Source organism: Anabas testudineus, chromosome 15 (genome assembly GCF_900324465.2).
Source record: "Anabas testudineus chromosome 15, fAnaTes1.2, whole genome shotgun sequence".
Lineage (NCBI taxonomy): Eukaryota > Metazoa > Chordata > Actinopteri > Anabantiformes > Anabantidae > Anabas > Anabas testudineus.
The window spans coordinates 10623007-10674102 of NC_046624.1; the positions used below are offsets into that span (position 1 = coordinate 10623007).

Here is a 51096-nt window from a genome sequence, read left to right on the forward strand (position 1 = left end):
CCTGTTTGAAAATGTTTCTAGTGGTTTGCATAATTTTCCCCCACAATTTCTTACACTTAATCAGTAACTATTTGCTTTTAGAAGTAAGTATGAATCTATACAACTTCCTTTTTGTGTTGATCTTCTTTTATTACTTTCATTATATCATTTATTATGATTCATCATATTTGTGATAAATTCAACAGTGGAACTGTTCAGGAAAAAATTCCCACACCCATCAAAATGTATTTCCACCACAAAGTTTTGTTGTGAAATGTTTTAAACTGTTGATAGGCTCAGTGTTTAGTCGTAAAGCAGCTGGGGTGTTACAGGGGGTTGTTTCACTGAGTCTTTGCTGGAATCAAGTGTTTTGTTGTTTCCTATTTACTGTGATAAGTCATGGATGAATCGAAGCTTAACATTAATTGTAATTGTTGATTGCTCACAGTGACTGCTTGATAAGTGTCATATAATGGACTGGTGTACCACACTGTGTGTGTGTGTGTGTGCGTGTGTGTGTGTTCTGCAGTGAGAGTGTCCTTCACAAGCTTCTGAAATTGTGTGTGTGTGTTTGAAACTGAAGATGTTGCTTGCTCTTTGTCGCAGTGTTATCAGGATCAGAGCCGGGCTTGAACGCTCCAGAAACCACATGCTGATGTTGCACGCTGTGGTAATAGCCTCTTAATGCCAACATAAATAACCGAATCGAAAACATCTCTGCTTCTAAATATGTACATAAATATATAATTTCATGGCGTTTGACTGATTTACCTCAGATGACTTTATTTGATGCTTCCGGTGTGAGTGTGAGTGTTGTTGACCCTGCAGATGTCGCACTGTATGACTCCACTGAATGCATCAAATCATCTGTGAATCACCGCTTGCAGAAAAAGTCACATTGCATCTTTACTTCATGATTCAACTTGGGTGCCTTGATTTTTACTGCAGTGGATGTGTGGCAAAGTGACTGCAAGTCCTTGAATGAGTAATCTAGTACCACACCATTTTATCAGGCCAGTCCCAACTGGTTTCAAGGACTCATCTGCCCTTGTTCTACCTAATTCTTCTGTCTGATCATTACTTTGTAGCGCTGGATTATTGTGGGATACTTTATTTCTTCTCTCTGTTTTTGTTGTATCTTCGTGTGTGCGGACAATAAAATGCAGTTCCGTGTCTGTGAGTGTATAGTAGGAAGTTAATCATCTAAAATAAATTGCATTGTCTTCTTATTGTCTATTGTAACAGTGTTATCCAAGTGCATCTTCACAGAAAGACATATTCTAAAAAGTTGCAAACTTTCCTATCACATTTTTCAGTTTACTCCGCAAGTTTCATTTTGCTCCACTTTCTAATTTATAGCTCACTGCCCGTATCTAACTTAGAGTATATGAAGTCTGGGAATGTCTGTAATGCTTCTTTTTGTAGTCTGAACTGGAACGCAGCTCATTTGTCATCACATCCTTCTCTAATGGGGAAAAAGTGCCTCGTGAGCTCCCAGTGTTGGTAATTAACCCTTCTTGCTAACAGCCACAGTCCGCATTGCTACTTGCTCCTCAGCCAGCGTTATCGCTGTCCTGCCTGCCAGGAGAGCTAGCAATGGCCCGGGCCATATTTCTGCAGGTGTCAGCGGAGGTGCTTCCTCTCTCTACCGACGTGCTTTGGAAAGTGTTTCTCAAACGGCAGTGTAGTTTTATCTTAAATTAAATTGTTGAAGGAGATGTTAAAGAGCCATACATCACCTGGACACTTGAAGCACAAAAGAGAGAATCTGCAGCAGTATAGAAGCGGAGAAGGGAGAGGCTGTATAGATAGAATGAGTATTATGACCAAGACTGCGTTCATAAATCCACAGGCAGAGCAAATCAAGTTGTCAGCTTGTAAATGCCATTTAGCGAGAATGTGCTGTCTCTGTAAAGCTTTGCAGTGCTGATGATGAGTGTTTTATTCTAGCTTTAAGGAGGTGACCTTCCTCTTTCTTCTCTCCCCTCAGCCTTGTTTCTGTTCCTCCTTTTCAATTTGAGCAGCAGGAACCCCACCTGTACCTGCATGCCTGCAGATTCCTCTTTGTTCACCTACTGACAACTAGAAGGACACTTACCCATAGCATGGCCCTTTCATCCAAAAAAGCTTTTTTCAATTTGGAGTTGGTCACTTTTCCTGAGGAAGCAGTGCCTCATGTCTGTTATATCAGATCATCTTGGTTTTCTCTGTGCTTTCGTGGCCTCCGGATAATGCCCTGCTCCATGTATAGATTTTCTGTCCTGTAAATCCCCAGCCTGTCTGCATGTGATGGGTTGTTGAGATCTAACCCTGCAGATTGCTGCTTATTGCAGTGGTATATCTTCATCTTTATGTCTGACTATAGCAGGGCACTCTGCCAATGATCTGCTGACATTTGCCTCACAATGGATATGGAGAATTAGCAACAAGGGCATGTGTTGCAGTTTTCAAGTGTATGCCACTTTTATTTGATTATCATTTACCTGAACTACCAGGACAAATGAATGTTTGTGCTGAGCTGTAGAGAGTTGTGTGTGAATTTGCTGGACTGGAACTGTGCTGTTCATACAACGTTGTACATACAGTGGCGTCTTTCTCTCTTTAGGTGAGGATGTTGTTGTGGCTGCTTTTGTTCCTGCCTGCCCTCTCTTCAGCTCAGCGATCAGAGCCCATGTTCTCAGCTATAACCAAGACCGCCCTTCCTCCGGATTACGACAACAACCCCACCCAGCTCAACTACGGCATGGCCGTCACTGATGTGGATGGCGATGGAGACCTGGAGATGTTTGTAGCTGGGTGAGAAGTGTGAAGACATCCTTAGAGTTAAAGTTAGATTTATTCTAGCTTCATGAACTGCTGTTGTTTTCCGTGCTAAAGGTTAAAGACTAGAAGACGAGGGATCATAAGGATGCCCTGAGACTCACTCAACTGATGAAAAAGAATGTGATTTGATAGAGCGCTACTGATGGGAACAGTTTGGCAAGCCTTCCTATGTCCAGTGAATCAGTAATGAATTTCTCAATGCTTAATAGAATATAGATGAACCAAAATTACCCTGCTTAATAAATGTCTTATAGCCAAGACATCCTATTCAGCAGGTATCCTGGATAGGAGGGTGTCGCCAACCCTCATAGAGGATGTAATTTTCATTAGGGATTAGAAGAATTATAGGGTTGGGTGTTTGAGTTTATTTTGTACTGATATTGACCTTGAGTTATTTCCGAACTATATTCTGTTATTACAGAAGTGAAGGTGGGACAATTGATGGATGGCACATGGCGTCCGTGCGACACCACCTTTGTTTGCTGATCTACTTAGAATCAAACTATGATCCTGTGAATGGTCAGAACACAGAGTGACAAACACAAAGTGATTAATGTTTAAATCCAGTGCCTATATTATCCATAATGCAGTTCGACTGCTAAAAAGTGAGTAGGAGGGGGTGTCATTCCTGTTTAACTCTGTTCCTCAATAGGCATTGTGCTATGAGCAGCTAATGTAGCCTCTACCCTCAAGCAGTGATGACGAGTAGGTAATAGAGGTTTGGTAAGCTAATTTGCCAGATTTTTGATTGTTTTCAGGCAGCTTTATTAGTCACTACAACAAATATCAGACAGCATCATTTAGGCTTTAAACTTTGGAGATGTAACAGCTTTCCTCCACTGGTGCCTGTTCACAGCTACAACGGCCCAAACCTGGTGCTCAAGTATGACAAGCAGATGAAGAGACTCGTCAACATCGCCGTTGACAACCGTAGCTCTCCTTTCTATGCCCTGAGAGACCGTCAAGGCAACGCCATTGGAGTGACGGCGTGTGACATCGATGGAGACGGCCGGGAGGAGATTTATGTCCTTAACACCAATAACGCCTTCTCTGGTAAAGTACACACAAGTGCTCTTTTGTATAAGTACAAATGCAGACAGTATATACACACGCTCCCACCTCGTGGGGCTAAAACTATTGTTTGTACATAGACAAGGAGGAGAATCAGTATGCAGATATTAAGCTTATCTCATCAGAGTCTTCATCAGATAAGAAAAAAGCTCTGCGCTGCTATTAATCAATCTGAGAGCTATAGAGCGCACAGTGCCAAAACTGCAACAGCTCACCTCGATCATTTCTATAACAACTCCTGTAGCACATTTCTCACTTTCAGTCACAGCATCCTGTTCTCTTGTTTCCAGTCACTCATGGTATGCATGTTGCATAACACCTTTTTACTTAAAGCGAAATCTTTCTCTCTCTCTAACTCCGTGTCTCTCCGCATCAAGGACGGGCAACATATTCTGACAAGCTTTTTAAGTTCCGTAATGGACGCTTTGAAGATCTGCTGAGCGATGACATTAACGAACACAGAGACGTGGCCAACCGAATGGCTGGGCGCTCAGTGGCCTGCGTGGACAGAAAGGTACTACGTGCACGCACACACACAATGCAAATTATATGCAGATTCATACTACACACACACCAGCTCCCCAGAGTGCCTTCTGCGTACATGCATGGGTGCTTCTGTTTGTTTACCAGTGATAACTCATGCCCTGCCTACGCCTCCCTTCTCAGCATGTGCTATGACAGTTCATTTGGGGGAATGGTGTGCCATTTTCTCTCTTCTGTCCATCGCACCGGTGTAATTACAGAAGCCAGGCCTCGTTTGTTTTATAGAACATCGTTCGGGGGAAGGAGTGATGACTGCACACTATTGCTTTCTGCCTGTAGCATTTTCTCTATTTCCCTTTTCCCATTGTTTTCTTCTCTCTTTACGCCTCCTTCGTTTCTCTTTTTCCCCCCTCTCTCTGACTGACACGCTCACGATCTTTCTTTGTCTCTTATCTGACACTCATGCGTACTGTTTCTCACTTCCAATCAGAGGATGGAATAAAGAAGGTAACAGCGGGAAGAGGACAGTGGGGATTACAATAGATGCCTTTAACCACAGTCCCATCTCACTGAGCACTGATAGGTTGTGCAGCTGCCAAACCGATTGGAAAGATATCTACTTTTAATAGCATAATGCTTCTAGAGGAAGCTAAAACCCTGACGCGTGTTCTTCCGTGTTAGTTCAAGCAGACAGGCAAACAGATAGAGAATACATTTTCATTTTATTAGAACCCATGTGGAACAACGGGAGAGGGTTACATAAGCCAAAATCAGAGCATGTTATATTGTCGACTAGTTAGCTAATGTTTGGTGTTGGTTCCTCATAAATAAAGTGTTATCATTCAGAAAAAAGAGGGATTCGTCCTCTTCGTTGGTGAAGTTTCACCATTAGCCTTACACAAGCTGACAAAGGAGACATATTGAGTGGTCTCACGTTGAACTAATGGACTGGAACATTCAACATGTACTATCTATGACAACAAAACAAATCAAAAATCTAAATACTTTACTAGAGAAGCAGCTTATTCAGGCCTCTGAGTAACATGGTGACTGTAAAGACTGATGTAAAGGGCATGCAGCCACAAATCCCTGCACCACACATTCACATTGCAGGCATGCATGTCACACTATTCATAATGCCAATTCCACTGACAGAAATTAGCCTTGGGTAAAGACTTATTGAAAAACCATTGACTTTTACGTTTGTTAAGTAACTTCCAGTGGCCTTGAGGTCTTTCATTGTCGCTCTTTCTCATTTTGCCAAGTTCTGAGTGTGTATGTGTGTGTAAGTGCAACCCAGTCTTCCCGCCTCAGCAGGCCATGATGATGACATTTACATCAACCGGACTCATTTACTTTTCTTGTCTTGTAAAAATATATAGTAGGGGTATTGTAGAGGTAACACAAATGGTGAAAAGGCGTGTGCGTGTGTATGAGTTTACATATGAGCATGTGTTTGTATTTATTGAAATATGTTAGGCCTGGTGCGAAAGCTCATTGGAATTGAGTGTGTAGTCTATTAGCGTGGTTCCATTGGTGAGTTTGTGTCTGCAGGGACTCTGACTGATAATGGAGTGTGAAATTAATCTCTAAAGGGAGGCAGAGGAAGGAGTGGGGAAAGATGCTGAGAAAGGGGGTAAAGGCTGGGAAAGAGGGAGGAAAGAGGGATACAAAAGGTTTCACTGGGAAAAGGTGAAAATGTGGATAATATTTAGAATTAGAAAATGTATTTTTAATATTAGGTTTGGATAAGGAAAAGGATAAATCTGGTGTTTTTTTGACTGTTGAAGTATAAGAGAAAGACCAAAACAATCAATGAATATAACAATGTGTATTCAAAGCCTGATATAGCTTGTTTCTCAGTGCCATGGATCTCTATTGTTGTGCAACACACAATGCAAACTGTTGCACTAGCAGACACGTCTACTCAATAAACTGGGGCATTGCAGTTTTTTTTTAGGTCAGTTCAGCAAAGTTGAAATCAGGAACATTGTGAATTGTGAAAACATGTTTTGGCAACATGTTTTTGGAGTTTGAAACATGATGTCATATTTATCAGCTGTGGGCAAACAAAAGTATATGTATAAAGTATATGATCTGTATCAACTGCAAAACATGTGTTTCAATAAAGTCAATGTTTACCTTTTCCCCCAGGGTACAGGCCGTTATGCTATCTACATAGCGAACTATGCCAGTGGCAACGTGGGTCCACATGCACTCATAGAAATGGACGAGGCTGCGAGTGACCTGTCACAGGGGGTCATTGCCCTCTCCAACGTGGCAGAGCAGGCAGGAGTCAACAAGTTCACTGGTAGGTATTAAGAAAAGACTGTGCGGGAAGTAGACCAGTGGTTTAAAGTCATCCAGCACTTCTGAACCTTCAATCTGATTTATACAGACATCTGCAGAGGAACGTGTGCTTGGTATACCCATAGACTCTGAAATATAGGACCTTACAATACTACAGAGCTAGATGGGAAGCGAGTACAGAGAGTTGGAGTGGAGCCAGGAGAAATAAAGAAAAAAGAGAAAACTAAACAGAACATGACAAGTATGAGTAGAAGAATAAAGAGAAGACTGTTAAAGGAGCGAGAGAAGTGTTAGTAGGTTCTTTTGTCCCTGTCAGCTGTTTACTCCAGTCAGAGTCACAGGGAAGTGACAGAGAAGGGCAACATACTCATACATCAGACCAGCTCAACCGCCTCGAGATGACATCAATCACAGCCCAGTGGACACACGGGTCCTGCAGGCTTCTGTAAGTGCAAAAACAAGCATGTGGATGCAACTACAACACAGAGTATTTTATGTTTTAGGTTACGCATAACATAACCTGCAATGCCCACAGTTTCAGTTCATGCAGAGGACCTTTGATGTGTCTCACCACCTTCCATGCATTTCTATACTATCAGCTATTAAACAAGGGAAAAGTGTCAAATAAATTACCCTTTCTAGCCACTTTCTAGCAATTTTCCAACTTCCCCTCTAGTCAGTTTGAAAGTTACATTATTTACAGACATTTTTAATGTCCAATAAACACCAATAATTGAAGTATATAATACATTTATTCAAAGTTCCTTTCCCAGCTATGTACTTTATTTTGTCTTCATTCTTTTGCTGAAGTCTTTTTTAATCACATTGCCCTTTAACTGTACTTTGTGTGAAGTATTTTTCTTATGTTTTATTGTTTGAAGCTGTTTTAATCATTTGTGGAAAAGGAATACGTAGAATACATACACTGAAATGTTTTGGAAATGTACTCACTTCTAAAACATATTGTCCTATTTCCCTGTCTTGGATAAACTTACCCCTTTGATGAATATCTTCTTTGGTCTAGAAAAAGGGGACACACGAATGGCAAAATGAACATTTTCACCATAGCTGTAATAACCGAGGCCATCATGAATAAAGAATGTTCCCTCGATGATATTATAACCACAGAAAAGTCCTTGAAGGTGATGTCCAAGAAAGTGTTGGAGACAACTTTGTATTTTAGCGAAACAGAATCAATCTTCATCTTCTTATATGCAGGATGTCATCTAAGCCACCAGGGGGGCAGAGTGAGTTGGCTAGAAAATTGCTGTGAGTGATGTATGGTGGATGGCTTTGTCATCAAGCTGCCGTTAATCAGAGCAGAGGGACAGTCGGTGAAGTTGTATATCTAATGGTTACATATCTCTAGCGAGACATGTGGTTTACGGCCGGAGGGGGGGCGAGTGATATTTGTCTGGGCTGATGGAGCAGGCCAGTAAATCAGGAGCAAGTCCTGACTCACAGCACTGACTCTGCATACTGGAAGGGCAATCAAAGCCGCCTCAACTCCATAATCAAACTCCGCTGGCCTGAGAAGACGCACTGAGATGTGTGGAATGTCATTGGAAAATCCTGGCTTGACAGTGAGAGTGCGCAAAGAGCTTTTCATAAGGTAGAAAATTACCTTTAGGTTTTAGTTCTCAGCATGTGCTACACTTTAGCATTGTGGTGTTCGTTTGCTCTTGTGTGTAGCTGTGTTTATCTGTTTGTTTGTGTGTGTTGCTCATCAGACTCAGTGTCTTTGTCAGCACAAAGCCCTGTCCTGCCCAGAGGAAATGGTCTGGAAAGACAGTAATGATCTGTCACCGTTCACTTTTGTTAAGAAGCAGATCTCTCTCTCCTCTCTTCCCTGATATTTTCATATGGGTCCTTTTTGAACCTTTGTCTTATTTTCTCTTACCTTCTCTGTCTCCAACCGTGCAGGAGGGAGAGGTGTTGTGGTCGGGCCCATTGTCAGTCAAACCCTGTCCGATGTGTTTTGCGACAACGAGTACGGACCAAACTTCCTGTTCAGGAACAACGGAGATGGCACCTTCACGGATGTGGCACAGCAGGCTGGTGAGAGGAACGTGTACAGTTTAATAGATCACAGCCTTGTAGATCGATCCTAGCCATATAGTGCAACTTAAGCTCAATATGCAAGGTTAGTGTTTAACAGAACACATGAACGTATACCTGCAGGTGTGGAGGATCCCATGCAGCATGGAAGAGGGGTTGCTCTGGCTGACTTTAACCGCGACGGCAAGACAGACATCGTCTACGGCAACTGGAACGGGCCTCACCGCCTGTACATGCAGATGAACAACCGCAAACAGAAGTTCAAAGTGGGTCCACATGTGTGTCTTTTCGAGCGAGGCTGTAGTTTTCTCTTCTCCCTTCCGACCGGATTCAGTGTTTAATGAATAGGCAGCACCAAAATCAACAAATCTCACCCATTAGGTCTGTGAATCAGAGAGTTATCAATGCTAATGTCTCATTAGTGAATTAGCACTCAGTTTGGGATCGAGTGGAATTTAAAGACCGTCAAGTGGTGATTTATTCAGCCATTGACTCTATGGACGACTCCTGTGAGACAGCCCGGCTGTGCGCATGTGTTTGTGCAGCACGGTGAGGGGCATCAGGGACAGGGATGCGTGTAAATCTGCAAAGATTTTTGTTCGCTGATCTATCTGTCAGCGACCACATCTTTTACCAAAGTGATAAATGTCACAGGAGACATGTTTATAGGGGTCGAACAGGGGGTTAATGTGTGATGCTTAGCCAAGAGATAATTCCATCACCGTATGAGACACACACACAAATACACGGAAGAAAAACTGATTTAGCTAGCCCGTGTTAAAAAACAACCTTGTTAAATCACAAGCCCACAACACATTTAAGACCCCCTATCCCCCCACACAAGTTGACACCCCTACCAGTCATTTTGACCTTTGGCATGCATAATGAAGCTGTTGTATCAGTCCAGTAAACCACTAATTAAATTGGGCTGAAACAGCAGCTTGCCTGACTAGTGGAAAGTGCAGATTAGGCCCGTTTGTTCTGTAATTAAAATCTATTGCCTAGGTTTTCCCTGCAGTGGGTTTACCGGACGCACGCGTACACCTGTGCTCGCGCGTGCACACATATATTTAAAGGGATGGAAAAAAGAGTGTTTCAGCTATCTTGGTTTGTGTGCTAAATTCAGGGCATGAAACCTTTTGTAATTATTGCTATATTAGGTTTTAGGAAAAAATACTTAGATTTTTCATTTTAAAAAATACATAACTAGGCAATTTCTTCCTAAAACCTTCCCACTCTTGTAAATTCTTGTATATTTGTTTTGGTGTAAGTGAATTTTTCTTCCCTTATGGCATGACTGTCCAACCTATCCATCTCAGTAATATAGTAAATGTAGATCCCCTCTCTCCTTCCCTTATGGTCTCAGTTGGCCATCGCCTCTCCTTCACCTGAAGAGCAGAAGGTCACTATGGGCAGCCCCCTCTGCAACTTTATGAGCCTTATAATTAAAACAAGGAGTAAATACTGGAAGGAGTGAAGGGCTGCTCTATAACTCTTCCCCGACTTATCACGGCGTCACTGAGGCGGGGAAATATCTGTTACTTTCTTGTGGAAAAACTCCTCTGTTGGGGAGACTTTTTGGGCAGGAGACCTGTAGTCTGCCTTTCTGATTCAAGATGGTGTAAAAGGGCTTTTTTGTCTCACCTTTAAACTTTAGATAAAACTTTTATTAAGGCTCACGTACAGCGAATGCATTAATAGATGAGAGATCAGTGTCAAGAGCTGACCTGTGAGAATGAACTTGTGACTTGATGTTCCAGGATTTGGAACCATATCTCTTCTCCATCCCTCATCATGTTGACGTAGAGGATGTGAGCTGTGATCAGAACAGATCACAGACAATTGAAAATCCTTATCCCTTGTTTGTTTTTTTTTTCTCTCTCAGGACATAGCATCCCAGAAGTTTTCCATGCCGTCCCCGGTTCGCACTGTTGTCGTTGCAGACTTTGACAATGACAATGAGCTGGAGGTCTTCTTCAATAACATTGCCTACAGGGGCCCATCCGCCAACAGGCTCTTTAGGTAATCACACACATGTTGTACAAGTATGATAGTAAGTTTTAATTGCACTTTGATTATGTGGTTAATGGACTACTGTTGCGTCTTGATTTAATTTTCTAAAACTCGGCTTGGAAGCTGAGAAGAATTTAAAATTCCCAGCCGAGGATACTTATCTAGTCTGGCATCCCGCCCCCTCCTCCACACATGAATGAGTCTTTCATTAAGACAGTTTTAGGTCTCTTTTTGGCTCACAGTTTGGCTTCCGCTCTAGATAATATTAATGAACTCAGGTCTCAGAATGCAAAATATGATACATATCAATGGTGACTTAACAGTAGAATAAACCCATATTGTCTGAATAAACACGTGTTCTGGCACATTTCTAAATGATAAATGCACTCCAAGAGCTAATGGGTTCCTCCAAACGGAATAGCAATAATCAGTACAAGCCTCAGAGAACCTGCACATCAGGTCACAGGAGGACATTATTTGTCTTTCTGGACACGATGACGGTCTGACAGGGGTCACTGCTCTTTACTCCGCAGCTCTGCCAGTGTCTAGTATGATGATGAATCAGCAAATTTAATGCTCTCTGGCACAATTAAAAAAAAAAAAAAGAAAAAAGAACATGCTCAAACTATGGTTCTCAAGCTAATTACCTCAATACAACTAATCAATATTTAGCTGAGCTGAGGGCTTAAACAGCCAGGATCAGCACATTACCACAATGTGAAAAGGAATTATAACTTAAGAAAGTTGTATTCTAGAAATGTATTGCCACTAAAGATAGACGTAATGTTTATGTGTTAATAGGTAATAGTTAAACACCCTTGATGATATTTTGTAATAGTATACATCATCATTATCGCATGTAAGTAACATATTAATATTAATGTCTTTGTATCATTTAATGGTAGACTATAACCATTTTAATAAATGCTGCTACAAATAAGACTATGATGTCTTCATTAATATACAGTATTTGTTAATAATCATAAATCTGCCTGTAAAGATATCATATGTTATTACAGCTGTATTATTATATTCTCTTATGTGTGCCCACAAGAGGGTTTTGTTGTCTGCTTACAACTGATCTGCAATATTGTTTAGTAAAATAACACAGAAATAAAGTCAAATATTGCTATGAAATATACTACTATAAGAAGAAATAACTTAAAGATCTAATCCAATGACTATGGCATTGATTGGCGATCTGAAGGATAAACTGCTGTTATGTTGATTTCATAGGGTGAGCAGGAGAGAGCACGGCGACCCCCAGATAGAAGAATTAAATGTTGGGGAGGCATCAGAGCCTGAAGGACGAGGAACAGGTGAGTGCGGCAGAAAAGACAGCATTAACAATGAGAAACTGCAAGAAACCTCATATCTGCTGTTCTAAGGTTTTACCATTAGATGGAACCAGAGCTCCACTGGTAATCTGAGTTTCCTTGTCTGCTTGATGATACAAAAATGAGTTTTTTAAATATAACTAGCTCTAAATTGAAAGAAAAATATCGAAATGAAACAATAAAATAAATGTCATATAAGCTGTTTCTTGAGATGTTTAATTGCACCATTACTCTGTTGGATCCACAGGAGCCGTGGCCACAGACTTTGATGGTGATGGGCGTCTGGAGCTGCTGGTTTCTCATGGTGAAAGTGCTGCACAGCCGCTCTCTGTCTACAAAGTCAATCAGGTGAGCATTTGTGAGACACCTTAATAGCCTCAAAACCATTCGCTGGTGTACTTTAGTCAGAAACCCACCCATTCGTTCTGTCTGTTAGGGCACCAGTAACTCATGGCTGCGAGTGATTCCCCGGACCAAGTTTGGTGCTTTTGCCAGAGGAGCTAAAGTGGTGGTGTACACAAAGAAGACCGGGGCGCACACACGGATCATTGATGGAGGCTCTGGATACCTGTGTGAGATGGAGCCTGTTGCCCACTTTGGTCTTGGTAATACTGCATTTAAAGTGCTCTCTGATAGTCCTTCAACTGATTAACAATTAATGAAGTAATTGGTTTTTTGTCTATTTTGTCTATATATTTTTTCCTTGATATCAAGGATCACTTCAGTAAATTGTTACAGCTCTACTCTCTATTAAAGTATAGACCGATTCTCAGACTCTGATTACATAAAATAGCAGCGAGAAGAAAAATGAGAGCTCTGTGTGGATAGTGTTGGTGTACCTCCAGCCTGATTAGACACTCATGGGAGGACAGAGGGGCCAGAGATGCGGGACAGGTGCTGGAGCTGGACGCCAGTCTAGTTTGTGAGGAACTCTGTCTCCTCCTGCCCTCCTAGGACTGACTGCTGGTGGCCATCCAGCTCTTGTAGCCCACCCACTGCTGTTCCCTGGCCCTACTCATTGAGCTTACTCTGTATCAAGCACAGATCACCTCTGGAGGCCCTCTGTTTAAATACCTTAATATTCATAACACATCAAGAGCAAACGTTCAACACCACTGGGGCTGCACAACAGAGCACCACACTTGTAGAACACATCAGTACTGGTATTATTAAGAAATTTTCTTTGGCTCTCAGGCAGCACACCTGCTGTCTGGCAAGGTAACTCAAGATGTGTTTACATTAAAAATGCCACTTTAATTAAGGGCTGCAGAGGCCTTCTGGTTAGGAGCTTTCTTTCTGCCTGATTAAAATAGTTAATGGAGAGAGAAGAAGAAGTGCCATCCTGTTTCTCATGCTGCGTGAGCCAGTGAAAAGAGAGGGAGGCATGATGAGAACAACGTGCAGTATGTACTGTATGAGCTCTCAACAGTCAGTGAAGACCACATGAATGTTCATTTTTGTGTGCCGTGTCTGTGTTGTATGTCTCACCAGGTAAAGATGTGGCCACCAGTGTTGAGGTGTACTGGCCAGATGGTCCATCAGTGGCCCGGCCGCTGGAACCTTCAGAGATCAACTCAGTGCTAGAGATCCACTATCCAAGAAATGACGAGGATGTCACCCCAACAGAGGAAATAGAGGTACAGTGGTACTTCATGATGGTTCTACAACCTCATTACCTAAAAGACCGGATAAATAACATAGTTATATGTGTATAACATGCATAATAATTGATTATGTAATCAAAAAGTGATTTTGTTGCTAACCTTACAGGCAAAACCTGGTGTGAGTTTACTCAAATTACAACACAGGAAACTTGAAGTCTGGTAGAGAAAGGTCTTATGTAGAGAAACTATGAGAAGAGTGCAGCAGCACTGGGACTGTCTTTCAGCAAAACATGAAACCACATCCCATCATACTGCCATCTTAATGATCTGAACGATTAACTGTTTCTTGCAGTGTGGTCATGGATTTGCCCTGAATGAAAATGGCCGCTGCACTGGTAAGTTGAAAAGACCTGCTAACCTGTTGACCACTCTTATCCTTGTGTCTTTGTTGAAAATAAAGACAGAAAAGTGTCTTTCCTTACCTTAACCCTCCTCCCTCAGATAAAGATGAGTGTACCCAGTTCCCCTCTGTATGCCCCTCTGACCGCCCTGTCTGCACCAACACCTATGGCAGCTATAAGTGCCGTGCCAAGAGGAGATGCAACCAGGGCTTTGAGCCCAATGATGATGGGTCAGCCTGTGTGGGTGAGTGGTCCTGGCAGAGTCAGGCTAGACTTAGCTGGATTACCAAGTTCAGGAGAACAAAGGAAGCAGATGCTTTAAGCTGCCTTAATTACTCAGATTTTGGAGTAAAGGAGGTGCTAACATTCCTCTGACCATGTCCCCTCTCTGCACCCTGCTGTCTTGCATGACTAACTCCCCCATGTGAATGAGCTCTTTTTCAGCTATAAAGATACACATGGTGGCTAACTTTTTCCTGCCCTCTTTTTTGCCTCTCTCTCTCTGCAGCCCAGGTGGCTTACTTTGGGGAGACGCGGTCTTCTGGGGAATGCAAGTGGTCCGGCCTTTCCTTCTGGTTGCTCTCAGTCTCTGTGCTACCACAACTTTTTAGCCATCTCCACACTGGACTACTGTAGCTGTCACTGTCTTCTCCGCTTCCTAACTCTCTCCACTGCTGAATGGCGATGTACAGAAACTCTCAGAGCAGACTTTTCTCTGAAATCTCCACTCTTCCTTCTCCTTTACTTCTCCTTCTGCTATCTTTTTTCATGGATTCCTTGAAGAAATGGTCTCTCCTCACCTCTACTATGTATCACCTATTGGCTCCCGGCCCCCTCTGGACTAAAAAGAAACACACAGGGAGCATGCTCGCTGGGAGCTACAGGGTTCAGAACTAACTGTGTCACAGCAGTAGAGCCCTCACGTCATCACCTGGCACTTACCTTTTAGTGGGACCTGAACTGAGGCCAAGTCAATAAGTGGCGTCTCACCGTATAAACCTCTGCACATACAGCAGACAGATCTACTGGCTCCACCGACCATATTCATTAGAGACACGCTGAGGCCCATCTGTATCCCTGCAATGCCACCATGTTAATCCTTACAATGTCACTCTCATTCTTATTATGGGCTTGCTAGGTGCTGAGGAACACCAGGTTTCCAGGCTTTTGGTTTTGTGTGTGTATTCACGTGTGAACTAGAGTACATCCAAAGGGGCACTCGAGTAGGGGAACATATGCCAGACCATCTGTCTCCGATGGTAGGTTACATTTTGTTACCTATGAATAATACAACAGCACAGTGAAGAAGATAAACACACAAGTAAATGTGTGAGTAAGTCCATTAACTGGAAGGTGTACTTGAACCCATCATAATTTGTTTACAAATGGCCACACATTGTAATGTGGAACTCTTAAACTGTGTATATTAAATGAGAATCAGCTCGCAATAGTAAATTTAAAGTTTAATATGCATTGTTTTTTTTCTCCTGTCTGTTTGGGGACTATTTTCATTTTTCCTTTCTTTTTACCTCATGTTTATCGATCAACAGTTTACAGTGTTCATGTTCATAGCAATGAGGGAACAGACTGTGTGGCTCACTGATGTTCATTGTTGATTGGACTTTAAAGGGATTTGACACAAAAGAAAATGAAAAATATAATTTCTCGAGTGAACTAAAACAAGCCATATTCACTGTGAAGTAATTTGGTGACATTCACAGTGAAGACTTCTATATTGTACAGTAACATGTCACTCTTTATTTTTTTAAATGTATTTCTATATTTTTTGCCACTTTGCCACAAAAATTTTACAAATCAAGATGCTGACAGCTAACGTTGACTGATTTTTGCTTGTTCAAACAGGGGAACATCAGTTCTCCTCTCAGCATTCCCAGTGCAGAACTACGCAACACAACTCCCATCTTATCCAGTGTTAACCACAATCACCGCCCTTACAAAGGGTAGATTCATTAGGAAGCATTCGCCCCCGACGCGCCCGTAGCGGCTGTGTGTGCGTACATTTCACTTGCTGAGGGAAGTGTTACGTCTTGGGAAGATTTTTAGCAGAAAACCTCACACACATTCCACTGAAGATACAGCACCAAACTGGGCCCCTTGACATCAGTCCTGGGGCCAGCTAATGAGTTGGATCCAAACCACAGATGCCACCTGTAAATATCAAACATTTCAGCTGAGATTTAGAAAGCAGACTTATTTCTCTGTCAGACATTTTTAATGAAGAGATCAGAGCATGAAAAACTAATAAACAAACGATGATGGATGTGTTAAAGCAATTAAAACAACTCACCATGGATCTCTCTTGGATCCACACTGACAATGTTGTCATGGTCTCTTTCTAAGCCAAAGAATCTGCGGAGTGTGAGAGCGCTGTAAGTGAGGGATCAGAACGATCGCGTCCATTTATGTTCCAACAAATATGACAAAGAGGTTCAGCTGAGGTTGCTGTAAAATGTTATAAGAGGACACCGTGGAAACCTTTTTTTTTTTGTAGTTTGAATCACACTCTTGGGTCAAACTGTATCACTAAGGACTGCTATGGAAGCTCACAGTCTGCATGAACAATAAGATCCTCAAGTGTTTATTAAAACTGCACGCTTTAAAAGGACATAGTGGTGTTTTACATTCCTCCACTTAATCCTAACAATCCTGGTAACACTGTAGTAACTTGTTGTCAAATACCTGGTTGTGTGAATCCAGTTTGTATCTATTCCTATGTATGTGTTGGAATGAGTTGTGGCATTTCAGCAAATTCTGAATTGAAACAGAGAGAGAGGACATCACTTGGCTATTTGGCATTGCTTACAGTAGATTTAATGTACAAGCAATATGCAACTAAACATACTGTGCACAGTATCTGCTGTATCTACTATGTCCATTCAAATGTGAAGGGGGTCTCTAAACTTGTAGGTGATATAGATATGAAACTGGAATTTATTCAGTATGAGGTAATGCTGACATAAAAATAAATGAAACCACAATATTGTCAGTGATGGATTACTTTGCTTTTTCCACCTCAGACATACCTGGAAGTAGAATTACACATTCCTTTGGGATAGAGTGAAAGTACATGACTACAGAAAGGTAGAGAAATGACACATGATATGAGCGACTACAGTAAAACGTGCGATGGTTAAGATTATTATTAGAAAGTCCACTGAGAACAAGGTAAGCTAAAAAGAACTCCTTAACAGTGTCATTAAATGTTGATGAAGGACGTGCAAAAAGGCTAGTTTATGTGTGTGTATGTGGGGGTACGAGTGTCTGGCATGGCCACTGCCACGTTGTTGTTTGCGACCGAGTGGCTCTAGCTGTGTTTCTCACTCTTGACTTGAACCACACATGGAGATGTCCCCGTACGAAATAAAACCTCAATGTGCTCAATGTGTGTGTTTCAGGGGAAGTTTGGAACAGTGTGTGTGGGAGCGTCCGGCATGTTTTTGTGTGGGCTTGTGGAAAAATAATCCATGTACTTCCGACCACCAATCACAAAATGTTCCACAAACACCAATTGCACAAAGTACACTCACAGAATATGACACAAGATCAGATATGGAAGGATATGTTAAGAAAATATTTGGAAAATACAGGAACAGAAGGAGACAAGGGAAAAAAAAACTGTACATATGTGGATATATATAAACTGTAGCAGTCATTTCTGTTTAGCTGCAGCCAGAGAACATGTACGTTTATTTTCTCATGTCCTTGATGCAAACAGCTGAGCAGCTTTTTCTGAGCTCCGCGACTGGAGCAGTGCTGTGTGCAAACTCATGTCTCTTGTATCCCCAGGCCACCGTGGGCCTAGTTCCAGTGAGGGTGCATTGGGGTTCACTGCAGCCTGAGATCCTCTCCCTGAGAATGCTTCATCGTCTCTACTTATGTTTGCATGAGTACGAATCATTTGGTTTCAGTTTATTTGGCAAATTTCTCCATTCTTGAACACTAAAACTTGTCAAGGACGTTTGAGATTAAGCAACAACCACTTGAGTCTTAATGGCAACACAAACACACCACTGCTCCAGCTCTTGCTGAAAGCAGGTTGTAGATTATACATTAATTGCTGAGAAAGTGAGGGCAGTTTTTTCAACATGAGAAACACAAGCAAACGAGCACAGTCCAATGCATTGTAATTAATTCACTTCCTTTCAGAATTACACAGGCCGGGACAATGGATTTGAAGGAAACCGTTTTTTCAAACCAGTTCTTTGTGCAGCCAAAAGGTGCAATACTGAACACACACATGCACACATTGTATGGGAACTTGTACGCACACATATATGTGTGAGGACACTTCCCAACACTCATTGTAGAGAAACATAAATATTCAATTAGGATTTCTTTGGAAAACAGAGACAATGTTTCAAAGTTCTTCCTGTGTCAGCTCCTATCCCTGTTTCACCCCTGTTCTCTGCAGGATCTCGTCTCTGCTTCGTTTATAAGCTGTTAGGAGGGCAGTGCCTGACATGCCATTCATTTGCCTCTAGCAACAGATTTAAGCTGAATGAAAAACAATAACCTCTGTTTCCCAATTAGCCAAGTTGATCAGAAGTGACATTCTAACTGGAACCACACGTTTCCAGCCTCGGACGATGCATCCTGGCCTGCACTTGGGGAACGTCCAGCAGCAAACATAACACAAGGGCTGTCAATCATACTGAGGTTAAATAAACCGAGTGCATATTCATGCCAAAGCCAACAGGCGAGGCAGCGGTAGTGGAGAAAAAAAAGCTTTTTTTTTGGTGGTGATTTTTTGGAGAGCGTCTCTAAAACTGGGGCCGATACAGTTTTCCAGCATGTATTATCTGTTCTACTGTTCAAAGACTGTCTCAGCGCTGTGATTTTCACAGCAGACTTCCATAACAAATATTCAAAATCTGATGCAAAATCCATACAAATGCAAAAAAGGCCTGTGCATGGGTGAGGTTTCGTTTACAGAGTGTATGATGGGAGAAGTAGCACATAATTCTTGTTGAATGCCTAATTGTATCTTAGTGTTAGCATTAAAACAGCATTTTACTTGACTGAATTCCTGTTTTGTTGAATACATTTGTATTTATGTGTGATTCCAGTCATATATGAGTGTCAGGAGGACATTACTTCTTCTAAGGTCACCACAGGCCTGACTTTTCTCTGATGCCTCCTCCCGAGGAATTCCACGTTTGATGTATTACACACAAGCACACAATTGTGAACATCGCTGTAATGACTGCACCGCACTTGCCAAGTACTGCTGCCAATCAAAATACTTTTGGCAGGGATACTGATCTTAGGAATAAACATTTTTAACCAATCAATACCAGAAAGCGACTTGTCTCCTTTTTGACGTTCGTGACTCAGACAGAAAAGAAATTGTGGAAAAGGTAAAGCAGACCACATTTTTCCTGTTTAGAGAATAAGGAATGAAAGAACAGGAAGAGCGTGAAGGAAGGAGGGAACAGAAAGTAATGTCCAGCCAAAGAAGGAATATTTTTAAAACCTGGAAACCCTACTACTCTATTACTTTATTACTACTACTCTACTGTAGTAGTGAGCTGTAACAGAAGGTAGGGGGAAAGACTTTAAGGAAGAAAGGAGGTCTGTGAGTCAGTAGAGTGCGGCTTGTTAGCGTGAGAGTGACCTTTCCCACAGGTGTTGAGATGTTTCTTCTCTCCTCCGCTGTCTTTGAGAAAATATCAGTTCACTCTCACCGCTCCTCCTCTGTCTCCACTCCTCTGATCTTAAATAAGCCTCGGCATGTGCCAAGACGTTATTGCTAATTTTTGGTGTTATGAGCAGGCTATGACGGATCTACCGTACACGTCTTACACAGCACACACATACTCGCACGTACACACCGATACAAAAACACTCCAGCCTGTCACTGATGATCTTTTTAGATCATCAGAACATCAAAATTACACTTATTTCGAAATCTTTGTTAAAAAAAAAGTGTTCTGGGGGAGTGCAACAAACTGCAAACAAATATTAATATATTCTCCATACATACATATATGAAGTTGATATTGCAATAGTGTTACTTTAAAACAGTTACATTAACATACTATATAATTATATACTAATTACATGTACAGTATTCATGTACATGATATAAAATATTCTCTACCTAAAGCTCCTACATTCAATATGTGTATTTAATTACCACTTTGCTTGTGGCTGGTGATTACAATGAAGAATTAAGCATCTAAAGAGGCCTGAAACACGACCGATTTAACGTTGGCTCTAAATGATTATATTTGCCAACATGATTCACATAACTTAAAGTTTATTTAGTGGGTTAATGTTGTTTTATTTACAGCTGGTGGTGCTGCCACCAAGTGGCCAAAACACCTATTTTTTTACCCCACAGGTAGTTCGTCTTCATTCCACTTCACATTTTCTACACTAATATGATGTTATGATTAAACATTAAGGATATTTTTGTACTTTTTTACTTTGCATCTAAGCATGAACTGCTGTAATACTGAACAAAGAGTGGAAGACTGATGCACAGAATGAAACTACCTATAATTCTGAAGCACACAGCCCAGGAATTTACCTTCGAGTCCTGTCTATGTGAAGATCCTGTCTTCAGTTAACATGACTTGACCTCATGGTGAAGTTTCCTCTGTGGACGCCATGAGAAATGTGTGTACGAGAGACAGGGAGAGTTGTCAGCGTTATATGAACTCAGAGCAGAGACATAGCATGGATTGAATTTCTAAACAGCAGCATGAATTGAATTTTGTTGGATACCAATAGCAGCCTGCAGTCACAATAATGTGTTTCCATCAACTTGAGAAGATATTTTATTAATGTGTTGGAAACTGTTCTCCCCAGGCTTTGAATAATAATCAGCTTTGACAAAAAAAAATACAAGAATCCATTACAATTAATATATAAATAATCTCATGTCAACACCTAAATAGTATGAAGATAAGATATAAATCCATCTCTCAGCAGCACAACCCAGGAGCTTTGTTGATCAGGGATTTGACTTCTTGTCATCTGGTACTCGCTTTGTTTACACACACATCATGCAGCATTAAACATCAATGCAGTTTTATTCTCCCCGAGGCAGAACGGCTCAGAACTCAAAAGCAACTCAGAGAGGCTGGTGCAAAGGCTCTACACAGCATCTTTTATATTTTTAGGAAGACATCATATTGCACTATAATCGTTCACATGTAACAGCATAACAAACAGTACATCGAGGGTCTGGGCACGTGTCTGAACGCAACTGCTGCACTCTCAAGCACAGTACGGGATGAACACGTGACTTATATGACTGTATAAGAATTTACATAGGGAAATGGACTATACAGCATCACCTTGTCAACTCATATATCTGCTTCTCTTTCGAAGACATGCTGTGGCACAGAGGTTATCATGAAAATCAACGCTAAAGACAGTCAATACCATGTCATAATCTTCACTACCTACGATGACTTTGTTAATTAGAGAAGTTCTTAAAAGAACAAGTTAGAGAACAGCACATAATGTGACACGCACTTTTTTCAGGTCTTTCTTAATACACTATTCAAAGTCACTCATGTTCATTACATGGGTGACTTGTAGAGTTTCCATAAACCAGAGACTACTATGAATGCCCACTTCTTTGTCAGTCCATGTAGTAGTTGTTAAGATATATATATATATTTTTTATTCTGGAAAGCAGTGGATCAACCTAAACAGACTAGTATTGCTATTCCCAAAGGTGCTTGGCTGAAAAGGTGAACCGACGCTTTGCATACTACAGCCTCTGAATTTGGCACATTATATCCTGTACAGACTTCCCCTGAGAAACATTAACCCCTCTCTTTAACTCCATAATAACAACAACTGACATTGTTATCATTACCAATAATATTATAAGCAAAATTAGCAACATTTTAAACACTTTACAGAGGATACTACACGGCAGCTCACAGCTGTACAGACAATTTGCTTTCATAGCTGCTCTGTCACCTGATGCCCAAGTCAAAGAGGAAATCAAAACATAAAAAAAATGTTTTTAGGGACTAACATTGGGCAACAGGGATTAAATAGCATTATGGCATTACCATCCACTTCTTTTCACTTAATAAAAGACAGTGTGGATAAACATTTATAAGCGTGTACAGTACATTTGTTCCCCTTTTCATATAGGCTCACAGGCTTTTTTTAATACTGTACATTGTCCAATGAGCTCGTTTGCTTATTGGCAGTGTTAAGTCTTTTTTAAATTGGTCAGTCCATCAGCTCCAGGCTGGGTATCCATTCCACTGTGGTGAAACATGAAGGCATCGAAAAGCACAGGAGGGTGAACACAAGCACAGCTGAACTCAGCTCTGCTGTTGTAAACTGTTTTTGCGGAGGTTCATCTCATTCATCCAGGTAGTAAAATGTTGAATTGAAATTAAAATCGGAGCCGTTTAACTTCAACTCGACACTGCTCTGGAAAAAGTTTTGGCTGAGTCGGGCGTTGGCTGATGGTTTTAATCATAGTTTACTATGTGGCTAAAGAAGCACTGAACTCCTGGAGGTAATAAAGAAATCATGTTATGAGGTGAATTGGAAAAAAGCAAAACTGAAAGAGGTAAAAGAACAAAAAAGACGGCAACTGTGCAACAGAAATAAAATATGCGTGACAGTGAAACAGGGTTCCAGTTTTTTTTTCTGTCGGTTCTGTCTTTTGTTAGATGTTATGTGGGTGTACTGTCTACTGGGATCAACATTGCTACATAATGATCATCTTTTGTCTCATCGCATTAGTCAGAAAGGATGTACTATTCCAAAGAGACAGAATTCAGGCTCGTACAGCTGCATTGTCTTCAGCCTACAACATATTGTAACAGAAGGGTATCCAGAGAGCCGTGCAGTAGTTTTGATAAGTTAAAAAAGACATGTCAACTTTGTCTTTAACTGCTTTTTCTTCTTGTGTCAGTGCTAAACTGATCTGATAGCTCTGATAATACACAACTGTGACACTAAGTGCATTAACACAGAGCCATAGAGACATACTAATAAAGGTTCAGATAATGAGCTCTACGTGGGTAGATTCACTTGCACATACCAACACTCACATACAAACACACACCTGTCATTAACATTCATACAACTATAGAGATAACAACCCACACTGTTTCTCTTTGAACCAAATGTGTCATTGTGTGCTTGGATCTAATTTATTGCACTGATCCTTGCTCTCTGATGTCGCCCTAATGATTAGCAAGCTTTCATCTTGCTCTAGGTAAGGATGAAACCAACGGCACAGAGATATACACTCCCATGAAAAACACATCCACACATCCACAGAGATACTAGCAGGGCCAGGGTTTGCTTATGTTCCCAATGAGCTAAGACCACAGAGAATGTTCCCTGACTAGGTCAACTCCAGAATCACATCTGCCAGAATCTCTGTGTGTGTGTATGTGAACGAACTCATGGCCACTTGCCACAGGTGTGTGCATGCATCCCTCACTAATCCATCTGTGTGAGTACATGGGCACAGTTGTGTGCATTTTTATCTAAGTGCCTGTGTGTGTGTGTGTGTGCACAGGAATGTGACCCACAGCTGCGATGTGGATCACCAGTATCCACTGTAGTGAATCACATGGATAAATGATCCAAGGTGCTCTCGATTAGCAGTTTGATACTGAAGCCAAATGCATGTGAACAGAGCATATAATGAACTGGTCCCATAGCAGTCCCAATTTGCCAGCATTCAATGCACCTTGACCCCAACCACCTGACATGAATGCAGTCATTCGGTGAGAAAAGGGAACACTGGGTCTCCCAGGAGGCTGCTGGTCTTTTTTCCTTTCACATTTTAGAGCTGCCGCACAGACCTAAGACCACACTCCCAGTGAACCAGCAGATAGACACTGTGTCAATGCTCTTCCTAAAACAATCAAGCCTGCTAGATCAGCTGTACCACAGAAATGGCACGAATCATGGAAATGAACGTGATGGAATGAGAAAAAATGTGAATGGAGAAATTGAAACATATTTTGCTTTGGATAGCTGTTGGAGAGTGAAGGATATTCCCTCACAGACGCTCTGGACGTTGGCTTCTATATTTCTACTGATTGCATGGGTTCTGTAGCATATCCAATGTGTTTGTGTAAGCCATCGCCTGTTCTCGAGGTGGTGCGTCGTAGACCCCAGCAGGAGGGAGAGTGTGAATGCTGTGGAACACCTCCTCGTATTTTTCTCTTTACTTGTCTTAGAACCTGGTGCTCTCATGTTTCAGCATGCGGATGTTGGTAAGCGTTCCGCTGCCCCTGTGGTGGTACCCGTAAGCCTGGCGCTGGCCCTCCAGTCATCGGGCGCTGCCTGCCGAAGACATACTGCTGCTGGGACTGGAGCTGCCGGAGCCCCGGTCTTCAAAGATACTGATTTCTAGCTGAAATTATGAAGAATGTCAAGGATAATTATTCAAATGTATTAAAATGTCAACGTTGATGAGGTCATTGCATCATTACAGGTTTACAGTTTTCCAGCAGGAGAAACTGGGGACTGGTGTTAAATCTTGGTATATTCAACAAACAAGTCACAATAAGTTTCCTTCATCCTTCTCTCACTCACCTCCTAATATAATCACATCTTATTTTTGGCAATGCTAAAAATGAATGATGTTGGAAAATGACAGGGTCAAGCTACAGTACTTTCATTACCGCTCAAAGTAGACGTGTATGTGACTATTCAAGGGTTTTTCAGCTCTGATCTCTGATCTCAAAATCTTGTTCGAATCAACAAATCATTTTGTGCACACGATGCCTTGGTGCCTTGCCAAGACATGTTATGTGGTTGTTTGGGAGAAAGAGATGTCTAACTAGCCTTCACAAACAGAGACCATATTGTATAGGGGCGTAGTGACTAATTATTGTTGGTAATAGGTTGGCCCTGTGACTTGGAGCCTAGTCCTTAAGCAGTTTGGGCCTGTGGGATATGTGTGATGGTCTACTGGACACATTCTCCATCTATATGAGGAACTAATTCAGAACCACTCTGACGGACAACAAGGGCAAGAGACACACTTCTGGCCTCTTCTAAACCACAGCAATTACAAAAGAACCTGAATAGTTAGATGTGCAGATGATAACAGTACAAGATGGCTTAAGCAAACAAAGCACATCACAACTGGGGAAGCCTGTCCTGTTTTTGGCACTTTTAAAAGGTCATTTGACTTTGTTTTTTTTTTTTTTTTCATTTGCACTCCTGGGAACAGTTGGCCATTGGACAGCTTTTCTTCAGCATCTGGACTTTGATTGTCTTGTTCAAGGGTATCTTGATGGTAACGTATGAGGAGGAGGTATTTCTAATTGATTTATCTAAACCAGATGTTAGTATGAGCTTTCTCTGGTTCCAACCTCTAAACTACTGCCACCACTTCCTAAAAGTTATCTATATGTCTGACAATACTGTCTAAACCTTTATCTTCTACCTATCTGTTACACATGCAGGGAGAACAGCAGAATATGAGTGAAGGATACAACCCTCATTCCTCTCTCTATGGGGTCTGTGAGCAGCAGGCCTCTCGGAGCATAGATCTTTTCATTCTGCTCCTGGATGTAGCCTGATATCTTCCTCAGCACCTGTAATATAACAGTGGAGTGGAGAGGGGTTAGAAGAGGACAGAGGTACATTTGGAGTTAATCCAGATTTGATTAGACCAGAAAACTCAAAACATGATGAAAATCTAAAACATCAGCACAACATGTGGGCTAGCCGAAAATAATCTGAAGAGACATTCCAACCGGGGATCTATTACTCACATATTACTTTTCAAAGTGCACTTTGTATTACACGCAAAAACATGCACCAAAAACAGGCTAAACATAGGCGGGGCTTTAGCAACTTTAACCTCCTCGTGTGTTGTGGATGGAAAAAATGAAAAATGGAAGAAATTGGTTTGAATGAGTTTGTAGTCCTGCACATAGTTAACATACAGCATGTGATACTGACACTCTTGGGTCATTGCCCGTCTTTATTTTTCCTGAACAGTATACTCTAAACTCAACATAATTCCATTATGCTCTAAGTACAGCAATTATTTTTATACATAGTTCCAAGCCACTCATGTCAAGCAAGACTGTATGAATTGAATTACTAAAACTGACGAGCGTGAGCATTTCCCTTTTTGAAGTTTTCCATTTGGAAGCTTTAGTTCCTGATTCCAAAGATGTCTCTCAGGCTAAATGTCATACATCGGTTAGCTGTCAGGGCAATTTAGAAACACTCAAATGTGAGGTGGGCAGTTTATTTAGATTGCACTGGCACTAGATGTATTTCTCAGTATTGGATCAACTGTGCAAAGAACAAAGCAGCAATGGATTAAAGTTAAGAACAGAAGTTTCAATAGGCATGTATATATTTAGCACTTTTTCTATGCATTAAATGTGCACACACAGTTTTCCCTGTAGTCCAGAGGTACTGCAATAAAATACACTGTCGTATCAGGTTGATAGCAACCAATGACGGCCAGTGATGCTTATTGGACAGCCACAGTATTAGCTTCAATAGCACCATTACAGCAGCGTATTTAACTTCAGCAATGCATTTGTGGATGTAAACCATTCTGATGTGCCATGCCTCTCCTAAATGCTCCACTGGGCCTCATATACAGTACAAAAATAAAGTTTTCACTGCTCCTAGAGATAAGATACAATCTTAGCACATCCATGTAACTATGCTAAACAACACACTTGAAGAAAACAATTACAAAATCCAATTTACTGTACTATTAAAAGGAACATTGTGGTTTATTATGACACTGGTTTTATATGTATTTATTTATTTATTATTTATATTTTATTTATATTTTTTGAGACACCGCTTAAACAAAGTGCATTTTGGTCAAAAAACATGAGCAGTCAGAAAACTAGACAAGTTACAAATCTTTTGGCCAAGAAATCCACAAGTTACACAACAGCTTTATTGGGATGTAATCTATTTGTGAGTATTCCTTCACTCATTTATGGAACATGACATATTCTCATCCTCTTTGGTAAGTTAACTAAAGGTCACCGCAGCACTCAGCCTTAAGAGATTAGAACAACAGAGTCTGAGCAACACACTGAGCAGCTCTCCTCTGGGATGTCAAAGGCCTGATACAGCTGCAGGCACAGCTGCTAATATGGTGACCCCTGATAGTACCATAGACAAACATTTCTTTATATCCCCCGCTTCAAATGGAAGAAAATACTTTTGGAATCCAAACAATTTTCTTCCAAATGTCTGGAAATTGTTGCAATCATGAAACAAACAGGACATGAAATTCCATGCAATGGAGGAGGCCCTCAAAAGGCAGTGATTTGCTCCATTGTGCAGCTTTAAATCAGTCAGATCTATGTCAAGAACACCTAAGCAGAAATAAATCATTGTTTGGTTTGGCACAATGGTTTAACACAATGCAGTATAACTGTGCTCAAAATGCCATCAAAGAGAATCAAACATCATAGCGAGAAGACGAGAAGCAGTGGTGGACTAACAGGTTTATTGTTGTACAGGTAAAAGGCCAATCCGTTCACTTCAGCTCCGTCCTGGCCGTTCAGCTCAGTTCTCTCCAGTGTTAAAATATGACAATCAAGCATTCGAGCTGTGCCTCTGTTGTTCTGCCATGTGTTTGACAGCACTTCTAAGAAAAGCTTTCAAGTCTGTTTTACCTAAGAAGCCAAGGTGTCAGAGTCTTTTTCACACGTATGCCACGATTGTCTGTTTCTCTGCTAGAATGAAAGTTGTTTATGTCTCCAAATGCAATATAAAGCATATTACCTGTGTATATACATGTGTCTGTGTACAGCCCACATTCTTGTGAATAATAGAAGAAGAAAGCAGGGCATGGAGGGCACAAACTGCGCGTGAAGAAAGCTTTATGTACGCTTGTGCACGCACGTATTTGCACCGACATGCTGGGCGCAATCAGTGGCCTTTGACAGGATGAGATGTGAGCATCAAGGGCTCCCGTTGCTCCAATGAATCTGCACACTGATCCGCACTCACTGGTGTGTGGTCTCTTTATCAACAAACACACACACACACACACACAAACACGTACATACAGCATCGACTTGGGTGGGTATATTTGATCATCGCCAGTCGTAACGTCAGTCAGCCAAGATCATTAAGTTAAACAAGTAAATAAACAAGTCTCCCGTGGGGTTGATAGCATCTCAGCATCTCAATGAAGCTGCACCCAGCTGACAGGGAGATGAAAGAAGCCTCAGACCAGGCTGTTTCTGCATGGCTTCAACACAGCAATAAGGGCTTTTGTACTACTTGGTCAAGCTCCCAGTACTGTACCTCTACACTACTTTGATAAAGAAATGCGCAAAAAGACCAAGGTGACGATACATTTTGTGGGTGATGGTTTGAGGAAAAAAGAGGCAAGCCGGGACTTCACGCTACTCGAGCTTGATCTAAAACCTTGGCAGATTAATCAAAGTCATTGTGTTTACATATGTGTGTTCTTGTTCCATGTGAGTGAGCAACAAGAGACAGATAAGCGGTGAGGAGGTTAAAGCACTTATTCTTTTTTAAAGATGGACATCTTAGCTGCACCAACTGTTACAGTTAGCGTGCTATGTATTGCCACCGGCACACAGGTGTAAGCCTTACAAAGGCTGAGGGAACCAAGTGCCTGAGAGAATCAGACTGCATCTTGTGTTTTTTGGCTCTGCTGCTCTGTGTCAATGAGGGTAAATAATTGTGTTCTGACCTTAGAGAGCTGGGGTACCTTAAAACAACTGAAGGCGTTTGTGTGTGTGTGTGTGTGTGTGTGTGTGTGTGTGAGAGAGAGAGAGAGAGAGAGCTGGCTTGTGTAACAGTGGATAAACGTGGGAGCGTATATGTCTTGTGGACGGACATTGTAGTTCATAATATCCACCTGTTAATGAATATTGTTGGAGCTGAAATATTCATAAAGAGATGTTAGCATTGTGCTGCAGGCGAGGAAGAGCCAGATGCATTCAGTTAGCTCCATATTGTTAATATTTTACTATTAAAACGATTTACTATTTGAATAGGATGGCACAGCAGTGCTGTTGCCTCACAGCAAGGAGATTCTGGGCTTGCACCTGTCGGCCAGCGGAGACATTTCTGTGAGAAGTTCTCATGTTTTTCCTGTGACTGCTGTGACTGAGTTTCCTCTAGGTCGTTTAATTTCTTCCACAATCTAAAGACACGCAGGTTAACTGGTGACTGTAAATTGCCTCTAGTTGTAAATGTGAGTGCGAATGGTCCAGTGTCACAGTAGATGATGACAGTGAGAATTCAGCAGGGCCCTGAAACCAAAGGCACTAAATGGAATTCAACCATCCCTAAAGTTGTTATTTAACTGTTCCTTTTCTGCTGCAACATGCTAAATCCAATCATTATCTGTACATAACCAGCACATGAACAGATTATCCATCCATTGTTTACACTCCCTGCAAAACATCAAATGTTATTTTAGTCTAACATATTAACAAATAAGAAAGATAGTTGTTAAGTGAACTTGTTTTATTTATCTTGATGCTTGATTTATATGCAAACCTCTTCTAACTGCCTACCAGCTTAAGGGTGGCATGAGTTCATCTAACTTCATCCAAGTACAGGATCTTCCAGGTCTAAAAGTAGTATATGGCCATTTTCAATAGTAGCATTTAGGTGTCTATCGATTTCTTACCTTCTCGTAACGCGTCTCCATGCAGAAGAAGATGATATAAGCTGTTGCACAAGCCAGACATCCTTCCAGGTACGACTGACCTCCAATTTTTTCAGCCTCTGAATAATAAGAGTTCAGGGTCTTCACAGTCTCCTCAAGCAAGGGTCGCTCAATCTACTTACAAAAGAGAAACAAACATCCAGGTAGAGATGTGAATGCATGGACACATGACAAGGACTGTAAAAGTAGTTTGTTATACAAGTTAGAAACAGTATGAGGAAACTTACAACACTAATTCTACACAACACTGATCTGTGTACAGAGTGTGTAAGAAGCACATTCTCTCCCAGTGCCCAAAATAAGTGTAAAGTGTGAAAACTAAAGTATTGAGGCCTCTCCTTTGTTGCTTTAGACAAACACAGATGAATTATTTACTGTATGCAGTTCTATTGAATTTGAACTGCATACAGTTGTAGTCCAGAGGTAAATACAATAAATACAACAATCACTCAGACAACAAACTGATTTTAACATAACTTATCCTGGTTGATATGTGCTGGACATTGGTCATAGTGGCTCAGTACTAAAAACCATTTCAGATAGTTCCATGTAAACTTGAGACTTTATGACTTCAGTGTCTGTCTTTAGCTTCGACTTCCTGATATTATTTCTTAATCTGTGCTTCCTAAACCTTGTTGCCTTTAAGATAAAGTGCTGAAGTCAGTGGCAGTCTGAAGGATGGAGTGAAACATAAAGACTTCTCAAGCACCCTGATCCATCATTCACGTTTGTTTTGTCATCTAGGATGCACCAGTTCAGTTACTGTACCTTATCAAGCTATATTGGGTCATCACTCTTTCTGTGTTGTTTCAGGTGAGTTGAGACTTTACCAACCTATTACACTCTCCTGGATGTGTGTATGCGAGTGTGTGTTTGTATTTGTCCTCACCCTGTTGTCAAGCTCTGAGGGGAACTTGGTCTGGAAGCGGCAGACAGTTCCTTCACTGTAGTCTCTCTGTATAAACACCTTTGTTACCAGCGATGCGCTGTGCCTCAGCTCTTGAAGGTTATGAAACTAAAAGCAGGGGGAAAAAAAATACATCAAATCTGTCATTCAAAATACATTTACATTCATGTATATACAAATTCATTAGAATTAGTACTGTGCTGTGGCTCTGCACAAGACACAGATTATTTAAATAAAGTTTTGTTTAGAGAAAGTTTTGGTCTAGTGCCGACTTACAGTAAAGTAGTGTATAAAGTAAAGTCTAGTGTACAGTATAAGTTTAAACTCAAATGTTAAGTTTAGAACCCAGTTGCCTACAGCAGACCTTATATACTAAAGGTATACACTGTAAATAAAGTTTTAGGTTGTTTTTTTCTGCTCACAGGTGCATCAGGTCTGCACAGTACCGCAGTAAGTACTCCAGTGCACTCCTCATTTACAGCACTTAGGTGTTGAGTGATGTGTTTTAAACCAAAACAGTCTTTCCCTTGAGAAGCGAACAGCCGCCCATAAGTGGGCCGGAGTAAACTTGTCCCTTGCCGATCTAAATTACTCCTCTCAAGAGGATGGTAATTAGAGATACAGTAGAAGTGTGAAGGGAAGGGAAAAGATGGATGAACAAAAAGAGGATAAGAGAATGTTGAACATCACATATTTTCTAAGTATATTCTATGTTTATTGTGTAGTTTTTAAAGGAAGGGCTGTTTATGAGGTTACCTTCATGTGTGAGTGTCATTTCTATGAACGTAGACAAACAGCACAAGGCTTTTATCTCAGTCTAGGGAATATCACTCACAACCAAGTATAGCATCCCAGCTGCTATTTTTATCTGCTAACTGCCAAAACCATCCCACAGCTACTACATCTCTCTGTCTGCCAGAGCCTTTAATATCCTTCTTTTTGCTTTTCCTGTCTCTCCAACACTGCCCCTCTTTGCCTCCTCCCTGCGCTATCTTCAGGCCATCATCATGAACAGCAAGTCACTCTATTAATAGAAGCAATTATGAGTTCACGATTGAGCATCATTTATCTATGCTAGAATCAGCTGGGCAGGCTCATCTGGATGATACAGGATCTTTGTTTATGACTGTAATGTACTGTGCACATATTTACTATATCGAGCATACATATATAGATAAATACAAAATAAACTACTTGACAGAGATACTGGGAAGAGTTCAGACTCGAGTTATCTAAATGAATCTCGCCAGCTTCACTTCCTATGACACATCCACTGTCTCCAGTGGGATGTCACCGTGTGTTTTGGCCAAATTAACCTCCACCTTACATCTCTTTGTTACATGGAGCTCCCAGCTGAGCTCAGCAGGCAGGATTCACCAATTAAACACTGAGTCCATTTATCTGAACAAACACAAGCTGTCAGGATAGCTCTCCCACTACTCCCTTGATAATAATGAACTTGAAAACTCGTGTTCCACAGTTTAAAACGGATTGGCCTAATGGGCATGTTGTGGTTAAAAAAGGTCAAAACCTTTTCGATTTGACACCAGGGGTCCATCTTGGCACACTCTGCAGTGCTGACGTGTTGTGACACTGTTCCAGCACTTGTAAAAAGCGATAGGTGGTTTGTAAAATATGTCTTTGGGTGTCATAGCGCATCACCAGGCATCTCAGAGCACAGTCCGCTTTGGAAAGACAAAGCCGTGTACCACATTTCTCTCACAGCAAGGCAATGCAGTCACACCCACAATGCACACGTTGACCAGAGCTAGTTTTCAAGATCCTGTTTGTTGTTCTCTGTTTATCAAATGTCAGGGGGAGCAGAGAACTGCCTTGCAGGATTTTATAGCCATCACATATAAACTTCATTGCAATTTAATGTTAATCCGTTACTTCAGCAAACACTTTTTCCAACCTCATTCTAAATAAGCAGAAAGTTTCCACCACATAACAAGTTTCTTACAACTGCAAAAGAAGTCCAACAGTAAGAGGACTTTACAGAATATTTTAGTCACATGGTGTTATTACTGGCACAGTGGCTTTGTCTGTGTCCATTTTCACCTTGAATATATATATATATATATTTTTTTTTCTGTTGGCAAAGGGCTAATATTTACTTTCCTGCATGAGAGGGTTCAAATCCAGTCTATTCCTATGTCTAAATATATCTTCAAGCAGACAGTAATGATAAAGTGTCTGATCACACAGAACTCTATTAAGAATCTGCATCCTGCTGACCTGTCTGACTGCCCCTTCAATCCACATATTCATTACTTTTACTTCAGGTTACATTTGTTTGCACAGCAATTAAAGCCAGAAGTGAAAAGAACAAAGTCAAAGTAAAATTAGATGACAGGAGGAAGATTGTTACCCGATAAGAGGCTAATAATACATAAAGCATCAAACAAGAAACAAATAAATAAAACAGCGAATGACAAAGACAAACAGCTGATGTAAAAATCTAGAGGGCTGTAGGTAATTCTGTTACCTATTAGGGTGACATAACAGGGACTCACCAGACCAATTCCACTGGTGCATAAGAAATACACATTTTATCTTTTAGGATTGAAAACAGCCAGTGGCCAAAGAGCTAAACTATGTCAACTTAAATTAAGAGCAAAAGGAGGCACATACTGTAAAGCACCAGTGGCCTCGTATCACCAAGGATATTGCTAAAATGAAAACTATTACCATTTTACCATTTTTCATGTATTTTTTTCTTCATTATTACAATTATGTATAGCCTTCCTCTGTTCACGTCTCCCTGCATAGATCTGCTGGTCTGTGCAGCACTCATTGCCATGACATGTTTCCTAGTTTAGTCACTCCGACTCAAGAAACAGCATGGGTGAGTGCAGCCAGTGGGCAGATATCACAAAGGGGCATACGCACACAATTACTGCACGCACAGTAAATACACTCCGAGTTAGACATTTCATTCTTGTCTCAGTCTCTTTCTTACTGTCAGCACTCTCTTTTCATCCCTTCATAATATAACTGGTTTCCTGCCATTGAGAGCAGGATTTTTCATGTTTATTGCCAAGCTGGGCGAGTCCAGAAGTCTATACATCAATGAAATATAGATGGTGTTGACAAAGCAGGGAAATTTCCATGACATTTAGGTGGAAGATCAGTGACTGTGGGACCTGCGTTGGAAGAGGAAATCTTTTCTGGAAAAAGGTGGAGCATTGTTTCAGCAGAGCTGCGTGTATGCCAGCCTCTGAGATGATTACTGTGCCTCGACACAATATTCCTCAACAGTGTAAGACTGGAGCCAGGACTAGCCTCAGAAGGAGATCTGGCAGTGGTTGACTCAATTGTTCCAGAGATTCTCCATGCAGCACAAACAAACTGCAGTAAGAGCATATTGTTAATCAGTCGCTTAACATGGTCATTTGCTGACTTGGCAAGCAATAAATGTCACAGAATGAGCTCTAACATAATATGAGACAGTGAGCAAGAGAGGGAGAGGTCGATGGATAAAAGCATGGATAGGAAGTAAACTGCAGCTGCTCATTTCAGACTCACTGTTGCAAACAGCAGCAGTCTGTTCACATTAAATATGCCATGGATAATTGATGTGCCTTGGACATAAAATGTGTCCTGCTTCCACACGCCGCATGTGTTTGTGTGCATGTGCGCATGTGTAATTGATAGTGTTTGGACAGGGATACTGGCACACCACCAGAGGTAATCAGGGCCACTCTGCCAATGTGCTTCAGCATCAGAACAGAAAAATACATTATCAGACATAGATCCTTCCCAGCAATGTCTGCTGCACCTTTACCAGTAGCACTGTTATGCTTTAATTACAACTTTACTCACACATGGACTGGATGATTTCAGGTAAAGGTCTAGCACCAAACTCGTAGCAACGCACACACAAACACACGAGATAAACTAGCATGCATGCAATGTATGGCATGTACAGTTTAATGCCACCAGAAAGCTGACAATGAAGTGTCCTCAACTTGCACCAAAGTAATAGCTGTCACCTCTAGCAAGATCATTATTATGATAACTAAGGCAGCTATGTCTTCAGCATTATGGTGACATCACCAAGGACACAAAAGGGGAGACAGGAAGATGTGCTACTGGCCCGAGAGCTACCAGGCGTTACTGATGCTAAAAATACAGTACATGAACACTGTGTGATACTGTTTGGAGTAACAAGTTGTTCTGTGTGACGCTGCACAATATAAATTCTGTCATATATGAACTGTTCAGTGCTGTGAATAGAGCTGTCAATCACATCAACTATGTTTACAGGGATGGATGAGGTATGGCATCGGTGATTATACAATGCTGATTCAATATGTGGCTTATTCAGACTGCACGAATAAAGGTTTGTCAAGCCAATTTGAAAGTATGACAGAGGGAAAGACAGTGAGAACTGCCCCTGTCCATGGTCCTGACTGCTTCATCATCATCATCATCATCTTCATCACCCTGCGTGTCTCCACAACTCTGAGCCAACCTAGTGTGTATATACACACACTGTGCCAGTCCTCTACCTGATGACAGCTGTCTGCATTTCCAGAGATCGTGCATGATGATGAAAGTAAGTGAAACAGGGTTCCCTCCGTCAATCAGGTTTGTTTTTTTTTTTCTTGCCTGCACGTCTCAAGACTGTGAGCCACGTCCAGCCGGCTGGTTTTGTCTGAATGAATGCAACACTTACCCGAAGCTCGGCAAGGTGGAGAAATCGGTGCAACAACAAGCACATTCAGCTCACAAGGTGGCATTTCTCAAGACTGCACTTCTTAGTGCGAGCCGAGCTGCAGGGACGGGTTTAGTTCAGAAAGCAGCAAAAAAGCAAACGCAGTGAAAGAGCCGAATGTCTTACCTCTGTCGCCATATTGCAGTAAGAGGGTGCAGGATGTGTCCCGTGCTGAAGAACGACCGTATTTGCTCGTGCTGTGTGGGACAACGCGACTCCAGCGCTTTGCAGGAGCTGGACGTGAGAGGAGAGCGTCCCTGGGAGCGCGCCTGCGAGTGTCAGCGCGCCACGGCGCGGCATCCTAATTACACCACAATTGCTAATAATGCATTTGCTCTCATATTCAGTCCCTCAAGAGGTGAAGCTTTCCAAGTGTCAGCGGTTTATTTAGGTTAGCTTCTTTCTGATCCCCTCCCATTTTTTTTTTTTTTTTTTTTTTGTGCGGGGTATTAAAATTTTATTGATTATCAATAATTCAAATCAAGTGCTTTCCGTTTCCATTTGCGAAACCTCTGCACCAAGCAACAACATCAACACAGCTCTTCTCTTCTCTTGAAGGCAAGAGATGGATACCAGGAGGTTAAAGTTGCTGCTTCACATATGTTCAGGTTCAATCCCAGGAGATGTTTGATCAAAGCAGGACTTTAAGAATACACATAAGTCCTACAGTGAACTGACATAAAACATATTAGATTGTTATTAAGTCCTAAATGAGGGACTAAGGTTTTCCTTATACCTTAACAGTCATGCAGGAGACTTGGTGAATACTTTTTTCCAGCACTGCATTCATTTAAAAACAGGTTGGTTCTGGTTCAATGTGGTCATACTGTGGTGACTCATATTGGAGCCCATATGTTTAATGCTCCATTAGATGGTGCTCCTACAGTATTAAACATTCATCAGAGCCCACTTGGATGTACCATATTACTACGTTTCTTTCCCTTTCAAGAATAGCAAAGAAGGAAAATGGACGCCAAATAAAAGCTCTTTTGACGCTCCCAAGGATAGGAAAATGTTTTTGATTAGATTAAAAAAAAAGGCACGGAAGTCTATTTCTGGGCTAAAAAGATTACTTTCTTTCTTTTTCTTGCTTGACATCGTGAGTCATGACATTGTGAAATCAGTCACGCTCTCCGTCACTACAATACACATTCCCAGAGGTTTGCTTAGATCATGTCTGGCAAAAAAAAAAAAAAAAAAAACAACACACAGACACACAAACACACACAAATATGTTTATAAAGACAACACTGCCCAGCTCTTACGAATGGAAACTGAGTCCAAAAATAAGACAGAGGAGATTTAACAAAATGAGAATTATGCTGAACTAATATTATTTTCCAGGTTCCTGCTGCTTGCTCCAGATTGCTTGAAAAGATGTGTGTCTAATCTCACACTGGCACTGATTTCTTATGGGAGTGTGTATTAATATTCACATCAGTGTGTTTTTTCAAAGGCTTTGGGTGACACATGTACACAAAGTACACACTCACCACATAAACTTGACTTTAAGGACACTATCTCAGGCAGTGGTTTCTGTAAACAGAACTACTGGATGAATATTAAACAGTATAAGAACAATTACATTTGTTTTTTGACTCAGCAGTGTGATCATATCATCATATGAATGTCAGAGGTCATTGTCAAATAAGTACATAGCTTACATACATTACTTTTACATTTACTGTACCATGTTAGCATACAGTTTAAACACAGAGGTATTAACAAGCTCGGAGTCAGCTTGTGAAAATGCTATGTAAGGGTTTTGTTTACATGTCTATGGCGAGCATGACAATGTGCTCATGTTCAGCATGTCCCCAGGACGACTTGTATGTTATGTTGGCTGTAATCTCAAGTACTTAAGTTATTTAACGCAGCCAAGACCCAACCCTATCTCGACCGACGTTACCGTGCCAAAGCTATGATTAAGAGCCAGTGGTGTATACATACTGTATGTCGAGTGTGATAGGTATTGGGTTTTGGCCTTTGGTTGATTGTATTTTGGGTTTCCAGTGGATGTACAGTAAGCAGAAGCAAAAGAAAATGACTGGGTTGTTCCATTTAAACTTCCATCACTGCTGAACATTTGCATTCCTGTTCATATTGAGAATGTCGTGAAAGAAGATGCCTGCATATCACATCTCATTCTGGTCTTCTAGTGTGTCAGAATCTGCATTTCAGCAGAAAGTAATAACTTTGCCGCAGACTTAAATTATCATAATGGCCCATAGCACTGTACACACACACACACACACACACACACACACACACTCCACTACACACACACACACACACACACACACACACACACACACACACGCAAATCGCCTTTTTCACAATTCATACTTCACAAAATGTAGTTCAGCAAAACATTCTTGGTTTCTGGTTCACTCCAAAACTGCCACTTTTTATTTGAAGCTTACGCTGTGAAATGGTGAAGATGGTGAAAAAAAAAAAAAAAAGACTAAAGAAACCACCAACTATTACTGCGGTTCAGTTTCGCTCATGCCCTCAGACTTGCAGTGTTATGGGAGCATTAAGCACTTTGTTAAAGTTTCTCGAGTAATGTGGTTTTGACTTGTCAGGTTAATCAAATCATCACCTGACCAGACGTTACAACTAGGAAATATGTTTGTTTGACGCTACTCTTGCTTTGATTTAAGACATTACATAATTACTTTTTATACGTAAGAACTTTTTGTGTGTAGGAACCTTTTTGTTATTAAATTCACAAGACTTGATCAACACATGAGGCTCCTGTTCACTGACAGCTTCATACAGTGTGTGTGTGTGTCTGCACACGTTTTTGCACATGTGTGGGTTTGGAACAGATTCTAAGAAATGAATGCACTATGATCTTTTGGCATTTTCGACAATAACACAAATCTGTTTATTTTTTTGTCTTTATGAAAAGTCTTTATTTGTGTGTGTGTGTGTGAGACTTTATCATCCAGAATTGCTGACATGCCCACTTCTTGGTAATTAAATCAAAGCTCAAAACTGTGCAAACCGCATGTCCTGCGAGGTTTGCATTCCTAGCACAGGCAGTTTCAATAAGCTCCACTGGTGAGACCTGAGCATGGGTGCAGATTGGTTTATGTTAACCAGTTTGCATGTGTCTCACACTGACATCACTCGCTACTTTTGCATGCACGTGTTACCTGTACAAGTGAATGATGCATGACATTTATGTTCATGCATATCGTAATTTCTATCTCCAGTGGTCTGGGCATCGTGCCATAGCAAACACCCTCCTCCTATTGACTTAACCACAAGTTGAGAATCTCTCTCTCTCTCTCTCTCTCTCTCTCTCACACACACACACTCACACAAATACACAGATACTGTCAGAGGAGTACACTGAAAGAGATCTTGTTCTCTTCCAACATGACAGGAAATGAGAACTCTCAAACCAAAAAAATATATTAACTTGGAATCTTAAAAAGCAAATAAACATCTCCTTATTTGCCTTCCAACATTTTGGATACCAAAGACAAGCTACATAGAGGTCCTCCATCTTTCCTCCATCTTTTGAAAGTACTGTGCTGGATTATTGAGTGTCTACGTGACCTTTGAACAGGTGTCCTGGTCCTCTGGAAAGTTGATGCTATATGTCCCAGACTTTTTTAATTTTAGAGCCAGCTGATGGCCTTATATGACTGCTGGCTAGTATTATTTTGCATACCAGGTGAGATATTCATTTGACCCTGTCAAAGCAACTTTATCATCTGCATTTACACATCATTACAGGGACTGCAGGACACCTGCAGAGAGGAGAAAGACCTGCGTTTAAGAGTTACATAAAAGAGAGGGAGTGCCTGTTTTGTTTCCTCCTGAGGAATAACAGCAAAGAGCTAAACCAAAGAGGCCCACATCTCTGTATGTTATTATGTCTTGCATGAGCCAAAACACAATCAGAAGTGATGAAAAACTTCCTCTTTGTAATAATCCGCACATAATTTCATTGCTGCTCTTCAATAACATCTGAAAAGAGGCAGCAAGAAAAAAAAAAAAAAGGCACTTGGAAAGAAACAATGCCAACTGTATATTAATGTATTCTATTCAACCAAAGCCAAAAATCTTACAGTGTGATTGAACAGGACAGCTGGAATGGCAGAGGGATGCACAAGAGGCAAAAATAAATTTCCTATCAAGGGGGAGACATCTGCAGGATTTAGTTCCACAGAGCTATCGCATTGACGGGGGTGGAAAGAGGAAAAATATTTATAAAAAAAACAAGGAGGATGTAATTTGCGTTAACGCTATCCCTTGTGAGCGACAGTATTGTTAATTTAGCAGCAAGGAAGACGATAATAAGATGCAACAAATGAAATTCCCCTGCCAGTTTGAAGTGGTTTGCAGCTCCAGGAGGGAAAGACATTATGCAAATTTAGTAAGAATGATTGGAGCATATTAAAAATAAAAATGACATCAATTTAAATGATCTTGTCACAAACTAACCTCACGTGTGAGCGGCAAAATGTCAGTGTAATGGTTTGTTTTGTTCTTAGTGCACCATGTAAGCACGTGTTGAAAGCTTGTCGTTCCTGCCTTAAAAATGACAAACGACAAGCAGGGGTTACGACTCAGTATTTTGATAGAGACAGGCACAAGCACTACATCTTGTTCAAACTTTAAGATGTCACCCTATTGTATTCTTGCAGTACCATTAAAATGATAGTTGACAGACCTTTGACTGTCATACTGAATAACAACATTCTCATTGTATGCTGTGGTGACAACAGCGGCCCTTCAGTATACCCACTGCCAGAGGGAAGGGGACGAGGGAAATGAGATGAGCCAACAGATTCCTGCCTGGATCGCTCATGTGCACACCACTGCACTGCCATATAAAGTCACATTCAACTTTGTTTAAAAAAAAAAAAGACGCAGGGAGAGTAGCTCTCCCTCCCTGCTCAAACACGCAGTGTTAACACGCAACTCCTGGCTCATCGTCATTCAGCGCATATGTTTCTCCAGCTTTAATCCAGGGCTTTGTGAAATCATGAAGCTATAGTGGTAAACACGAGCAGTAAAAAGCCCAGCAGCGCGGCGCTTGCTTTCTCACTTTGGGTTCCAATTAAATGATGACCTCGCTGTAGCAGGTTTGAGGATGGAGACATGTGGAAAAGATTTCATAGCAGAGAAAAAAAAAGTTCAAGTCTGCTGGTGCACTGAGACACACATAGCTTCCCTCTGAGCTAGTGGAACTCACAGCTCGCTTAGATACCTATATGTCTGGTTTGTTGCCATGGTTTCACTCACCTTAGCGCCTGCCACTGTGTCTTGTACAAAAAAAAAAAAAAAAAAAGTACCAAAAATAAAACTTATTACTGATGCATGAGGGGATTTTTCCTTGTAAAAGAGTTCCTGTTGCAGAGGAAATATATTTATGAATAATGAATGAGTTAAGATTTCAGAAAAGCTTTACACGTACATTGTTATTTCTTTCTTGTTGGCTATTTTGTTATACTCTATTTTCAGTAGCATCTGGGCTTGTGTAGTGCTGTTTGATCAAATGCAATGCCAACATCCCTCAGAGCCAAGCATCAAAGCTACTGTGCATGGTTATTAAACAGCAGCCATGGGCTTACAAAACCCCGTATTAATGGCTATAATTCAATGATGATGTTTTCATGCTTTGGTTGTTGGGTTTGTAAGCTTGCAAGTGCTAACTGAGGCTCCAGCTAAACTTGTTTTTTTTTTTTTTCTTTTTATTTGACGGATGATGCCAGCTGAAATCTGGTTCCTATTTGCAAAGCTGTGCAATTTCAAGAAGCTGTTGTATTCGAACGAATCAGGATGGATCATTTTGAACTTCTGTGCTGTTTTTTCTGGATCAGAGAACTAAAATTACAAATCATTGGTATCAATAAAAGGAAAGAACTGTGAGTATATGTGGGGAAAGATTTGTGAGACATAGCCCAACAAACTACATCTTGTTGCACAGTTACTGTATCTTACGAAAACCTTTGATCATAGCAAATTCAAACCAGAAAGATTTCCATGAAGGCGACATCTGCGATTTTCCACTTGCGGAAATTCACCTGGATTATGCTCTTATTGATTATGATGAGAGGAAGTTAGTCAATCATACAGATGCACATGTGTGGCTCCACTCACAGCATAAGTTAGTGAAAACCTGACAGGAAAAAAAAAAAGGCTTTATTCAAATAGTGAAGAGAAACGGTCCTGAAGGCAGATGACGTTGCACTGGTCTTTACTGCCAGGAAGGAGACATGGTGCTGAGGGGGAGAAGGAGCAAAAAGAGAGAAGACTCTGTTTTTCTTACATAATAGGTGATTTTAGGAGTATTGAGACTCCCGTGTTCTCTCGAATGTGAATGAATACTGCGGTGAATAGAGGACACCGAAACTGAAATAACTGAGTTCTCACTCAGTTTTGTCTTTAAAGCATTATGTGCACACAGAGCTCCTGTCCAGGTATGGTGCTCTGAAAATAGACGTATGGCACACAGCGCCACGCCAGACACAAAAGGTTGACTTGTGAGACGTACACAATTTATTAGCTTTCAGGACTAGAGCCCCATCAACGAGACTGACAGCAATGAGTGGGAAAGCTCTCGGACTGAGCCCCATGATAGAGTGCTCTGTAATGTAGGGGAGTGTAATGATACCACCACCACCAGCAGTTGTCCTACTGAGAGAAGAAAAATGAGCCTGTCAGGGGAAAGAAAAGAAAACGACAAGAAAAAAAAAAAAGAAAAATCCCCCCTCAGAGTTCTGATGTGCTGTTTGGCTGAAGATCGGCTTTTCGCAGCCAACGTTCTGGGTAGATTAAAATGCGCTTATTCCATCAAACGTCCAGCGAAACAGCCAGCCAGTTATCTGCTTGTTTACAGGACCGAAGGATCCGGCTCTATGTGAGTGAGGACTGAGAGCAGGTCTGTGCCGATCTACTGGTGAGGAGCAGTGGCATGCATGCAGAAACACAGGGAGTGCAGCCAGTAGGCCACAAGACTTTTTTTTTTTATATCATGGTAATATTCCTGAAATTTTAACTTTATTTAAAAGTAAGCAGCTTTCAGAGAAACCGTCTAATTTGTGTGTTGCCATTTAAAAATGAAGCAAGGGCTCAGACCGTGTGCCAAGTGGGCCTTGTTGTAGCCTGCAGTGACAGCAGAATGTCAAACTGTTGGGAAGCTTATTTCTTGCTGTGGTTGAAGTACAGAACAGACTGGCGGAGTCTATAGTAGAACGCTAGATGAAGTCAGCCAGTTTCCTGCTTTCAGATGGTAGAGCAGATGGCACAGTCCCGAGGGCCCACGATATGGTCCATCATCCAACTCTCCATCAGCAGCACTCACTACCTTTTCATTTAGTGGCAGGCACGTATGAGTTAGTGCTGCATAAATGCAGTACAAGGTGTTTTTGTGATTAGAAAAAATCAAAAACTATACACATAAAACCCAAGGGATACTGGTCAGCGTCGGCTTCATCAGACATGATATTTAAATTCTGGCAGGTTTAGGTACTGTTAATTGCTTACACTAGTAAAGACGTATTTCTTTCCATTATATGTAACACTTGGCAGCAGGACAGGTCAACCAGGGGCCAAAGATCAACTGTGTCCATTGCCCCCTCTAGTGGACATCATACATAGAGGCACAGTAATGAAAAGTGACAGAGGTGAGGAAAACGAGGTCACAATAAATGCAGGCTCATACCTGATCCTGAGAGCAACACTAACGTTTAGAGCTGTGCCTCAGATAAAGAGAAACATAATCAGTGGTTGCTTATCTGATTCACAATATCTGTAAATCTTTTTCCATGCATCGACATTTGGGAAATAAGCAACATAATAAGATCAGAACTTGAGACTAACAACGGAAAGTACAGAAGGGTTCATATCATCTGGGCAACAATAGAGACAGAACTCAATATGTCCAAATTGATCATTTTCACCTGGTTTTAATAAACCTCCATCCTATGTCTGAGTGCCACAATTAGTGTTTATGATTTAATCAAAACACAGTTTGAACAATTAGAGGGAAACTGGGCCTCATTTGTGGGGGGGGGGGGGGGGGGGGAGCCAGAGCACGTGAGCCAAGCAGACCAAATTCTTTGTTTGACATGTCAACATATTTCAGCACATCATTTGGAAGGAACTCGGGATGGTCCAAGTCCAAATATTTAGACTTTTGTTCTGTAATACACCTGCATGGAGCGGTAGTACTCCACCGTGAGATAGCTCTTATCAAGTCAGGAAGAAAAATGGGCTGAGACAACAACAGATAAAGACTCAACCGCAAGAAGAAAACAGAAGAACAAACCAAAAGATGACAAACACAGTAACAGGAACTCCTGACAGATCGCAGGCTTTTGGAAATGAAATAATGAACACTAGGCTGCACTCTCCGTCAGAAGGTAAACGTCAGGGCTCATTACAGACACGCACACACAACCCTGCAAGCACAAATGAATGAATGAACGAGTGCACGCACGCACCCAGTAATGCAGATCTGAACACCCACAAAGACTCTCACACACACACACACACACACACACAGGGTTTGTATGATCACAGATACTTGGAAAAAGCCGCACAGAACAGAACCATGCCCACTTTTTTTTTCCCCAGAACTCCTGGCTACTTTATTAAAGCTTAATCAGAGGAGCTGTGAGAGAAGTGTGTGAGAGAGCCGTAGGCAGACAGAAGGACAGACACTCGCGTTTACGGAAATTTCAGCAATTTATTATCATGTGAAATCTCTATAGACATGAGAACAATTTACCAGAAAGCTTCCTCTAATCATATGAACATCAATTCTCACAAAGTACAAATGTAAAGAAATATGATGTGGAGATCCTGTGAGAAAGTGAAAGAAAGAAGATAATAACTTCAGCATGTAGTGTATTCAGTTTCCCTTCCTTCTTCTGGCTGTGTCTCCTTTCTCTCTCTGGAGCGTAATTTCGGGGGATATTCTTCTTCCCTTGCTTCTTTTCATGAGCTGCCGCTCCCTCTCTATCTCCCACGTCATCTTGCTGTCTTTCCCAGTCTTCGTTTCTTTTGAAGTGCTTTGTGCTTTCCACACTCAGACAGCCTTCCTACCCTATACTGAGCTCTGACCCAAACTCAGAAACGTTGCTAATTACAGCACAGTAAGATTGTATGCATGAGTGTGTTCTGTATCTATACAAGTGTATTATCATCCATTCCCCAGCCTCTCGATGTACAATTACACCATATAATGTCTTCTTTATTCCTCACACTTGGATCATTCTACATATTTACTTTACATTATGCCATATTTACTGCATCTTCGTTTCCTGGGATAGGACTATTCTGAACCAGATTGTCTTCCCACTGAGCTACACATAGTGGCCCCAGACCAGATTAGAGACTTGGCTTGGGTACCTTTAATCAACCAGTCATTTTCCTAAGTGTAAGAGCAAGTCCAGATTTCTTTTAGAGCCCACCTGGGTCTCAGACTCAGGAAATTACACCTTCTCCCTTTCTCTGACTCAAAGGAACATGAGCTCTAAGCATCCTCCAAGTGTCCCATCACCTCCTACCAGTGATGGAGACAAACTAGTGCACTCATCAGCCATCAGCAGAAATCTGTTTGACATTTACAGAGAGGAGTGGAAGGGAACGAGAGGTGAGACCACAGTGGGAGTGAGAGGGTGAAAGTAGGACGGAAAGGGAAGACAGATTTGTCCTATAATGTTTTGGCAACACAGCATCACTGTCCACATGTTCTGAGAAGCTGGAGAAGAATAGCAGGTAATGCCTCGAAAATGTGGGATGGGGGTTTGGAGGCTGTAGCCAACACTGTGGTATTCTTTTTTTTTTTCATCTAGAAACAGAGACACACACAGATCCTAATAAATTTGTCTGGGATCTCTCAGATTATGAAAAGGCATTATTGGATGTGGTTCCATAGCTGTGCAGGAGTTCACATTCAGCCAAGTTTCGAGGTCTGTAATGAAAGAATGCGTTTTTTCGGGGAGGTGAACACTTGGCTTCCACCAGCGAAGATCAATCTAATTGATTACATTTTCCAGACAGTTGCCACAATTAGAATTCTTTTTGAATGTGCAGTCGCTAAACAAGCAAGAAAAAGAACTGAGCCCATATTCAGATTTACTTTTGGTTTATTTCCAGGTAGAGAAATTTGAGTCTTCGTTTTTTAATTCACATTTCTGGTCCTGTGCAGATGATATTTGGTGAAGACTGGACAAAGTAGTTACTGTATGTTCAGAGTCCTACAGTACCATGGCTAATGTATAATGTGCCATATCCAATGGAAACAATTAGTGCTATAATAAAAAAGCCCCACATACAGGATGGCAACAGTCATGTACAGGAAGGGTGGAGTCTGTCTTTTGGAAATTATAACTGTGAAGTGGCACAAAGTGCAACCAGACTGCAACAGCGATCAGAACAGTGACGCAGAAAATGAACACGGACAGAGACAGCAACAGAAAAAGTTGGATGTAAAAGGAAACTTCAAGAGAGCTCCTCATCACCTGCCAAAAGAAAAGCACATACAGAGGGCCAGAAAGAGTACCTGTCAACACACAGAATAAATGAGTAAGGATTACAGCTGTCTTGTGATTCAGAGTCTGTCCTCACATCTGCTGTCGCAAGAAGGACACTACTGTCACCAAAAGGAACGAGAGAACGAAAGAATGAGAGAAAAGACCCAGAGGACACAAAGCCCACTAGCTCTGCCTTGTAGTAGATGAATCTGAAACCATCTCCCCTGAGGATGGATTTAGATTAATTACAGTAAGTACTGAGTTTAGCCTGTTAATCTAAAATGATGAGGCAAAGACAGATAGACAGGGAGGCAGACAGACGGCTCACCACACAATTTCTTAAAACCCCTTGTCTGGAAAGTGTTAGCAGCGCAACAATAGAAGCTGCATTCCAATTCAACACTATAGTTTAACTTTGAGAGTCTTTTCTGCTATAGAAAGGGAACCGAAGCTGCTCAAGTTGTTTTCTAATCTCAGTAAGTCGTGTTTATTTGCAGCCAGGGCTTCTGGCCTAAACACATTAGAGCCTCCAGCTCTTTCTCTAGACATTGTGTGGTTACACTGGGTAGTTTCACAGCTGTAGAAGAGGATGCATCTACCATGGTTGGAGACTGAAGGGAATCTCGATGCTGATTACAGTCACTGAATTCGAGCTCCTTTAGACTTGCTTTCAAAAATTTCAAAAAACCTCTCTCTGACAAAACAAGTAATATAATTTTAGGGCTTATAGAAAGCTTTAATGTCTGCAGTGTGGGCCTTAATTGACATATGTGATTGACAGTTCTCTCACCTGCTGCTATAGAGTTTTTAGAAGATAAGGCTGACTGTATGCCTCCTTTGCAGTACAAAATCCTGTACGTGCCTGCAGACCTTTGCAGTTACGTTTCAGTAGCTACCACATTGCCCAGGTGGGTCTAGACTGGTCCACAATGCTGACTCCTGTATTAAAGAGCATTTACACAGATGAAGTCTGGGCTCAAGCACATTGATTGTTGCAGACAGGCTGCACTCACTTGCAGAGAAGGGGGTGAGTCCTGCAAAAAGTTTAACGTTACTTCTGTGTGATACCTGAACTTTCAGCATAGTTTGGCTGACCTCTGCTGCATTGGTGGCATTTTAGTCTTTTTTTTTTTTTTAATTAGCTGAAGTTGACATTACAGACTAAAGTCACTTGGCAGTCTGCAACATAACATTTTATAGTTCAGCGGGCAGCACTAGGAAAGTGTTGCCAGCATTTTCAGTAAGCTAGTGTGCGGCTTAGGTGTTACTTTGGCAGAGTCGTGCTGTAAGTCTGCTTTATTTACTAATGCTGTAGGTTCGTGAATGTAAAATCATATAGTGTGTGTCACTGGGGTCATGTTAAATCAATGCATGTACAGTACATGCACACAGAAACATCTTATGCATGCACACACGCAAACACACACCTCCTTGCCAAGCTAAACTGATTTCATATTTTTCTAAGTTGCTACTGTTTGTGTTCCCTACTTATGTGGGTCACCCACGATGTAGACAAGGAAAATGTTAGTGTGTCTGTCTGAATAAGTGCGTGTGCCCACAAAAAAAGGGAATCCCCTGACACAGGGCAGAGTGAGTCACAAGAAAACAGCGCAGTATAGATTCATGTTACCAACGTAATGTACATGAAAGACATGAACATGAATGTGCGTGATCAGCCACATTAAGGGCGCCATAAAGTTCAAAATAGCTTAGGTCTAGGAGTGAGTGTGACCCAAAACAGTAAAGTTAAAGGCCTGGAAATAAGCAATAAGATTACTTTAACTCTCTGTAGGGCCACAGCTGCAGATTCAGCTGCCTCGTCTCTGTAGGTCCATCATGACGGAGTCCCTTTCATATTGTCTCACAGTTTCCACGCTGCGATCCTGTGGGTACCTGCAATATTTGACAGAAATACAGTATATCTGAAAGAAGTTGGATGACCAGGTCACTGAGTGGAAAAGTTCAAGAAGCCTTGATGTACTGTACTTTATAGCTTTTTCATAGACGAAACATCAGCTTCTGGGCTTGTAAAACAGACCTTTCTGCACAGTTGAACGCACTCAAGGATCAACTGAACGGTGCAATAACGTTTCAAGTTCTCCTTGTTACACATTTTTGCACCTGTGAAATTGGTTGCGTTGGTGTAGATTACCTTGAATGGGACTTCAGTGAGCGGAGCAGCAGGCACTGCCCTGGAGCCAGCCCAACACATGCCTGTCTAATGGCTGTGATATGTGAGTGGGACAGAGCACGCTCTGCACACTGCGCCTCATTGATGAAGACAAGAAGATTTTCCTCTGACCAGGCATGGAACAGCCAGGTGGTCTGCCCTTGGCATTTTTCATCTGTGCAAATTGGTATGTGTGGGGTAATATGTGTGAGAGAAACACACACAGTGAATAAGTGAGGGAGAGGAGAGAATTATGCTTTTCTTATTCCAAAGTTTGTGTTGTCCAAAACTAGCATAGGTGTATGGTAACCAGACTGGAGGAGGACGTGAAGTGGTTTGGAACAGTGGCCTTGTTGCCAATGTAAGACTGCTGTTCTTCCATTAACATAGTACAGTAGCACGTCTGCCCACTGGATTAGTGAAAAGAACCATTGTACTTAACAATTAACTAGTTTGTTCTTTCCTTCATTTATCTGGGCAGGGTTTTTCCCAGGACACATGGTCTTATGCAATATGTCACATTCTTTCAGGTATGCACATTTCACTTGTTATTCCCAGTCGTCCACCACTGCAGACCACTGACAGCTCCTGTTATGTGCTTTCTCAGAGACTGCTAGAATATACAGGAGTTGCTATGGAAGAACGTGCATGCTATTTTTACACGTTAGGAATTCTGTAACATTCAGCATTTTGTACCCCTTTTGATAACTAATTTAACTTTTAATACACATGAAAAGGTAGTTCAATACTTTTGTTATACAGTACTATATTATATTGTGTTATGAAACAATCCTATATATAAATATTTTATAAGTGGAGTAATTAAAGCCAAAAAAGACACATTTAGCTATTTATTTTGAACAGTTTCACTTTGTTACTTTTGTGTTTAAATACATTTATTATTGTTGGACATAACCATCGGTGAATGTAATGCAATGTAGCATTTCAACTGTTTATATTCTAATTGTAAATGCTAAATAAGAGGGGGTTAAACTAATGTTCCCAATCAGTTTTATATTAAAACATGAACATAATCAGTGAAGTATTTTCTCTGCCTCAGAAGTGTGCCTGGCTTTTTTAAAATTAGTTCCATTTTCCATATTAATTGAGCTTCATTTTATTTTGTCCGTGTACTAGAATAACCCTGAGACTTGTCACTGTGTCCATAAAACTGGCTAGTGGAGGCCATCCAGAAGTTTTATTGCGATGGCGAAATAAGAAGGCCTTTGCTCTCATGTTTTTAATTTTGTGTCAAAATTGTTGATATTGATAAATGTGGAAGGTTATGAAAATAACCTCGCGAGGGCTTCTCAGCAGAGGACGTACGATTTCAATAACAAACTACTCATAAAAGAGAGTAGAAATGCGCAGTTACACAATGTCACCAGACTGTGGGTAATTTATCAGACAATTTCTAAGATGATCTCCACATGAAACTCATTTCAACCATCAGCTTTGTTAAATCACACACATTTAGTAGCCTCTCAGTTATTCCAGCTCATTTAAGAAAGAGACCATTATAGGCTTTCTTGGTACGGCAGCCTCTAGGTACACAGAACAGTCTATAAATCTCTAGATAATCAGCAAATCTATTTAACAAAACTGTGGCAGAATGTTTGGATTTCATCTGGCCAGTGAGAGAGAGAAATCTTTCACAAAGTTTCAAAATAATGACCGTTGAATGTGGACAGAAATGCCAAGACCTTTTCTCCCATCAGCCAAAAATGCCATCACGTGATCTTTGACTAAGATATAGGAAAATCCCTCCCTGTTTGTTGAAACCTTTATCTCTCTGTTTCTCAACAGAGGTGAGTTCTGATGCTTAACTGATGACCCCGACCATTAAGGAGATGAGCAGGGAGGGCATGTGGACACACACACACACACACACACACACACACACATACACACACACACACACATAACTAAATACCTAACCCCTAAAATGTATCCTAATCCCCAAAAACACTCTTTGGATTTGTGACGACTGGCTAAACTGTTGTCAGACCTTACAAGAACAGCATTTCAACAAAATTTGTCCACACATGGAAATAAGGACAAACACCCACACTAACAAAAAGATAAAGAGATACTGTAAAGAGGAAAAATGGGTTCTCTGTTGTTGTTGACATATTTGGGATCATATGTTGAAAGCCAGATGGAGCGATAAAAACACACACGCACACACACACGCACTTGAGCAAAAGGCTCAAGCGAAGTGTTTAACAATGAAATCTGCAGTTCATAAATCACAGCAGATCTTGCAGTAATGGCCCAAACAAACACCTCTCTCACATTTTGGGTTCACATTACAGACAGTTACACTAAAAGCAGCACCAGAGACTCGCTTTGTGCTAAAATACTCAGCAGGACAGTAGCTCGCATACAGGTTGTATGAGTCAAATAGCTGGGCTCAAATGGGAGCCTGGTGAGCTTCAAACTGATGCCATTCTTTATTGAAATGCATCGGTGGTTCAAATAGCCCAAAAGTTATTTATTCTACATATTTATTTATGTGAATATATAGGTGGAATTGCTGGGGCACGACCTGACCTGGGGCTGCACTTCAGCCGAATGTCCCCCAACACCACTACACATGAGGTTCGACTGCGGCACGCGCTGAGCCTCTGTTTGATCTTCAAATCAAATCCCTGCTCTGAACTGATTCATCCCCCAAAACATCTACAGATGAAGCGTGAAAAACATCGGGACGAACATGTTATTTTTAACTTTGTCCAGCTTGTAATGAAGTTAGTAAGATCAGCAAATAGCGGTTTCTGTTTTTGACAAGGATTGGGCTGCGAACGTGCTCGAGTCATGTGAAAAATATTGACATCTCTGAAGCACATATTATTCTTTTCACATTTTTTTTCATCATTTCTCGTCATAGGAGCTGTTATTACAGTAAGTAACACTTAGGTGCATCCGTCCACACATGGACAAAATCAGGCTACTATTATGAAACATTTGACATATGCTGATTGAAACAAGGCTGAAGCAGACACGTACTGTTCATACCCAAGTTGAAGGAAA

General features: G+C 41.2%; 2 protein-coding genes across 2 annotated transcripts; one reads left to right on the forward strand and one right to left on the reverse strand.

Moving 5' to 3' along the window:
* Positions 1-562: 562 nt before the first annotated feature.
* On the forward strand, positions 563-14715 carry crtac1b (cartilage acidic protein 1b). Its single transcript, XM_026355981.1, has 15 exons — positions 563-649; positions 2585-2775; positions 3659-3855; positions 4251-4387; positions 6511-6667; positions 8590-8724; positions 8848-8990; positions 10610-10746; positions 11974-12056; positions 12322-12422; positions 12511-12679; positions 13566-13711; positions 14031-14073; positions 14180-14323; positions 14588-14715. The coding sequence occupies exons 1-15, from the start codon at positions 563-565 to the stop codon at positions 14713-14715; spliced, it is 1998 nt and encodes a 665-aa protein (XP_026211766.1).
* A 6198-nt stretch (positions 14716-20913) lies between these two features.
* On the reverse strand, positions 20914-35665 carry golga7bb (golgin A7 family, member Bb). The gene is made up of 5 exons (XM_026353876.1): positions 35515-35665; positions 30651-30776; positions 29723-29875; positions 25551-25652; positions 20914-24460 (listed from the first exon to the last, which is right to left on the reverse strand). The coding sequence occupies exons 1-5, from the start codon at positions 35524-35526 to the stop codon at positions 24377-24379; spliced, it is 477 nt and encodes a 158-aa protein (XP_026209661.1). The 5' UTR covers positions 35527-35665; the 3' UTR covers positions 20914-24376.
* Positions 35666-51096: the final 15431 nt, after the last annotated feature.

Coding starts and splice junctions, on each gene's coding strand:
- crtac1b (XM_026355981.1), top strand. CDS start 563: ATGTTGCTTGCTCTTTGTCGCAGTGTTATCAGGATCAGAGCCGGGCTT. Junction 12,423..12,510: donor CTGTCTACAAAGTCAATCAG/GTGAGCATTTGT, acceptor TCTGTCTGTTAG/GGCACCAGTAACTCATGGCT. Junction 14,074..14,179: donor TGAAAATGGCCGCTGCACTG/GTAAGTTGAAAA, acceptor CTCCTCCCTCAG/ATAAAGATGAGTGTACCCAG.
- golga7bb (XM_026353876.1), bottom strand. Junction 29,876..30,650: donor CCTCAGAGCTTGACAACAGG/GTGAGGACAAAT, acceptor TTTTGTAAGTAG/ATTGAGCGACCCTTGCTTGA. Junction 25,653..29,722: donor TGGAGACGCGTTACGAGAAG/GTAAGAAATCGA, acceptor GTTATATTACAG/GTGCTGAGGAAGATATCAGG.